The sequence below is a fragment of the Thermobia domestica genome, chromosome 11 (assembly GCF_964235325.1).
Source record: "Thermobia domestica chromosome 11, izTheDome1.hap1.1, whole genome shotgun sequence".
Classification (NCBI taxonomy): Eukaryota; Metazoa; Arthropoda; class Insecta; order Zygentoma; family Lepismatidae; genus Thermobia; species Thermobia domestica.
This window is the reverse complement of record NC_137464.1, coordinates 70423227-70495315: the sequence shown is the minus strand read 5'-3', so window position 1 is coordinate 70495315 and position 72089 is coordinate 70423227. Positions and strand designations below refer to the sequence as shown.

Here is a 72089-nt window from a genome sequence, read left to right as displayed (position 1 = left end):
ATTTAACTAAGGAAAGAAACGAAAATAATTAAGAGGACTAGGGGTCGACATCCGGGTACGCAATGGACATAAATATTAATTTAGTAGCGGTTGATTTAATCGGATAGCCCGATCTGAGCTGTTAGCTATATGAACACTGCACAGTAAATAAGGTAAGCAACGAAGAAAAAATCTCGGAGAGTCAATGAATGTTAAAGGTACAAATGACCAAACCTGTACTTTTCGATGATCACAGGATATAGCAGTTATTTTTCTTAATTATCATTTCTGTCAACCTTTAAAAGTAATTCCCACATGATGCTACCCTATCTGATGAAAGGCTTAAGATCCGGGGCTGTTAATATGAGGTACTTAAATGCGAAGTAACATACAATTCCCAACTACACATTACTATCCAATAGCAAACTCGGTTGGATGAATGTACTGGTGTAGAAGTCAAAACGCGAGAGATTTTCAGTAAACATATTCATATTCTCCATATATAATATACACTGGGCCTATCCACTTAAGTATGGGTGTCATATCATCTCATTCATTTCATATTATACTCGTATTATCATTATATCATTACATTTATTCATTGTTTACTCATTTCCACGCGAAGAAATATTTTACAGACACCCTATTACATACATTTACACGCAGGCCATACACATATTACATTATGCACCAATAAATCTATAATTATCACAATCCGTCACGCTTAAACTACTACACGATAACATTCATCGAACCACGGACTCTTTGTTCCGAAGCACCCAAATTAGATTTACTTCGCCGTTTTAAAAAAATCATACGTGTATTCACTGAAAGTTAAATTGTCAACGATTATTTTATTTCTGATTTACTGATAAAACTAAAGCAACAATGGAATTTTTCTACAGCCACGAAAAGAGAATTTAATATTACATTTTGAAACAAACAGTAACATCATGTGGGCTTTACATCTATTAAGAAAATAGGCATTCTTGATTTCAGTGGATATTTCGGTTTCTAATTGACATAGCAAGCTGTAATTTTCAGAACAGTAAGATCTCATGCTATTTTATATGAATGGATACTTATATGAACCAAAAACCATTGTAATGCGCCGCTAAAATTGATCTGAACCTTAGCGCATTACATGGTATTTGGAGAAGTAGGAATTTGAATTCTGTCTGCATCCGATGATGATAAAAATTGAAATCTAAAGGAAAGCTAAATTTTTCGAATCGAAAATAAAAAAAAATAATAATGGAAGTTACATATTGAAAGATAAAATAATTTTAAAAGCTACGGGATTTGAAAAAGAAGGTCAAGCAACCCTCTGCAGATGGACTTTAAGAACTAAAAAAAAGACAAAGGTAAAATTAGAAAATTGATTAATTGTTTCATTGGTGAGAAAGTACATTAAATAATAATGGATTGCTAAGTTAAAACATATTCGGGAGAGGTTTTCCTTCTCTCTCCCTATCATATTTACCACCATAAATAAATGATTTAGTAAATAATGTAAATAGAAATCACTTTCTTCAAAATTCCAAGTTCACGGTGAAATATATTTTGTAGTTTCAAATCTTAAATCTGATAGAAATATAATATATATACGAATACAAATAATATAACTGAATGTATTATATGATAGAATACCTTACTGTCATAGTACGAGTGGTTGAGGTTATGTTTCAGTAATATATTTGAGATACCAGTACAAATGCAGTTCAACTATTTTATATGTTTTAACGTACAAAGGTGTAATCTGAAAACAATACAAATAACAGTGTTGTGTTCACACGTGTCCTAATCGGAATCCAGCGGGAATGATTGCGGTGGAAGCTGATGACTGAAATATATATATATATATATATATATATATATATATATATATATATATATATATATAATAAAGATATAGATATTTAATTAATATTATAGAAAGAAGATAAATGGATATAAAATAAATATATAAATAAGTAATAAGATAAAAGAGATATGAATAAAAGATATATAAAAATATAATATATATATTAATTATAAACGGAAAAATTGAATACTTACCACTTAGTACCGCACTGGATCCGACGGGCTCGAGATGTAATTCTTCGCTAGAGCCGAAAGAAAGAAGAGAAATCTTAAAATATATATTTATAAGGAAAAGTAAATAAAAGAATAGTAAGATATCGTTATTACTGAAACCAACTAAGTTGCTACAATATAACCTAACCTAACTAAAAGTTATTTGACGAAGTTTATATTTACTGTAAATAAAAGAAGTTTAACTATATCATTGTATTGGAGTTGATATCAGCCTGCATGATAAGAATATTGAAATTTGAACAAATTGATAACAAGCCAAATATAATCCAAAATGTTCTTACCTTGTTGTTGTATAATATATGTGCATGTAGTAAATATGTTTCAGTGAAATTTTAGTTACACGTTTTATTTTCTTCATTGTATAGTAAATTGATATTTAGATATTCCAATAGATTTTACGTCAAGGTGTCATGTTTTCTTACCTTGCGTTGTGATCCAACAATCTCCAGGATGTTGCTTCTCATGTCACCTTGAACCTTTTCATATTCTGAAGTTTTCCCGCAAAACTAAAACAAGTGGGATGGCGACCGTTGCAATGGGCCAAACATTTGGCTCAGTTCGTGCCAGGAGATGCCTGATGTGTCCTGTTGCAGAACCGAGCTAATAATAATAGAATTCATGTTAGTGAAAGTGTGAATAATGACATTGTTATTGTTGTGCTGCCATATGAAAAGAGTTTCGAATACGTTGACCAGCGTGTGACAGCAACAAATAGTGGTTTAAAAGATTTTATGACGGTTTAAATATCAACAGTGTGATACTTTGGAAGGAGTATTACACCATGTCCACGGGATGTAATTTAAGAATAAGGGGCTAAAATCAAACTAGATCACTAACTCATGCAATGACGTAATGTCAACAAACAATTGATTACCGAAAACGGACACGATGGCGCTGTAGTAAGGAATAATCCGCTGTGTACTAAAATACACCCTTACACTTATTAATCAGAACTATAATATTTACTCTTGTTTGGTTATTTTTAGTTAGAAAAATGGTAATGAGTTTACATACGTACATACACTGTCCTTACACAGTAACGTCACACATTCACACAACACTACTAACTACACAGAACAATATATATACTAAACTACTAAACCAAACAAGCACCATTTAATTAGATGCATGTTGAAGAAAGTAACCTAACATATTAGATTTAAAACACATTACTCCCTTGTCGGTATATACATTTGGCTCTATTGAATTTTAGGGGGACAAAATGAGAAGAGTAGACCTCTAAACCCTAGGTCCAATTGACCTGGTCAATTGTTTAAAACATGTTTACTAAAGTTTGATGCCCTGGGGGCATCTTACAAAATTTATTGAGGGACCTTTCCCCTGAGAGTGGAAAAGGCCCTAAAACAAACAATCCCCCCGCTAGAAATGGTTCAATTTGGAAACATGAATAGGAGCCCTTTACGTTAGCTTAAACTGCCATTATGATAATTAACATTACAACTATCAAACCTACTACGTACATGCACTTACTGAAAAATTTTAAAAAATCACATTTACTATACACACGAACGAAATGTACAAAACCAGGTCGTATTTTCCCTAATCTCTAACTGATTTTTACTGTTTGAAAGAAAAGGAAAGTAAGATCACACTTCTGTCATATTTGTGCTAGCCTGGCAGCATCATGGCGTCCTGTAAACCGGTTCCTATTTCTCCTTAGTATAAACTGTTTCTTTAATAAAAATGCATAATTTTGGGCTCCTAAACAGCTTTCAGTTTTAACTAGGAACCTAAACTAGATTTTACCTTGATGTAATTAAACTGTCAGTCCTTTCTGGCAGAAATTGAGCAGTTGGTGTCACGAATGGTGCTCCTTGACGCGTCCACGGGGATAATAATAACATTGCGCCGAAAACGACAGAAATAGGAGGATTCCACCAATCAGGGCGAAATCTTTCAGCCGCGGAAATTACAAAGCAAATAGAAATTGGTGAAATCCAGATATAACCGGATCTGAAAGTGACTATGGACTAGTGAGAGGGGGTGAGGGAAAGTTTAGGTACCTGGCCAAATTCTACATTGGTCTGAAATTAAGAAAATTTATATCCAATGGCGGAACTTTGTTTCGGTATGACGTCAGAATGGTAAACCTTGTAACTATTCAACTTGTATATGCGAAAATGGGATTTACAATTAATCAAAATATAAATAAATATGTTATTCAGTGAAAATATGATTCCTAATGAGACCTTTCGATTCATTACATTTAATTTGAAGTAAAGAGAATAAATAAATCGTGTAATTAAACCGAAATCGGATTTTTTTAAAAATTACTAGGTACAGGGTGAGTAAAATAAAGTTGCCATTACTCTCAACTGTAATGGTACATTACAAACTGCCCCTCAGGGAGGTTGCCCGCCGTTCGAAGGGGCCCATTTTGAGGCAAAATTATCTTAATCCATATACGATACGAACATGAAATTATAAATGAAGCATCAAACAGTTTCACTACATTACATAAAGCAGCGCACAAAAGGTAAATAAAACAAGTGAGTCGTGGGCCCACTCCAGTAAAAAACGTCTATTATTAGGGTCCTAGAAATAACATATATTCGTATGGCTTTGAGATTTGTTAATATTGTCCCCTTAATTAATTTGTCTTATATGGAAGGGGCCCAGGGGCGTAAGTAACAGCCCCGCAGACCTTGCCGTGAGGAAGGGTCCATAGGCTCCGGGGGGCATAAATAGTAAGGGAAAGATAGAAAGAGGGGGTCAAGAATGAGAAAATCAACTTTTTCTAGGTGGCCCAAATACACGTATTAATGCTTCCCTTCCCCCCCAAAAAAAAATCTAAGTTACGGCGCTGTCTCTAATCTGAATTTATTGGTACAGTTCTGCTAATAGTTAACTGTATCAGGTTGGTCTCTTTAAAGCTTGGGCCGTGGAGAGAAACAATGTTACAGGAGGATAGTATTCAAATTTTAAGAAGGTGGGGGAAAGGAGAGCGAGAATGAGAAAGATGAAAAGAAAGGAAGAAAGAGAATGAAAGAAACATTTACTTCCTAATGAATTGAAGCACATATAAACGAAAAAGGGATATCGGAACCCACCACCATAATATTTGTGGAAGTGTTGGCAACATAATATTCTGAAGGAATATATTTCCCGCCAATTCTGGGGCCTCAGTGTTTGGTCCAATTCTGGCCTTACGGCAGTGGCGGATCCAGGGGACGATCGGGGCCCCCCGGAGAGGAAACTTTCTTATTTTATATATTTAAATAAAACCCATCCCAGAGTTTGGAGCTCTTAAAAGTAGCTCTAAGTAGCAGTACTAACCCTCCCCCCGGAAGTCCGTCCTGAATATGCTCCCGCCTTACAGAAGCTATCATCTATCCATTCACCTCGTGGGACTGAGGAAAACCTTAATAAGGAATACCAGCCAGAACTGGGTTTATGCCCACGCTCGATCTACTTATTTTAATGCTTTTTTTTGTGTTGGAGAGTGTCTGGTAAGGACACACAAACAGGGTAATTGCATACTGCTTTAAAATATTTATATCTTAAAATTCGCTTTATACTGTACTTTGAACATGTAATTCAATGTGTATTATATTCTTCTTACAGCAGCATGCTTTATTTCCTAATACTTTAAGTCTATGGTTGTTAGTATTTATAATTTTTGCATCATACGAATCCTTCTCAAAGCTCGTTCAATTAGTATGAAATTCTAGACTTGGCAGTTTGCAACAACATTGCAAACCTTCACAAACAGGCAATAATGTGGCGAGAATATTTCCACCTATACTCGCATCGAAATTCCCAGCCTCTGTTTACAATCAGTACAAGATGTTTCTGTCGCCTTATCATGAAAACAACGCTGTCCAGCGAACCTAACGGTCTTCGATTTCTCTGTTTATTGTTTACAATACAAACTGCATGTTTCCAATATTGCCAGGCGTACAAGCAGTGGCGGAGCCAAGGGAGGGCCAAGGGGAGCCAGACCACCTTGCTCAAATTCTTGGCCCCCTAATGGCCCCCCACACAGAGTGATGCTGCTATAGGTCGACAAACGGCGAGTTGGCAGTGGCTACAAGTGAAACTACTTCCAAAACATCTCTCGACAAGAAAGTTACGAACTGCAGAATACCGTTGCGTTCCGAATAAAATAGCTCAACTCGTTTTAGTTTGTAGTACGGCAAGATCTAATTCACGGAAATCTGTGGGGTGCTTGCATTGACCTCACCACCTGAACATTCATTTTAATCTCTAGTTATCTCCTTTGTTTTGACAAAAAAACCAGAAAAATAGCAAAATCAGTAGCTATTCTCATTCGCTTCAATGTTGAAAGTCATACTAAAATATGATATGCTTACTTACAAATAACATGCACTGCAGTAAAACATTACACTTGCGTTGGACGAAAGAAGTCTTCGTACACTAAGTAATTAATTTCCATTGATTATGGCGACATAGAACAAATGCAAAGCATCCATTAAATAATTTGGTATTTTATTATTATTATTATTATTATTATTATTATTATTATTATTATTATTATTATTATTATTATTATTATTATTATTATTAGAGTTTATCTACCAAACAACTATTTATTCATTAATCAATTAAAAATGATTAATCAATTATATTTAGTTGCGTATGGTAGATGACTTCAGATTATATTATTTACTGACCGACAGTATCCGACGCTGTCGTATCCGTGCATAAGAGATAGGTAGGTTCTAATCTTTTCTTTGTAGAAGTTAAGTAAAAGAACCTGCTTTATCTCGAAATGCTTAATTACAATTTTATTTACACAAAGAGAATTCTAACATACAAGATGATATTAATGATACTATTTGCAGATCTGAGTTACTTGTCACAAAAACTAAGTGCGCTAGGAAACTAAAACTAGAAAGCTCAGACTGTCTTTCTTAGCTAACTTTTACAAGTAGCAATTGAAACTCACATGAGTATATGGTAACCTCTCACCCGAAGTCCAAGGTTAATTTCTTTGTAAATACAATTTGGTCTGGCTGGGTGAGGTTTTGGTTTAGTGTAACTCCAAAAGTTTGGCACTTACAGCAGGGGCAATCGAAGAAAATTTTCTAGAGGGGCCCCCCATCTCCATGGTTGCTAAATTATGTCTGGTATTTCTGGTATTTAATATACGTGGTTTGCTATATTACGTATACATTTTCGTGCGCCCTTCCCTTCAGGCGCCCATAAGTTACAGAGAATGGAATGACAATATTGGTTAATTTTATGTTTGGGAGCTGTAACGCCCCATTCCCCAGGAGTCAGAGGTTGATTCAACAAAAAAAAAGAAGAAGAAAATTCTAAACCAACCCCGAACTCCACCGAAGAAGGGACTACGGTAGGTGGATTCGCGCGGCTCAAGATCACCTGATTAACCTGTGACTAGACTGTGATTATCCAGTATTCACTCTGGGACAAGGATAAACAACAATAATAACAAAAATAACCAACCAAAATTCAGTTTTCAAGTAACAAATTTTATTACAATAAGTATAGGTGAATATTTGCTCAAACGTTTGAAGAACAGATATTCACCAACACGATTAAAATATCCAGAAAAAATTCAAACAATGAAATTAAATTCCAGAGCAATTACGCAAATTTTCTTTATATTAAAAAAAATATCTAGTAGTTTCAGATTGGACTTTGAATTTATAGATTTCTCTCAATATATTTAAGCTAAGAGCAATTCGTAATACTAGCAAAGACTCTAGGAAAAAAGAATGTTTAATATTTCGCACCTATTCAGAGAAAATATTTTTCTTGAGCAAAAATATCTTAATTGATCAATATTACTAATTAAAGAAATTCAAACCATTTAAGTGTTTTTAAATGCATGAAAATGCAAGAAAATACATACTAAAATATATTTGTTCTTTCTGAGTATTTCTCAATAGCTCTGCAGTTTTCGGTACCCTACCTCTTAATGTTGTCCGCAAAACAATTTTTTTTTTAAAAAAATACAATTTCTTATTGTGCTCAACGAGGTCCTTACCACAGATTATACTAATATAACCACAAATTAAAGAAATCAATTCCAGCTTAGTACGATTTAGGACCCAAAATTTCAAATCCAGTTCAATCAATCTGACCCATTCAATTTCTTGATTTCACATATATGTATTTATAATTTCAACCCTCTTAATTGCTTCATCAATTCTGCCTATTCAAAACATTGCAAATATCATTTCTGAAGACCGGTTTCATTATACGCAACACAACTTTGATTCCGAGTCTAATAATGACGAGAGAGAGAGTTTGCATTAAACGCTAAGCTATGATCAAAGAAATCAACATCAGAAAAGGTAATTCATTGAATACTGGACAATCATACCAAGAATTTCCATTCAAAACACAATTTAAGCATTACTAGTGAGGTGAGTCGAAAATTCTGGGGGGGGGATTTTTCAATTTCTCGCAAAAACTCTAAAATTAATACGCTTATACTCTGGAAATTACCCGAATACATGTCAGCGATTGAATGCAAGTTATATTAACCCATTTCCAGCTCATTAATGACACTACGTAACCAACTAAACCCATATGTACAAACCACTAATTAACTGCGAACTTACCAGGATTAAGCGAAACGCAATTTAGCTCCAGTAATATTTTACCTTTGCAGATAATATTACTTCCCTCTGCTTGGAACAGCTTATGTCCTATGGTCTAGTACTGACTTTCTGCCAAATTGGGCCCGAGACGAAGTGAGTATAATTGAATTTTTTTTTATTTTGAGGAAAAAGGCGGAAAAGATAACTTTAAAAATTACAAAACATTGAAATCCAAACAATATAATAACAAAATGGAGCAGATTGGAGTCACTTTAATGGGCACTTTTGTCTGACCACCAAGGCTCACTCAAGCACCGTCTCCTCGATGCCGGTCTAACTCCATTAAATTTCAAGAAAAATACTTTCCACAAAGGAACAAAATTCTCTGAGATCACAATTGCTAACAAAACACTCAATTATGTTCACTGAAAGCATTTTCAATACACTCACTTCACCTTTGGCCACTTTTTTCTCCACTTTTAACTCTGCATTCAACTATGACACGCGCCATGCAAGCTATGAGACAACACACGGTGAACAAGCACACGCAAGCCCAACTCCACCAGCGGAGGCAAAACAGCAAATCAGCCTCAGGAGGCAGCTGCTTCGAAAGCAAGACTTGCCATACAGGATTGGAAATTCTCTCTCACGTTATTATCGCTCGTTACATCTTTTTTCTCTCTCTCATTTTTTTAAAAAAGAAACATTTTCTTTCAAAACATCTGATACCACATAAACGTTAAATAAACGTTACTGAAGGCCCATATATAACGCAGATACTTCATAATTGAATATAATTACCTTAAATATCAATAATATTTGACTAGATATTATTAATACAAATTTTGCATTCAATCAAGGTTTTTTTTTTAAAAAAATTCCAGTCAATACAAATCTCTATTTCCATGTAGCTGGAATGCTACATCCTCCACCGTCCAACAAAAAAATCCAGCGCAAGGATTTTTTTTATTTTCCTAAAAAGTACAAAGAATCACAATTAATTAAACAATACAAATTTAGAACAATAATATAGATAAATCTTAATAAGTAAATAAGATCTGAAATCTAAAGTATTCAGTTTTAACTTTATAAATATTTTTACAATAATATTTGCATTTAATTACCTAAGTTTAACAAATAAAAGAGATTATGGATTACCATGGCCATAGCAATCGTTAAAATCAACGAATATTAATAAATATAGAATTTTCAATAATTTAATTCAATTTTTGGAACTAACACAAATTTAATTAGAAATATTAATTTATGAATTCTCTGATATAATACTTATTTTTAATTTTGATGTTTCGATTGGATTATTTAATATTACAGAGAGAAATTTTAATTTCTACGCTCCCGGAACAACTTAACTTCAGAAACGTGAGTCTTACGATATGAATCAGGAGTATCCTCTTCGTTAGAAACCAGCAACATATTTGGGGTTAAAAATCTTTTAATTACGAAAGGACCATTCCACTTCAGACTCAGGGATTTGGTGATTTTATCTCTCAGAGATGACTTAATATGGGTCTTTATCAATACCTTGTCACCAACATTCAAAGTAACTTCTCGTCTTCGTTGCATCATTAGCTTCCGTCTTCTCTCCCAGCTTTTCTCCATGTTACTTATGGCTGCAGTCCACAAGTCAACTGAAGATTTACCACCATAATCTGATTCTGCGATGTTCCATCGTATCTCAAGAGGTGTATAATTAGGACGTCCATAAAAAATCTCGATGGGACACATCTTCAAACCAGCATGTTCACTGATGTTGAGAGTATATTGCAGATCTGGGACCAAGGATGACCAAAGATGTTGTTTACTCGAAAAATAACAACGAAGCGACGATTTTAGGGTTTTTATGAATCTCTCAGCCGGATTCCCTTCTGGGTGATACGGACTTAATCGGATGTGCTTAATCCCGAGCCCAAATAAAAACTTACTAAAGTATTCCGATACGAAGACTGATCCGTTATCGGTAGAAATTGCCTCTGGGAAACCAAATCTGGTGAAAACGTCTTGTAACGTATTGGCTATGATCCTGGAACTAATTGTCCTCAATTTCTCAAGAATGACGAAACGACTAGCGTTATCGACTGCAATTAATATAAATTTATATCCTTTTGAAGTTGGCAAGGCCCCAATAATATCGAACATCCAGTGTGAATTAACACGCTTGCTGAATTCCGATATTAGATTACCCATTTTCTTCCTGTTATCCTCCTTCGATAATTGACAATTCTGACACGATCTCACGTATTCATTCACATCTCGCACCATATTATTCCAAGTATATCTTTTCATGAGCTTCTTCAATGTTTTGTAAGATCCCGAATGTCCACCAACGAACTGATCGTCATGATGATATTCAATCAGGAGTCTTCTCAAATCTCTAGGAATAACAATCTTAAAAGGATTTATGGCTGAATTTGTCCGTTTCATTAGGATCTTCTTATTCAAAACATATCCTGGACAAGCTTCACCTTTCTCCAACTTGTCAATTATTTCATTTAACTCTGGATCTTCCCTCTGAAGAACTTCTATAGGCTCCTTCACCAAAGGTAACCGCCATAGGTTGGCAAGCTTCATATTGTTAGAAAATGTAACCAAACCAACTGGACTATCCATGATGTTAAATTCGTAAGGATCATAGACCCGTGTAAGTATGTCTGCAACCAAATTTTCCCCTGATCTAATGTGCTTGATCTTAAAATCAAATTGACATAATGTTTCAACAAACGGTCCATATTTCATGAGACGCTTTGAATTATTTAAGATCCATGTCAAGGCTTTATTGTCAGTAAGAATATCAAATTCCTTGACTAAATAATGCCTGAATCTGGATATGGTTTTTACCAAGCTTATAAACTCGATCTCGTAAATAGATTGTGTTTATCGGCTTCTGAGAGTTTCTTACTGTAAAACGCGATTGGTTGGATTTCTCCGTTGCTGTTTTCTTGGGAAATGCACCCCGCGATGCTCTTCCCAGACCCATCGATGTTAACAACAAAACGCTTATTCAAGTCTGGTATGTTTAAAACTACGTTTTCAATAAGTGTATTTTTCAATTTCTCCAAGACACACTGATGTTCGGTTGTCCAAACAAATTTGTTATTAACAGATTTAAGAGAACTCAAGGGTCCCATAATCTCTTGCATCTCAGGAGCGAACTTCGAATAATAACTAAAAAGTCCTAGGATTTTCATCAGCCCTCTTCTATTTCTCGGAGGTGGAATATTACGAATAGCAGAAACCCTTGCAGGATCTATCTCCATTTGATCACCACTTATAACATATCCAAGGTAATTAATTTTGTTATAAAACAACAAGCATTTATCAGGAGATATCGTTATATTATATTTTCTAAATCTTTCAAAAACCTTTTCCAAGACCCTCCTATGTTCTTCAAGTGACCTTGAAGAAATTAGGACGTCATCAAAAAAACTCTTACTCCTTCTGACTCTAGATCTCCCAATACTTTATTCATTGCCCTAGCCAGAATATTACTACCAGTCTTTATTCCGACCGGAACTCGAGTATACTGGTAACACCCTTTGGGGGTAACGATGGTTGTTATTTCACGTGATTTTTCGTCCAAATATATTTGGTTATAAGCTTTACGGAGGTCCAGTTTACTGTGAATTGCTTTATCGGCAAGGCCTGCTAAACAAGATTCTAAATGTGGAGACGGATAACCATCATTCACAATCAATTCGTTGGCCTTTACATAATTCCCCACAATTCTAAACGTATTATTCTTGTTTTTTACTAGAAAACAACTACTGGCATAATTGCTGTGGTCAACTTCCACCAATATGCCTTGCTGGATCAAAGTTTGAATTTGCTGATCAAATTCTTTTTCTTTATTTCGTGGGATGGGAAATGGTGTTTGATTAAATGGCTTATTTTCACTTAAATATAGCCTACCTACGAAATCCTTAATACAACCAATTCGATCCGATATTACATCGGAGTATTTCTCCTTTAACGAATCAATAAAAGCTAAGGTCTCCGAATCCCGACATCTCCAGGACTCATTAGGAATCACCGGTTTTTCCACCTGTGTGTTATCAAGGTTTTTCACCTGTATTGCCGATTTCAAATTTTTATTAAAACATGAGTTATCCGGAGGCAAATATTTCCTATTCTGGCTTATTATTTTTTTGAAGTTCTCTGACTGTTCCATATCCACATCAGATGCTTCTGAATCGGTAATCTGAAGTTTTCTATCCACTTCCCCTTTTGATGACGATACATGCATTTTAGCATCTGAAGAGTTTCCAACAGTCTTCTTGGATCCATCTTTAACAGGAATTTCAACATCTGGTTTGCTATCATCTTCATGTGACAAAGGTTCAACTCTGGAATCACTGTTTCTTCTTTCGCTTTCTTCTACGTTGTCTTTTGGGAACACCAGGAAAAACAGAATCCGCTCGACATTCTTCCACCGGTACTTCATCCTGCAAATTAGTTGTTGCCACGAAAGAACTACTATTTCCTCCAACAGGACATTCCACATGACTTTCAGGACCTGCCACTTCATCCGAATTCAAAACAAAATTTTTAGTTTCAATTTTATCTGTGATAAATGCCAAATCAACAGGAATCTTTCCAGAACTACGATGATCCCTATTTCTGTTTAAATTTTCCATCAAAGTCCAAGGTAGTTCTCGATGCGACGAAATATCTCCGAAAGCAATATCCTTAAATCCAGTATCCACTGACCGAGGCAACAAATCAGGACCCTGAACACCCCTTCTTCCAAGTTCACACTCAACCACTGTCCGCAAATTCAACAATTGAGAGGCTGAAGGATGATCAATTTTTAATAACTCAGTTTCTAGTTGTTCACATTCCAATTCACACTGTATTCCCTTGCTAGCAATTCCCAAATAATTTACATCCTTCTTAATAAATATCGAAGCCATCCCGGAGTTTTGCCCAGAAAACAAGACTAAGTTCGAAGCACCATCGTTTCGAGTTTCGGGCTGGTCACCTTGATCAACTGATAGCAACCACTTCCTTTTATCGTTTATCATACGACGATAGTTAAAGCGAATTACCTTCTTTCCATTATTCAACATTATTCGATTGTTCACATAATCGATCACTGATTTGGATTCACGAAGGAAAGGAGTGCCCAACAAACAGTCACATGGAAGTTGTTTCACTATACGAAAATTAACTCGCTCGAAATGTCCGGACAGGTTGATGTTAAGTAACACTTCCCTATTAGTTGAAAAAGTCAACCCAGACGGAGCATTCACCGTTCTATCATCCATTTCCTTCAAAAAATGTTCAGCCCCACAACGACGCACAAGATCTTTAGTCACCAAATTGAAACTTGATCCGCCATCTACGCAAATATCAGTCAACTGACTATTAACTTTCCCAATAACAAAGGATGCTATAGTGCCACTTAGTTCTGACGGAATATTTCCCCTGGGCCTGGGTTTCTCCCCTGTGAAATAATTCGGCTTATTCGAATGAGACTCTGAAGATATCGAATTTCGAGACCCGATACCCATTTGATTCGATTTCGAATTATTTTTATTAGGATGTTCCTTAAAATTATCTCTCTCATTACCATACAATCGATTAGTTCTAGCATTACTACTAGAAAGAACAACATTTGATTTATTTTTGATATAACCCGATTGTTTATTATAATCAATTTGATTTTTATTAATCAGGACGAACTGATCAGCTATTTCCATAAGTTCTCTACTATCAACAGGAATATAAGCATTTAACATTCTATGTCTCTGATTCGGATTCATTCCGCTCAGGATTATATTAACTAATTCAATCTGAGGTGCCCTCATTCCTAACACATTCATAGCAACCATGACTGATCGAATATAATTATTAATCAATTCACTCAATTTCTGCCTCCTATAAACACGTTCAGATATTAACGTATGAATACATACTGGTGTCACAAACTTTGTCAACAGAGAATATCGTAACTCTTCCCAACCAATGTTATCATGTAAGGCAGACAAAATTATTTTCAAGACTGTACCTTCACATCGCGAAATCAAAGCTGTCAGTATCATTCCCAAAGAATAACTAGTATCTAATAAAATTTCTTCGATGCTAACCATAACCTCAAACATCTGAATACTATCATTTCCATCTAATTTCTTAAAATTTCTAAATTTATTCTCTAAATATTCAGAGGTTTTACTAAAAGTATGTTTAATCATGAGCTTATTCTCTACCTGAGAAACAAAATTTGCTGATGCATTTCCTGAATCACGATTATAACATTCTGGGTAATTCAAATTAGCATAGTTGATATAAGGTTGTTGCTCATTCTTAGTATTAACTACCCTAGGGGTTGAATTCCTGATCCTAGAAACTCTTTGGTAGTATTGACCCAAATTCAAATACCTATTACTAAGTTCAGGATTCCGAGCCTCGATATTACTTTCTGGACACCCTATATGATTTCCTAAAGGTGGTCCATTCAAACTTTCCGAAAAAGTCACCTGCCGACAATCCCGTCCATCATTACTTAAACTGGGATTCGCTTGCCTACTAAATCCAAAAGTCGAATCATTTGTTCCAGGCATTCCCTCATTATTCTGAACTGGCGAAGGCATATGACGAATATAAAAGCTTTCTTGAGTCGGAGGTGTAAAAGACATATTAGCATAACCAAGCCTCGAATTCTGATCTAAATCTACCTGGCCAGTCCTATCCATGGTTACAAATCCTGAGATATCAATAGGCATATCCATACTAACGTATTCTCTTTCATAATTTCGATTATCCATCCTTGAGATACAATGCTGATAAGATAATATCAATACCAAAACAAACAAAATGATTTCGCTTATAATTAACATACAACCAAATTACCACTAAAATCTACAAGCTACCAGTGACCAAATGGAAACAACCCATACAAGAACTACTAATCCAATCGAAATTTCAAAATTTAATTCTAGAAACTTTTTAAAATATAAATAATGATTAATACTGTTCAAATTTCCAATAATCTTACTACAAAACACAACCATCAATTATTTAACCGGAGGTGGAGGTTACAAATATTTATGAAACTACAGTATATAATTAACAAGTGAATATTTTCTAATTTTAACGTAATCAGAAAAATAACAAAATAAAAATTAAATTGGATTTGCTGTTTTGTCATTGTAACGCCCCATTCCCCAGGAGTCAGAGGTTGATTCAACAAAAAAAAGAAAATTCTAAACCAACCCCGAACTCCACCGAAGAAGGGACTACGGTAGGTGGATTCGCGCGGCTCAAGATCACCTGATTAACCTGTGACTAGACTGTGATTATCCAGTATTCATTCTGGGACAAGGATAAACAACAATAATAACAAAAATAACCAACCAAAATTCAGTTTTCAAGTAACAAATTTTATTACAATAAGTATAGGTGAATATTTGCTCAAACGTTTGAAGAACAGATATTCACCAACACGATTAAAATATCCAGAAAAAAATCAAACAATGAAATTAAATTCCAGAGCAATTACGCAAATTTTCTTTATATTAAAAAATATCTAGTAGTTTCAGATTGGACTTTGAATTTATAGATTTCTCTCAATATATTTAAGCTAAGAGCAATTCGTAATACTAGCAAAGACTCTAGGAAAAAAGAATGTTTAATATTTCGCACCTATTCAGAGAAAATATTTTTCTTGAGCAAAAATATCTTAATTGATCAATATTACTAATTAAAGAAATTCAAACCATTTAAGTGTTTTTAAATGCATGAAAATGCAAGAAAATACATACTAAAATATATTTGTTCTTTCTGAGTATTTCTCAATAGCTCTGCAGTTTTCGGTACCCTACCTCTTAATGTTGTCCGCAAGACAATTTTTTTTAAAAAAATACAATTTCTTATTGTGCTCAACGAGGTCCTTACCACAGATTATACTAATATAACCACAAATTAAAGAAATCAATTCCAGCTTAGTACGATTTAGGACCCAAAATTTCAAATCCAGTTCAATCAATCTGACCCATTCAATTTCTTGATTTCACATATATGTATTTATAATTTCAACCCTCTTAATTGCTTCATCAATTCTGCCTATTCAAAACATTGCAAATAGCATTTCTGAAGACCGGTTTCATTATACGCAACACAACTTTGATTCCGAGTCTAATAATGACGTGAGAGAGAGTTTGCATTAAACGCTAAGCTATGATCAAAGAAATCAACATCAGAAAAGGTAATTCATTGAATACTGGACAATCATACCAAGAATTTCCATTCAAAACACAATTTAAGCATTACTAGTGAGGTGAGTCGAAAATTCTGGGGGGGGGGGGATTTTTCAATTTCTCGCAAAAACTCTAAAATTAATACGCTTATACTCTGGAAATTACCCGAATACATGTCAGCGATTGAATGCAAGTTATATTAACCCATTTCCAGCTCATTAATGACACTACGTAACCAACTAAACCCATATGTACAAACCACTAATTAACTGCGAACTTACCAGGATTAAGCGAAACGCAATTTAGCTCCAGTAATATTTTACCTTTGCAGATAATATTACTTCCCTCTGCTTGGAACAGCTTATGTCCTATGGTCTAGTACTGACTTTCTGCCAAATTGGGCCCGAGACGAAGTGAGTATAATTGAATTTTTTTTATTTTGAGGAAAAAGGCGGAAAAGATAACTTTAAAAATTACAAAACATTGAAATCCAAACAATATAATAACAAAATGGAGCAGATTGGAGTCACTTTAATGGGCACTTTTGTCTGACCACCAAGGCTCACTCAAGCACCGTCTCCTCGATGCCGGTCTAACTCCATTAAATTTCAAGAAAAATACTTTCCACAAAGGAACAAAATTCTCTGAGATCACAATTGCTAACAAAACACTCAATTATGTTCACTGAAAGCATTTTCAATACACTCACTTCACCTTTGGCCACTTTTTTCTCCACTTTTAACTCTGCATTCAACTATGACACGCGCCATGCAAGCTATGAGACAACACACGGTGAACAAGCACACGCAAGCCCAACTCCACCAGCGGAGGCAAAACAGCAAATCAGCCTCAGGAGGCAGCTGCTTCGAAAGCAAGACTTGCCATACAGGATTGGAAATTCTCTCTCACGTTATTATCGCTCGTTACATCTTTTTTCTCTCTCTCATTTTTTTAAAAAAGAAACATTTTCTTTCAAAACATCTGATACCACATAAACGTTAAATAAACGTTACTGAAGGCCCATATATAACGCAGATACTTCATAATTGAATATAATTACCTTAAATATCAATAATATTTGACTAGATATTATTAATACAAATTTTGCATTCAATCAAGGTTTACATTTTTTAAAAAAAAATCCAGTCAATACAAATCTCTATTTCCATTTAGCTGGAATGCTACAGAGCTGGTTGAGAAAATTCTTGCGAAGTCAATTTTCTTTTCTTTTAAATGAAAGAAAGACATTTACCAGTAAATATCCTAATCATTATTAGAGTTAAACATATCTGGTGTCCCCAGACTTTCCAGTGGGATGCATTGTTCACCGTTAAGATTGGCTGAAGGTAAGGGGTAAATACGTTACAAAATTATATAGAACACTTCAGGGAAACTTTACCTGTTTTGTAGAGATATATGTTTTTGGTTTCGGGTTAAACATTTAAATATATTGCTTTAAAATAAATTTTATTGCGTGTTTTGATTTATTACAAGAATTTTATTGTGTTTTGAGACACGTTAGTTTAGATTTTATTTTGGTTTCATACCATTATCGACTTTTTTTTTATTCATGTGGAAAAAATGTCTTGGTATGGTTTGGACGTCAAATTCTTATGCAATGGAAACATCAGCGCAGTTTCTGTAAGTTTCTTGTTGGCCACATCCCATTCCTTGAGTGCCATCGTCACAATTTCCCCAACGATTACCTAATAAAGATAAAATAAAAAGGTGGAAATTTCCTCTTAAGTTATTGCAAACAATACGTAACAGTTTCCAAGTAGTAAATTATCTAAATATTCAGTGTTACTTGGAGACTTAATTTCATAATCTAAATTCACTTAGTTTATAATTTCTCTTGATTAAATATACAGCATATTGGTCGTACATATTACTGTCAGTTCTATATTGGAAACGTACAGAAAGAAATGGCAGCGACTGACAATCATATAACTGGGAAGAGAAGAAAGTGGGTCATGTAAGTTGAAATTTCACATTTTCCAAGCAAATGTTGAATATCGAAAACAGTTATATTCAGTGCCCAAATATTATTAACTCAAGTGCAGTGCACATACTTTTGGTTAAATTCTATTTCCGGGGTTAGAGTCGATGGTGATTGTGCTAAAACGTCGGTATTGCTTAGCAATAATTATCCACTTGTAAAAAAAAAAAAAATAAAAAAATAAAAAAAAATCCAAAAATGACTCAAATATTAGAATCTTGGCCAAGAATTTTAGGATTGATAAAAAAAAAGCAATAAAAAGATTGCGATCTTGGCCAATAACTAGTTTTTGGATCAGGAGCCACAAAATTTTTGAACGGCCCTAAGTTGAGTTTCCATATTTTATACGCAATAAGTACATCATACTCCTACACTATAATTATGTAGTTGTCCAAATATAAGACCTACAAGAAAAATTTCGATTGAAATATATTAAATGTTTTGATCCAACAACAGTAGGTTTGCTAAAGTGTAATGCATTATTCATTGCTTTTAATAACAAAGTGCCCTCCCCGTGTAACTTAAGCCAAATTCACCTCTTGTATAAACTAGTTGTATAAAATAAATGATCCATGTACTTCACCTACAACCTTCTCTTGATTTAGGGTGCTGAAAATCTAAGTATGTATTAGATACTGTATGTATTAGATTCCATTATACCGTATTAGGTTCTAATAAATATAGTCCTAGGCGAAAGAAACAAGTTTCATTCTTCTTAACATGTTATCCAGGTCCAGTTACTAGTAATGCGGAACTAGAACTAGCTATTGAATATTTCCTATTGTAAAATCAAGCCATTATTAAAATAAACGTCTATGAAAAAAGTGAACGGAATATTTATCTATGCAAGTGGTCACGTACTTTTTGTGATATACTTTGAAGTAAATGTTTTATTTCAACTGTCTTTTAATTTCGCTTGTATTTGGAGTCTCTTAGGATATATTCTGTTAAATTTCTGCCACATAAGCACCTGTTTTTGAGATATATTTATATAATTGCTTGGGAAGATCCTTGTTCTTTAATCTAATCCTAATGTATCCTAAAGTATATATCGTTCCTTAATAATAATACAAAGTGACACAATTCAAAAAGGAATCTAATTGAGAAATGATGATGAAAATGGACCTAAAGTCTAGGATAGTTTTGTGTAAAAATATTGTTAGTCAAGGTATCTGTTCTCCTGCTTCCCAGGCAGCTATTGCATCTGCCCATTCCTGTTAACTCCAGCAGCGTTAACATTTAAATTGTTCTCCTGAGAAGTTGATGCCTTGTGTGTCACTTTCTAGTTAGAGAAGCGATACATAATCTCAACTTAAAATGTGTTTCTCACTGCAAGATTGTTAATTATTTGTCATTACCTGCTTTCCAGTACCACTGGAATACACATTGTGTGCATGTCAGTCCATCAGGCAACTTGACTCCGAACACGTAAGGATATTGGTGCTCGTCGTGGTTGTAGCGAGTTCCGGATCCATCAGCCAATTCTAAGAGATGTTGGTCGAAACATTCCTGAGTGGACAGCTTCTTTGGATCGTTAACGGGGCAAAGGCGGAATTCACTGAAGCCTCCGTGGTTGGTAGAGAAATTCAGTTGCACTTGGATCACTTCTCCAGCTTTGTAGTTACGGACAATGATTCCGTTGCCGTATTTGCCTCCAGCTTCATTTGGACGAGGACGGGGCAAGGCATAGTTATCTCCACATTCTCCACACAAGCCATTGTTCTGGTCCCATTGTACCTTTAAATAATAGAGGGATACGAGTTGTTAGTGTTAGCAAATTATCTCCCTGACTACCAAATATATCTATATATCTATATATCTATATCTATATCTATATCTATATCTATATCTATATCTATATCTATATCTATACCTATCTCTATATCTATCTATCTATCTATCTATCTATCTATAGCTGCTCGAGGTCTATTTCGGTCCCAATAATAGATATTGCTTTTCTTTTCAGATATTCGACATTTAGCTGTAATTTTGAGTCTATCATAAGATTATATTTATGATTAAAAGTAAAAATTAATAAAACAATATAATACTTTTCATATACGCTCTTTGTTAAAACATTTTGCTTCATGAAATATTTACAGAGTTTACGTATTTTCTGTAAAATGGCTCTTATTTCAAAGGGAGTGAGATTTGATTCCACCATTTTACATTAAAATAGTTATAAAAAGGTTTATCTACTATATTATCGATTCACAAATAAAGAATTTTGCGTTTTTTGAGCAATAAAGTCTCTTTGATTCAGTAAAACCCACCAAAGCTTCTTTCTGTGAAGTCAAAAAATCGAAGAACAAAAAAAGTTTTTGTTTTGGGTCAATTCCGGTTCAGAATAATAATATATTACAAGATGTATTATCATAGAGAATTTCGTTAATTTATTATTTAAAAATGTTATATCTACTTGTATACCATATCTATCGTTTTGGAAGGTTTATTACGGTCCTCATTTCCAGATAATTTTCGAAAAATATTTAATAATTGATAGATTTTTGATCGAATTTAAGTAAAATTTTATCAATTTACGCTAACCGTTCATAGAAATGTTATTACAAAGTAACATAGTAAATAAACGAAAAATAAAGAATTAATACGCAATTAATTTTTTTGGTCATGAGGTCTAGTGTGAACTTTTTCTAGTTATTTCATAGTATTACAACTCATTAAATTTCATACTTAAGAACTTAACCAAAGCAAATCGTACCACTACCATATGAAGGTTGTCTCCGCTTAAACATTTCTTAAATATTGTAGTTGGAACATTGAAGTTTGTCATGGCTACCAACATTATGGATAACATTTTGACATAAAGAGACAATAGACAAACCACACGCTTCTTGTTGTAATCTTTTCGTCGGATGAGCAGAGGAGAGAGGAGTATTTGTTGCCGTACGGAGAAGAGGGGGAGTATTAGTTTCTTTACGAACTGGCCAAACTGCCGCGTACCATTCATATCTCGGTTGAATGGTTGATTGACAGTTCAATACACAATGACAGAGAAAGTGGTTTAGTGCTGTGATGATGTGCGTGTATTAGTAAACAAAAGAACTGAGACTAGAATTTAAAACATCACCTCGTGGGCGGTACAACGAGGAGTTAACCTTATAAACGTATATTTTCTGCTACATTCTTTTTGTCGTAACTTCCTTAGTACCCAACCGAATTTCTTCAAATTTTCACCAAAGAAAGCTTACACTTTTTTTCTTTTTATTTGTTAGTACAAGTAAAGTCAGGAACATACATTAACATTATTTTTTAACCGAAAATATAATTTCACTTTTGGCACTTCGAGCAATTAAAATAAAAAAGAAAGGTAGAAAGAAATCTCTCGGGGAAAGTGTATCTGGTAAGAATTTTAGGAGTCGTTACAGCAGTTAGGTCTATATTAGCGTTTGTATATCCATGACACTCAAATTATATAAATATATTGAGCAAAATCCTTTTAAGATATTTAATAATCTCGTGAAAATCATATTGCTGTTATACCTACAGAGTAATGATTTCCTACTTGTCTATATACAATAGGAACAAGCTTTTACGATCAGAGCCAGGAGAGAGAGAATGAGAGCAAGTTTTTTTAAAAAAGTGAAATGAAATCTTTCAGTTTAATGTCCCACGATTATGCCCTTTAGGCTAAGGTAGACAATGACTAAGGCAAGTGAATGATGATGGAAGAATTGGTGAAATGAGATTTCGAAGGAAACGGGGGTATCCCGAGAAAACCCACAGACATGATGTTGTTCATCAAAATCTTACTTGGCCGGGGATCGAACCAAGGGCCCCTCGCACCAGAAGGAAGCGCTCTATTACTGGGCCACCATGTCCCACTTAGAATAGGTTGAGAAGAGAAACGGAGGGAATGATGTGAATGAAATTGAATAGAAAAAAAACTGGCAGTATTCGATTAATCACCAATACACGAACAGTGCATCTGCAAAACTATCGACTTCGTCTTGTTTGACTGTATTTTATCAACAGTATGTTTGCTGCTTTCTTGCTTTCTACGTGTGATTTGCTGGGAACACGAGCAACAAACTATGACGTCGCAGAGCATCCAGTTGAAAGTGATTGCTATAGAAGGATAAATTCTATCACAATCCGAAACTGTCTGTATAAAAAATTCTTAATTTATATTTGCATTGACACGAAATGCTCCACTCGGGACCATAGGCGTCAATACGTGGATGTTCCAGGACTCACCGCCCATTTGAGATTCTTAATGGGTACTTAGCACAAATTGGATTTCTGCGTTGAAATTAACATCGAATGTTTTTTTTATACCAATAAAATAATTAGGTAATATAAAATGAGCTTCAGCAGTGAGTATAATTCATCTAATTACACGTTACAATTTTAAAAGTTAAGACAATGACCAATGCTGCTTACACATTTAATATGGGAAAATAAAATTTTAATGTTCAGTCCAAATTCAATAAAAAAAAAAATAGGCAATGGTGGTATGAAAAAAAATTGACGACTTTGCAGTTTGAAACTAATTTCACAGTTCATTTGATTTCAGAGGCCAGTGTCCCTCCGTTGATAGTCTTTCATGCATCTCAAAGGGGAACCTTAGATTGATAACCACTAATCTATTGAATCTGTTGAAAAAATTAGAATGAAAAACGTTGTAACTTTTCTTCAAAAACCGCAGATGAGCACCCACTGAAAACAATATTGAGTGAGTTTCGTTTCATAATGCGAAAGTACGGTAGACTTCCAAACTCTAGGAATTCAGTACTCAAACTTGAAGTAGTACATCTCTAACTACCGGTCCTAATAGATTAATTAATACAATCACAGATAGAATATATTCCTTGGACACTGAATCCATATCAAAAAGTCATTACTCGTTGTACTTGGGGAATAGTTGAAACTGGAAATCGTTAATTTGAACCACTTTCGGATTGAGCAGCCGGTTATTGGAGAAGATAGAACATACTCTTAGGGAGCTGAATCTGTTGCAGAACTCTGCATCTAGATATATATCTCTTATCGTTTTTCCTCTACGGAAATCAGTATTGGAACGGGAAGTAGTAGTAAATTCCGGCTTTGGTAGAGTGTTGTGGGCTATGAAGATATGCTCTCTTGACGCCCTGAATCGTTTGCAGAAAACAGTTTGCCGCTACATAGACCTAGTACCACTTTTATTCTATGGCGATCAATGTTGAAACTAGAAGTGGTTAATTTGAATCACTTCCGGTTTGAATACATGGTTAATGATGGAGATAGGACCTATTCTTGGGATGATGAATCAATTGCAACAAAGAGCATCTTCATATCTCTTACAGTTTTTGTCCTATGAAAATCTGTACTCAAACCAGAAATAATAGTAAATTTGAACCACTTCCGGTTTTTGTAGTGTTGCGGGTTGCGAATATATGCTTTAGTGAGACACTGAATCTATTGCAGAGCACCATATACCGTTATCTATTACCACTTTTGTTGTATGACTAAATTTTAAAACCGGAAATGATGATTTGAACCACTTCCGATTTGAGTAGAGTTTTAATGAAGAAGGTGAGACCTATTCTTTGTACAATAAATCGATTCAGAAAACCACATCTCGATATCTTCTAACATTTTTTTCTCTATGGAAATCAGTATTGAAATCGAAGCAATAGTAACTTGGAACAACTTCTGGTTTGGGATAGTTATTGTATGTTGCCCGTTTTCGTTCTAAATAAACGTTGAAACATGGAATGATTAATTTGAACCAGTTGAATAGATAGTTAATGGAGGAGATAGTAGCTATTCTTGAGACACTGATTCGATTTCGAGAAAGCGCATCTCGATATTTCTTACTGTTCTTGACCTGATTCCTGTTGACAGAGGGTCAGACGGAGAAAGTCGTTCTATAAGTCGACGCTTATACTCAAGAAACAAATGTGATGATGAAAATCTTCACGTTAAATAAAAAAGTGTCAGTATCTCGAAATGTGTGGAAATGAATTTTGAAATTAGAAGCACTTTTAACTTCCGAGGTTGGATTAAAGTTTAGCGTCTCATTTTAGCAACAAACGTGGATCCATAGCTTATTGTGGTATCCATACCACATGAGCTCTCACCATAAATCGAACCAGAACGTTCCGTGCCAAAAGCGTGTACGCTACACATATGGCTAAAAAGGAAGAGCTCATGTGGAAGTAGTGTATTATTATTATTATTATTATTATTATTATTATTATTATTATTATTATTATTATTATTATTATTATTATTATTATTATTATTATTATTAACAGAATGTTATATTTGAACTAGAGAAAGTATAGAACGATATAGAGATTAACACTTGAGCCTTCTACATTTTTTATCCTAGATCAATCCAGGCGTGGCTGTTGCTACATTGTACTGACCACGAGAAGCGATTTGGGAGAGTCTTGAGTCGAAGTGGTGTCCTTAAAATGTTTTTCGTCTCGAAAAATATACCTTTGTCTATTGGAAGACCTTTTTCTCGCCTAATATGTCATCAAGAACATCGTGTATCTCTCGTCTCATGGACAACACTACTCCTATATGTTAAATGATTGTGCAACCACTTATTTTTAACCATAAACATGCTTTTAACGTGTTTGTGTAAATGATAAATATATGCTCTCGAGCGCAAATTTGTTTCAAATATTAATATAGATAAAACTGAACAAGAAAGTACAGTTTACGTTTTTGGAAGATGAGTGCAGCAATTGCATGCTGTAATATTGAGTATACGGCAGAGAGTTTCAATTTCTTAACATGGATAAGCCCATTTATTTTTGTGGCTCTTCTACCTTCTCACATTGTTTTCAAGTTGTTGCAGTCCACTTCACAATCCCAAGCAGTATACTTCCATAATACTGTAGTTACAAACAGTGAGGCGCATGCTTGCTCTTTATTTACATATTTCTATTTTTTCTAGGGGGGAGGGGTCAGTAAAACAAAGAAGTTTGGGGTATTAGTTACTTGTCTAAATACAAAAAAGGATATTGTATACTTCTAGACCTACATTACAATACATATCTGGGAAATGAGCCGTGGGACAGGTGTAACAACGAGGGGCGTGGTGCACTCGCTCTTCTTAAACCCTTTGGTGTTGTTAATGCTTACGAATATATCCATTTAAAAGTGTTTGACTCAAATATTTTTATCTCCGGCGAGTGACGGAAGAGTGAGAAGAAAGGAGAGAGTTACAAGCTGACAGAAACGTTTTACAAAAATACACAAGTATGAGCATGATGGTGGTGTATACAATAGTATTCGAGTTTTTTGCACGAGGACAAGGAGGATGCTGTTTAATATATGCGGAATTTGTTTCAATCAATACCATAAATTTATATCTTATTTTATTGCTAGTATGCCAAGATATTGTTCGACTGGTTTCCAGTCCTTAAATACGATGAAGCACACGTAACAATACATTTTATGCCTTGCAGTATATGATATATCTCATTCAACTTGTGTATAATAAGGTCGAAGTAAAGCTTTTGTTTAGAAGCAACTTATGTTGAACAGTAATTCTTCAATATAATGCGTTCAGTGCACGAGGAAATCAAGTCTATTTCTAGTCATTTTGGACATACTTCGTATATGAGATATCTACTTGAAGCTCCTTTCAGAGCTTAAAGGAATCTTTTCCAAATGTATATAGCTGTAATAATAATAATAATAATAATAATAATAATAATAATAATAATAATAATAATAATAATAATAATAATAATAATAATAATAATATTGACTTTTCCACGTACTTACATATAGGGCTGTAGGCGGTATACGCTATACACCTTCTGTTTAATCTTAGTCGTTAAAATATACCTTCTGCATCAAGGCGTATATAGCAGAACTTTTGTTTAGTTTAAACTTATTTATTTATTTACTTATTTAATTGAGTTGATTCCAGTAAAAAAATGTCTCTTCACCTTCTTTTCTATCCTATTCTTAGTTGCTGTTGAAATATACGGATCAGGCAAGAATATCAGCACGAAATCTTCGCTTAACTTTGATATTCATATTTCCACTCTACAATTTCCTTAATTCTTTTTAGCACATTCGATTTTCTCTGTAAGATAAGTCTACCATGTGTTCAAAGCGCGAAATCGTTTCATGTTTCTGAAACTTAAACTTACCAACTGCATGATAGGAAATAAAGAAAGCATGTCAATTATTGGCAATTTAATTCAACATGAAACTTCAGTCACAATAACAAGACTTAAAATACAGTAGGCTGGACGCACCGGTACGTCGTTCAAGCAAATTAGTGTCTTGTCGGATCTTCGGCCCTATGCAACACCTATCTCTTAGGAACATCTGGACGCTTCTTTAGTTTATTATTATTATTATTATTATTATTATTATTATTATTATTATTATTATTATTATTATTATTATTATTATTATTATTATTATATGTTTATATTTCATACCGCTATTAATCTTCGACATTTACTCAGAAAACATACCGCTTAATCTACTGGGAAGAGCTTGTTTACACTTTTCATTCAACTCTGAGTAGGTTGGTTCATTTGCAGTTTAGCGTCCCGTCCAGCACCGAGGATATGTGGGACGTGGATATACAACGTGGGATCCCAAAAGGGTGTCTTCAACTTCCTATCTCCGACCGACTGTCTTATCAGTCCTTTCTTCGATCGAATTTCTTTACACTCAAATGGCACATCAACATAACTTATCTCTCTTTTCAAACCTGCCAGCTCGAAGTACAATTTCCAACCGAACAATATACTATGAAAAATTTACATGCCTCACTCTTTAACACTACACTCTTTAACAACGAAAGAAACATACAAACACATAGGATGTTAGTTCATTTTGCATCCCATATTGGGTTATTAGTATACAACTTCGACGTTTTTGTGAATTTTAGCTTAGTACTCAACTTTTAACAAAAGAAAAAAAGCAATATTTGGTTTGGTGGTACATTTTAAAAGGAAAATACTATTTTAAAGGTAAAACCACATAATTTGAATGTCACTGCAAAACTGAATAGTAAGTTGGGGAGATAAATATGCACATAAGTGTTGTTCGAAATTCATATGCAGTTATTTAAAAAAAAGAAGCTAAAAAATATGTAAACATGTTGAAAATTCGCTGCAATAACTTCATAATCACCACCTTAAAGTCAATCAAGAATAAGGGATTGAATTAATCCCCCTTCCGTTAGGGTCTATTGTTTAGAAAGAACTCCCGAGAAAGCTTCCGTAAATAATATTTGATTTTTACACAATACAGTATTTATGTACTTATTTTTTGATTGACCTCTAAATCAGTGAAAAAGAGATGAACTTATCGGTGTCTTCTTGTTATGCCTAAATCCTGTTCTGCCTATGACCCTCCAGCACTTTGTAAGGCATTTTTGATCTAATCTTTAGGTATAACAGGAGTTTCTGTTCTGCTTAACTAACGCAATAAGGGATATTTAGGTTTACGGGAAATTTAATACTAATTATTTTCCCTACAATTCCAGTTGCTTTCAGGACCTCTTGATTTTCTTATATCATTTCAGCTTCTCTGAAAGTAAATTAGCAATCATAGGCTACCATTATTTTACTACGAATATATCTACGTGATATCTTTTGTCCGCTAGGAGATCTTATCCTTCTGGTTGCGAGGATCGAAATGTGTTACATCGAAACGCCCTACACTGAAACAGCCGTGTCCCACTCCATATTATTGAGTATGATTGACATGATTACGTGATGGATGACATACTTTCTTCAGAGTATATTCCAGTATTAGAAATCTATTCAATGTTTATCTTGATAATCAGCCTTAGTGTATGGTTGAGTGTGATTTGCGCCCATGGAAAAAAAAAACTGTTCAAGGGCTTCAGATGCGGCTATTGATAGTTGCGTCCAAAAGTTCTTTAGATAGACACGTTATTTGCGGCCGTGTGGAACTGTTAGGCTCGATTCGATTCCATTCGATTAATCCTGAGTTACACAAGTTGAATGTACTTTATTGTAATAAGGATGGTATTTTTGTGGAAGGTTATTTTTGAAGGAGTATTAAAATATCGAACTTGAAGAAATGCGTTTGTTTCGAAGAAAATCACTCGCTAAACTATTAGTTGTAACATTAGCTTCCAAGTAAAAGCAATCCTAAGGAGTCGTACACTATGATGCAATACTTATAATGGACTATACATATTTCCCTTACGTTACTAACACCAAGGACAGTAAATTATGTTTGAAATTCAGAGTAAATGGTGTACATATCATAGTGGAAAGCCATTAGAGTTCTACGTAATTTATTGATCAGTTCTAATATAAAATGTGGAGGAATATCTGGCCTATTACATGCAAGAATTCGTTGACATTCAGTTTACTCGCCGGAGTAGCTCTAAACAGCAACAAATACTTGTTTCTGATTGGCCGAAACTAGATATCAACTCATCCTTGAAAGTAATTGGCCAATCATTTTTCCATATTGAAACCTACATTGTTTATTTGAAATAAGAGGCATTGTAGGCCTTAGTTTCAGTTGTACTAGCTGCCAAACGCTACAAAAATTGAATTATTTATATTATATGATTTAATCGGAGCTATTTTATAAATAATAGGCCATTACTTTTTAAATGGCTTTCCATAATAAAGTACATGCAAATTTAGTTGCATAGCAAATAGAATTTGCCTTTTTGTTGATAGTCATATATAAGAAAAAGGTTTGTTATGCTATAGTTTTCTACTTAAGGGTCATAAAATGAATAAAATGAGAGACATAAGCCATGAGAAAAATCTTACTGAATATGAGTTGGTATACGACAATACAGTAGAATTTGAAATAAAGCAAAGTCTAGATTTATTATCTTACACTCATAGCACACTATAGGTACTGCACCATACTATACGACTCATTAAGATTGTTTTTACTGCAAAATTTATGTTCAATAAACAGTATTGAGGGTGTTCTTCCACGGGAGGTTTATGTTAAAGATAGAGCTTATGGGAAGTAAAGTTTCTGAACATGACTCCATCACTTGTTTTTTCGTAATGAATTACAGTATGTATATTCCCATTTCAGAAAATTTAATTTAAATTGTTCTGGAATGGCATTTGAAACTCCTTTAGGAGATCGAGCTGAATGTTAACTATGTTTACCATAATTGACCTAAAATTAGTATGGGTTCTTTCCGATCTTATTTCTCCTTAAAAAGAAAAGGTATTTGTTAATTTATATTTCTCTTGACTACTTCTGAATATTGACATAAAGAAGCAACTTACTTAGTGCAGGCTGAATTCTACATAAATTAGTTTTTAAAAATAAGTAAATTAAAATTTATAACAATATTATAAAAGACAACTAAGTGACTTCAGATCTATGCACACAGATCCTCCAAACCAGAGATACATACCTAAAAGAGGGTTATGACGCAATTGAGTCAGAAATGAAGTGAAATCTTTCCGTTTAACGTAACACAATTATGTCCTTTAGGCTAAGGGAGACTACGATTAAGGCAAGCGAATGACGATGAAAGAACTGGTAGAATGAAATTGTGTAAGGAAACGGGAGTACCTGCAGAAATACTACGGACACGATATTGTCCCCAGTGAATCTCGCTCACGAGATGTAAGCGTTCTACCACTGAGCCACCGTGCCCCCCCCCCCTGTGAGTCATTGGAATTTTATGCTAGAGGGAGGAGGAGAAAAATCATTGATACAAACTTTAAAAAAACAATATTAACCAACTTCAACAAAGCACTAAAAGAGATAATAATAATAATAATAATAATAATAATAATAATAAAGCACTTAACAGCAGAAAACAGTTATTTATCTTTATGTATTAAAAAATTAAGTCTGTTCTGTCCCAAAAAAAAGTAATACCTAATGAAAAATTTCCTATAATATAAATGCAAGAAGGATTAGAAAAAGAGATTAAACAAAGAAGACAAAAAGAAAAGAGAAACTTACGAAAGAAATTTTCAAGGAAAAAAGAAAACTCTCACATATATTAATTCATTACATCAACTACTTCTGAGTTGGTTAGACCGAAAATACTATATCTAAGGAAAAATGCCCCTGTTACATAAATTATTCATAGTAGCTTGTTTCGGTCCGAAATCGGACTTCGAACTGACACGTTTGAGAAGAGAGAGAGTTATCTTGAAGTGCCATCTGAAGTTCGAAAATTCGGTTGGTACTTACACTAATTTTCGGAAAGCATAAGTTCGCACCGGGAATCGAAACTGGGTCTCCTATGCCAAACTCGCATACTCAACTCTCAAAAGTAACCTATTGTTGTGGTAGGTATTCTTTGGATACAATATAATAAACTATGGTTTCCTTTTAATTTCCTTTAATTTTCATTACCAGCAGCACAGAGTAGCCATCGTATTAAGGTATAACTGTTGGAATTAATATGCATATACTCGTCCCGGTTTCAGATTAAAAAGGCAGAAGTAGGATAAAAATAGAAGACTGTCACGACAAAATCGGGACATTTGGTAGCCTGAGGTTGGATTCTAGTATAAACTGCGTTATGTCAACGTCTTATGTGGCTTCAGTAGCGAAAACAGACGTTAGACCTGAGTATTGAAAAGTTCGGCAACTATGAGCAATCTCAAACCAAGAGATGTGACCGTATTATCAACCGGGCAGTAGGATTAACCAAGGATTATATCACATTACAAGTGCAAAACTCTAACGAAGTAAGCGAAAGATTATCTATTATTATTATTATTATTATTATTATTATTATTATTATTATTATTATTATTCACTTATAATCTGTTTGTGAACTGACGGAGGGATCTTAGGGACTTCCCCCTTCACAAAAAATTCCATCCCCCTGGAGAATTAAATTTTAATCCTTGACAGGAATAACCTCTCCCTTTTCTAGATTTTTTTTTGAATGATCATAAATATAGAAACAGGGAACAACTTTTATTTTGTCTAGCCAAACTAAAAAAAAAAAAACACTTTTATTTTAGCAGTTTGTGAAACATCTCACTTCTCAACATTCTTGTAATCATTAGAATCATGCATTTTTATTTCTTGAAATATTTATCTCCTTATGAAGAAAATGCATTATTTTTACCATGAGCAAGCTAGAATGCCTCGAAGAAGGTGGAAAGAAAAAAAAAATAAATTGGAATATTTAAGTTTTACGTCCCACGATTATGATGAGTAACGAATGAAATGGTGGAATACCACAAAACTCACTTGACGCTAGCTGGAATCGAACCAAGGACCGCTTGCACCACAGGTGAACGCTCTATCACTGAGCCACCACATTGAGCAATTGTTTAAATATGCAAAATAATAATAATAATATGTAGACCCTATAGCTATTGTTTGTGTGTGTGATGGCTAGGTTTCCTTTCTGGAGAGAATTATTACCTCATACACTGCTTATAATGGCTGACAACATGAAAATAAATTATCAAAAAAGGAAAAATGTTTAAATTAAGGAATGTAGGAAACGTTCTTACAGTCAACTATAAGAAAAGATTCGTAATTTTTAACCATAATAGATTTACGGATAATTAAAAAGGAATAGTAACATTCGCAACGAAGTGGCTTATATAATGCCCTCTAGCCAAGTGGTTAGCGTGCGTGCGCATGGTTCTGGATTCGATTCTTGATTATATCCTCAGATTTTTCGGTTCAACCCTAGCATCGTGAAACAATTGGATATGTCTATACAGGGTGTTTCAAAACAACACTAACAACGTTTGGGAGATGATTTCTGACCCCAAGATAAGCCAAAAAAATAGACCAACCTGGGTGCACAAATGCTTCCTTTCGGAGTTATAGGCAGTCGAAAACATGAAAAATTGAACTTTAAAGGTTCAAAGCTCCAATACTATGGGACCTACCGTAGTCTAGTAAAGACTTCACTTAGGAACTAATATGTACCCTATCCAAATATCCATACTTCAGAATCCTGCGGAAGTTCCGCAACAAGTTTTATAGATGTAGTTGGTGAGTACTTCAACTCATACGCCCGTAACTAAACTCCCTCTGCAAAAATTGCTACGTGAGTACCTATGATTCTGAAACACGTATTTTTGGTTAGTGTACATATTAGTTCCTAAGTGAAGTCTGGACCCGACTACGGTAGGTCAAATAGTTTTGGAGCTATGAACCTTTAAAGTTCAATTTTTCATGTTTTCGGCAGCTTATAACTCCGACAAGAAGCATTTGTGCACCCAGTTTTGTCTACACTTTATGTCTTATCTTGGTGTCAGGAGTCATCTCTGGGGATGCGCACGAGACGAGTCGAGACAGAAATTTCCTGACAAAATTCGAGTCGAGACACAGCTCTTCCAATAGAGAAGAATACGTTTTTCGAGTCGAGACACTACTTTTACAGCACATTTTCGAGACGAGACAACCTCAAATCTTGTCTCGTGCGCATCCCTATCTCCCAAACGTTGTTGGTGTTGTTTTGAAACACCCTGTATATTGCTTCCACATATCTATGCCAATATGGATGCATATTTCATTTTCAACTGTTCATTGCTTTAGTAAATCATAGGTCGCGAAATTTCAATGCATTAATTGCTCCAATATTGTCATTCAAAAATACATTATTATTCACATTTCATTTTTGTTCAATTTTTCTTGTTTTACTTATTATTTACAGTCTTTCTTCAGAACTTGTTGCGTATACTAAAAATATTAATTGGGTGTATAGCAGAATACCTGCACAACGAAGCCTTAGGTACTGATTAACAGCATACGTGGTATCGCTTTTCTTAATCTAACCCTTTGGCTACGTGCTTATTCCCTCTTTGTGATTTTTTTTTAAGAAGGTTGTCGTCCTGGCATTCGCCCGAAGAGAAAAGGTTTTTCTCATTGATACAAAATCAACTATGAGTGAATGAAAATAGATATACTATCTAGCATGACATATCAGTCATTACTACACTACTGTTCCATATATAATGTACTGTAAATACAAGTCCCTACTTAGGCACTCCACAATTGTTTCAATAAAGAAGGATGAACAATAATATACAAAAATATCAATATTACCTCCTCGCTTGCCTAGTGGTTATCGCACTCGACTTTGATGAGCTTGGTTGTGGGTTCGATTTCCTGTGCCTGAACGTTGAAAGCATTACGGTGATTTGAATTTGACGGTAGAGCCACATTAAACTTTAGGTTCACATCATACGGTATCTGCACTGAAGAGGGACGCTTCTTTTTTCAATACTAAACTAAACTTTCTCTTAGTCTTTACTAAGACTTTAGGCAGTAAAGTTGCGCTCTCATTTCGTAACCTGGCAGAAGATAGTTTCATTTCATCCCCTGAATCTGTTTGAACACCTAGAGTATTTCATGCATTATCTTACCACTATCCGTCGCAGGCTATTAAATTCATTTTTAACCATGGTCACGCGTCACAGTGCACGTATTTATAATTAAATTGTAAATAGTTTTCTGGGGCTATATTTGATTTACTGTGAGCTTATAAGTCTACATGCATTGTGTTGTGTGCTTATCACGATACGCTTTGATAAGTATTTTTTTTTTTAAAAAAAAGAAAATTGATTTATACTATGTGCATAAATGATTCATATAAATCTACATCTATGAATTACCAGCTAATAGAAGGATGCAATTTACAATTAAATAATTTAGGCGATAGCTATTGGGACTGAATTCTAGGTTTCTGCCTCGATGGTAACTCGTAACTATGACTACAACAAACTTTTGAACATTGCAACAAACCCAATTATTTAAATAAAAATAGGCTTTATCGTATAAAAATAAATAAAAAATAAATAAATACGTATATACTTCTCCATACTATATGTTATACACTTAATATTAAACTATGCAATGTTATTTCATATCCTTTGTTTCTTTTTTGTCATTTTCATATAATAATTGACACTTCAACTTTGAAAGAAAGAAAAAAAAACTTTATACTATTTTATTATGTGAATAAAGATAGAGTTTAACTCAAAATATTGCTAGAAGCTAGATGAAAGTGCAAAGCTGAGTTAACTAATCCAGTTTAACATCCCCCTTAATTCTGAAGCTGTATGCAACACGAAAGCATAATTTAACATAGGATGCTAGCTATATATTATGTGTTTCGGATGAGAATGGAGTTAAGAAGAATCACTATCTTTTTCTTTTTAGTTTAACGTACCACGTTTATGCGCCGAAGGCAAAGGAGACGGTGATCATAAAATCAATAATGATGGAAATAGGAGGAAACAGGATACCTCGAGAAAACCCACTCGCATGGTATTTGTTCACTACAAGGCCCACTTAGCTGAGTGTGAGCTCGGATCAAAGCAGAGATCGCTCTACCAGTGAACCACCAGGGTCCTGAAAACCATTTCTGTTGGGGATTTACCTGAGTATAAGAAGAACCATAGTCTGATCACATTCTCATATATGAGCTCCCTCGTGGCTACATGGTAATTTAACGCAATGAAAAATTCCCCATGCATTTCTTATGGGAGTTTCGTAACTTATAATTGGCTATATCTACATTAATAGTGAAACACTAACGAACTATTAGTATTTTCTAGAAGCACTAACGATGAGCTAACGAATGGCACTAATCTTTTCGTTAGTGCTCAAAGTGGGGGTCAAATTCACGCTAGGCCCAAAGGGTTTTTTTTTACTTGTAGTTCGTACACTAATGAAGCACTAACGTTAGTGTTGGTGCACTAAGAAGCACTAGCAATGCATTAACGATTGCACTAATAGAAATCATTAGTGCTTTTGAATTTGGCGGTAATTTGACGGAGTGAAAAATTCCCCATGCATTTCTTATGGAAGTTTCGTTACTTACAATTGGCTATATCTACTCTAATAGTGAAGCACTAACGAAACTATTAGTATTTTCTAGAAGCACTAACGATACACTAACGAACGACACTATTTCTTTCCTTATTGCTTGAAGTGGGAGAGGCAGCGTGTACCATTGTTTTGGCTCTAGAGCCTACACTAATGAAGCACTAACGTCAGGGGTTAGTGCACTAGGAAGCACTAACGATGCACTAATGAATGGCACTAGGTATTTCGTTAGTGCTTGAAGTGGGGGGCATCGTGAACTTGGCCTCCCAAAAGTTTTTATTTATAGCTCCTAGACTAATGAAGCACTAACATTAGGGATTGGTGCACTAAGAAGCACTAACGATGCACTAACGATTGACATTAATTTTATCGTTAGTGCGTCAAGTGGGGGGGAGGGGGGCAAGTTCACGCACCTAAATAACACACTAATTAGAATTTTATTGTGGTTAACTAAGAAGAAATCTTGTCTTCTGTGATAACTCATAAGATTCATATTTCACGTCAATATGTAGAACTCCGTATTATATAGTTTCCTACGGGATGTTAGGCTAGACCCTGGATGCAACTTCCCATTGCATAACGATTGATAGCAAGATGGATACCAAAAGTTTATATTATAGCGCTGTGTTGTGTAAATACTGTTTTAATCTGAATAATTGAATTTGACAATTGTGATTTTACACAATCTGAAAAATGGAAACTATGAGAAAACCGTTTGTTAGATTTCTCTGATAAATTTATTTCTCCTTTCGTACGTTTATTGAGCATAGTATTCAACAGTCTCGCAAATACAGATGGTGATCAGAAAAATGGAAACACCTCTAGTTGGCAACACGTCAGATGTATGGATTGGCAGTGGTGTCGTGGCGCCCGCAGCGCCGGACCGCTGGTGGTGGTGTGTTAGGTCAGTCTCCATACTACGTCAGGCGCAGTGGAACAGCAGTGTTCAGTGGCTGCAGCAGACGGAGATAGTGTAAAATGGGAGACCTCTCAGATTTTCAAAGAGGGCAAGTTGTTGATGCGCGGTTATGTGGAGTGAGTGTGACGGCAGTGGCTACTGTGTTAGGTGTGTCGCGTGGGACAGTGTCGAAGGTGATGACGGCCTACACAACACACAGGAAAACCACATCGAGGAAGCGGAACAGTGGGCGAAAGAAAATTATGAGTGACAGGTCACGCCGGGTATTAAAGCGCATTGTCACGCAGAACCGTCGTGCCACTGCGGAGCAAGTGACGGAGGAACTCAATCAGCACCTCCCCCACCCTGTTTCGACAATCACAGTCCGCCGCGAATTACATGACATGAACTTACGGGATAATGTTGCACGGGCCAAACCGCTCATCAGGGACCATAACGCTTTCGCACGCCGCAAATGGTGCCACGACCATGCAACTTGGACAGTTGAAGACTGGAAACGTGTGATATGGTCAGATGAGTCATCCTCACTCTATTCCCAACCACGGGCCGTGTTTATGTGTGGATAACGCCCAAAGAAGCTTATGATTAGTGATGAGCGCAAGAGTCTTGGTCTTGCAGTTTTTGCAAGAGTCTTGCATGCAAGACCAAGACCAAGACCAAGACCAAGACCAGGTATCCCGATGCAAGACCAAGACCAAGACCAAGGGGTGCAAGACCAAGACCAAGACCAAGACCATACCTGCAAGACCAAGACCTAGACCAAGACTCTTGCGCAAGAGTCTTGCACAAGTACCGCCACTACTTGAATTTTTTTTATATAATGTAAAAGAGAAGGAGATGGATGTTTTGGCTTCAGTAAAAATGCTGCTGGAGTGAATGTGTTCCCAGTAGTTTATGCAATCCGTGTGAGTCGATCAGTATGTCGTTTTCTGAATCGGTTGTTCGCGTTTTCTGTAGATATTACTCGTTTTCAAGCCATAACGGTGTCATCTCGCCCCATGTGAGCTTTTTTGTGAACAAACACCGTGTGCGTGGATTTTCTAGGTATTTTTTCGTTTCCCCCTATTTTCTTCGTTCCACCATTTCAGTCATTTCTCATCATCACTGTCTCCTTTGTTTAACGTCTGTGTTTAACGCCTTGGTGCACAATCGTGGGACGTTAAACTAGATACTTCATTTCATTTCAAAGCATATTAGTGGTGTTCTTTTTCCAAAACTAAAGAGATATGTATTATTGAACATAGGTAATTTCGTACACCATAGGTCTCGACTACATGAGTTTGGCCTTGGCTCCAACACTCAAGCATCCGTTGGAAATTTTCAATGCGTGCTCTTAAAACTAATATCGAAATAACATTTTCATGACATTGACAAAGACTTAGTGCATGTGACCGCAAGTTTGATTTCATGGGCGGATGCTTATACATTGAATAATTGTTTATTAATATAACTTTTAGCCTCCTTAGGTATACGGCACATCGGGGATTAAACGATATAACATTATACTACAACAATAAATTTATATTATAAAATTGAAAGTGACTATTTTTGTGAGTCCTAATCTCTTGAACCAACCGACCGATCTCGATCAAATTTTCAACATAGATGAGGTTTGGGCCTGGGAGTGTTTTCGTTATTTCACTTTGACAGTAAAACTTAGGGGAGGGGAAGGGAGAGTTTTAAAATAATGAATAAAACCTAATAACTCTTGAACCAAACGACCAATCTCGATCAAATTTTCAACATAGGTGATGTTCAAGCCTGGAATGTTATCTGTCAGTTCACTTCGACGGAGCAATGTAGGGGAGGAGGAGGAGGGAGAGATGTACAAAAGTCAATATAAATAAAAATAACAATGACTAAGTTTGTGACTTAATAACTTTTAAACCGATCTCAATCAAACTTTTAACATGTATGAGGTTCGATCCTGGAAAGTTTTTTTTTTTTTTTTTAGAATTTGCTTCACTTTGATGGTAGAACCTAGGGGAGGAGGAAGGGAGGAATATATAAATAAAATAAATAAAACTTAATAACTTTTGAAACACCCAACCGATCTTGATCAAATTTTCAATATAGATGAAGTTCAGGGCTGGAGCGATTTTTATCAGTTTCCTTTTGATGATGCAACGTAGGGGAGGTGGAGGAGGGATATATATATATATATATATATATATATATATATATATATATATATATATATATATATATATATATATATATATATATATATATATATATATATATATATATATATATACATATAATATGTAAAAATAAAAATATAAGTGCTGTCTTTGTGATTTCATCACTTTTGAACCAGCCAATCGATCTCAATCAAATATTCAACATAGATGAGGTTCTGACATTTTTTTTTTTATCAAATCACTTTGACGGTAAAACTTAGGGTAAAAGGTGGGGATGGAAAATATACAAAAATAATTTAATAACCCTTGAACCACCTGACCGAACTCGGTCTCATTTTCAACATAGATGAGGATCGGGCCTGAGGTGGTTTCTGTCATATCACTTTGACGGTGCAGTTTAGGGGAGGGGAATGAAAGATATTTAAAAATAATCGAAAATGACCGATTTTAAAATGGAGTCTGTAGTTTTAGGGGTCACTGAGATAAACAGTGACACTTCCGATGCTATTTAAATCCAAGTTCAGCCCAGTAGCTTGGCGGAAGGAAGAGAAGATATATAAAAACGATCGAAAATGACAAATATTATTGTCGAAGCCATAGTTTTCCAGTTCGCTGAGTTGAATACTGACACTTTCGAAACAGCTTACGACCAAATTCAGCCTCGTAACTTGGGGAGGAGGAGGGAAATATAAAAATAATCGAAAATGACCGATATCACAGAGCGCTTTACTAATAGTAAAAAGTGACTGACTAACGAAATATATTATTATTTTTTTAAAGTTTAATCCAACGAAGTGCGTAATTGATGCTAGTAATCCATATTCACAAGTGGGACTTCAAATAACTTGGAGTTTGATGCCGTTACTTTGTATTTCCAATACAGGTCAAAATATTTATATAGATTGAATTTACACAAAAGACAGACAGTTGAATCGTTTTCAGTTTTTACTCAAATTATTCTAAAATATTAAGAGATAATAATAATTATTATTTTAATTTTCTCTTTCTCTTTTTGTCAATATTGCTAAATATATCATCTTCATAATAGCTATTCTGCCTTATTGGCAGGTTACTTGCTGCAACTAAGAAGCTTCGACTTTCGTTGGTCCTCAGCTAGTCTCTTCGTCTTGACGTAGCAATTTTCTGTTTTTATACCTTCCTTCAACTAGTCTCCTTCGTTCCCTCCCTCTCTTTCTTTCCGCAATACCCTCCAGCTCGTCCCTCATAATACAGTTCTTCCTCAGCCAACATTCTAACCGTTTCCTTTTCCTTCTCTTAACAATATATAATATTCTTTTTTTCCCTACTGGTAATTTCTTTTTAACACCTTCTCATTCGTTGTCCGTTCAACACAGCTAATTCTCTCCTTTTTTTCTCCATGCCCATGTATCGAAAGCCTGCAATTTTTTCATCACTTTTTCGTAATGTCAAGTTTCTGCCCATAGAGTACATATTGGAATCTGTAAAACAAAACCTCAATATTTCATTGGAAGTTTGATTAATACAAAGATTAGCTAATCGTGGTTGAAAAGAAAAATCTGACGCCTTTAGAGTGTAAAAATAATTTTGCAATACATGGTATATCAATAAACTGCGCCGTCTTGATTTTCTTTCATGCGTCTCAGGGATAGCATCCCTAGTTTGGGAACCAATGGAGTGTTGGATCTGTTAAAAATATAAACAGATTACGAAACGTTGTGATTTAGGCATATCTTACAAGTAGTGAAGCGTGGGAAGGTAATCACCTATGTTGTACACTATCATGATACTTACACAAAGTTAAATTATATTACATTTAGAAACACGTATTATATTTCCGTCACTATTGGCGCATTGTAGAGTTTATTATCCCTTATATCCATAGTAAAATTTACCTAGGAAAAGCTTGCGATTTCTTAAATGCAAGACTTGCAAGACTTTTGCATGCAAGACCAAGACCAAGACCAAGACTGGGTGTGCAAGAACAAGACCAAGACCAAGACGAAGGGTTCCAGTGCAAGACCAAGACCAAGACTGGATGTGCAAGAACAAGACCAAGACCAAGACCACCCCGGTCTTGGTCTTGGTCTTGCATTTGCTCATCACTACTTATGATCTGCAGTGTCTCCGCCCAACTGTGAAACATGGCGGCGGCTCGGTGATGCTGTGGGCCGCCATATCATGGTTTTCATTGGGTCCTATGGTCACACTTAGCGGACGAATCACTGCCAACGGTTATGTCGCAATTTTAGGAGACCACTTGCAACCTATGATCCGGATGTTGTTCCCGGACAATGACGCTATCTTCCAGGATGATAATGCACCCATTCACACAGCTGGCGTTGTAGCAGCGTGGTTTGAGGAACATCAGGATGAAGTTCAACACCTCCCCTGGCCCGCCCAATCTCCAGATCTCAACATAATTGAACATCTGTGGTCCGTCTTGGAAACACGACGCCGGCGACGATTTCCACCTCCATCCTCTCTCACAGAACTGGCCGATGCCCTGCACGAGGAATGGTGTAAAATTCGATTTGCTACCATTCACGACCTCTATGCCTCCATTCCACGTCGCATCAAGGCTGTTCTGAAGGCGAAAGGTGGCCCGACACCATATTAATCTGGTAAGTTGCAATTTCGTTCAGGTGTTTCCATTTTTCTGATCACCATCTGTATGTGTATAATTCTGAAGTTTCGGATGGGGATTCGGATGCACTGGCTCCCGTTTTTAGTGCTCGCCTCTGTTACGGAAGCACAAAATAGTGTCTTTCTTCAAAATTTTAAAATATTAATACCCCCTTTTTTTTAAAAAAAAAAAAAAGTTTCCAAAGGTAAAGTATCAATCGAAAAATCTAATGGAACTGGGCAAAATAGTATGCCTGAAGTAAAAAGCTCATATCTATTTTTTTTTTTTTTTTTTTTTTTGTAAAAGAAAGTTTGTAAACTTAAAAATTGATATAGGAGAAACATGATACTTATTGAGATGAATGTGATACTGAAATATACATTTATTAAACTCTTCATTACGACCTTAGCAAGATGACAGTATATAGTATGATTAATGAGATTTATATCCCAAAATTATTATTAACATGAACTTTAACATATATTTCTTTGTAATATTGTGCATTTCATATAAAATATATGAATCAATAGACTATATCGACCTAAATAAAATCACATGTCAAAGATAAGTTCTCATTCGTAGTTTTCAAGGTAAACGAAAAGAGGATTTACGACTCTAGAAATTGTGTCGTTTATTTCCAATAACAACTGATTTTTATTTTCTGACAGAAATTGTTATTGAATTACTTATTACATGAGTAGTAAAATGAACTCTTAACCCCTTCAGTGCGTAATTAGCTACTATAACTTGTCATTGTCGTATTTATGGTTATCATAATAATAATAATAATAATAATAATAATAATAATAATAATAATAATAATAATAATAATAATAATAATAATAATATGGTTAGGTTACACAAAATTTGGGAATGCCTCAACAGATCAAGCCCAATTTTTCTGTCTGGTCTCTTGGGGTTCCTAGGTGAGCGCAAACTCGCTAAATATTGTCGGGAATAACATTACTCATACTGTGCCCAAGTATATTCGCCATGCACAATACAAAATAGCCAAACCAAAATGAAAGCGTATATATACGCCATCCGCACAGCAGGTGCGTTTTGAAAACACGAGTTAACTCGCCACCCACACTGAAGGGGTTAATTAAGAAATTATAGATCTATTTATTAATGTTTGTCTTTTACAAACAGTAACACAGACACTCCTTTACGCATATATTACTTGCAACTCAACCTTACAATTCAACTGTGTCACATGTTCTTATTTTTTATTATAATTGTTCATTCTTCAGTATCCAGTTCCTGAGAAGAATATTGTCTTTCCATAGTTTCTGATATTCTTCCGCGTTTGTTGATTTAAGCCAATCTGAGCCAATGGCAGCCATTTTTTAAATTTATTTCTGAGAAGGCCAAAGAACTGTCTTCTAATGCCAAGAGATAGCTGAATAACATCCTCAGTCAATAGGCGCGGTTGATCCGAGTTTGATTCCTGATGGTAATTCATGTAGTTCGGATCTCACGTTAAGCGGTAGGTCCACGTCTCATATAGCCTTGCTGCTGAAAGGGTAGCTTAACTCAAATGAAATCAATAATTTACAAGGTTGTTCGAATAATCAGTATATTGAAAAGATTTACTACCCAAATAGGGACATTCGCAGCGAGTGGTTCCTGGAGTTCTGATTCCTCCGAAATCCCCACTTTTCGAAAATTTAGTCTAAATTTAGGAGTGACTTGATAACTTGTAATGTAATTTATAGCCATATTGAATTTGGACCCTTTCTGAAATAAGTTTATGCGTACATCCCTGTATTCAATGGTTTAAAATAAGTTCCCATTTATTTACTATATATAAAATTATAATATTCAAATATGTACTGTGCATTTCGTAATCCTACATGTTATTACAAACTGTGTATATATAACTGTGGATTTGGAAACCCTAGAAAGCGTACTGTAAAGATAATTTCGGGATTTAGTAGACCATGATCAAGCGTAACCACTTTACGATGAATCATACAGTAAATATGTTAAACGTAAGGTAGGAGATGCAACGATTAGAAGTCGAAATTTGACGGGAAACGAAATGTAAAGATTCATTGTAAATGAGTTTGAAGACGACACTGATAATACATTCGGTTGGAAATCACACAGCTGATATATAATTCGTTCAAAATTGATGATCGTGCTAAAATCCAGATGTCTAGCAATCCTATAAAGAAGGGGATACACGTTTGTAAGCTAATTTTCAATTTTCTTCGACGTTAATTCTCTGTCATTATCAACATAAAGTAGAAATTGCTTATACGTAATAAATGAAAAGTCTATGTCCACTTGCGCCACACATACGTAGAACTCTCTCTCTCTCTCTCTTGTATCTCTGAATTATCTCGTAAGACAGGTAACTAAAGAGATATGATCATCATAAGTTTTATTTGGAGATCTATCTCTTATTTAATTTCTTTAGAAGACTGTTTACTTTGTAACGATACTACATACAAAGGGAGATTTTTCTTTTAAGAAAGAAAATAGAAACTATAGAAGAGTATTTCTCGAGTTAAATAAAAAGCAATGAATCTAGCATTTCATACATATGAAGCTTGAAACAAACTGCATAAGTTCTAACTATTTTCACAGCTACCTACACCAAAATAAAATTTTAAAAAAGAACTTAATTTAGTCTCACGTAATATGTAGTCTTAATTCTCTGATTGAAAAGGATCTATCAGTCACTGAAAACTGAATATGTAGAACTTGCCTATAAGTTCTTCTATAAATAAAGCCATTTACTACTGAAAGCATATTTTGAAGCCACTTTTATAATATGCATGTAATCTATATTGAAGTTTACGTCAATAAAACACTTACTTACTTGATCCATAGCAAATAATAATAATAATAATAATAACATTTGCTACTAATAATAGAATTGCGTCTTAAATTTTTTACAATCCGAATCCATGGAAAACTTTTTTATTTAATGTTTAGTGTAAGATATTTTGCAGATTGCATAAGTATTAAAATCAAATTATATTGTATTTTCAAATACTAAGTAAACAGTATTTCGGAAATCCATAATTCTACGAGGTCACTTCAATTATGACGCTCTTGCTCCTAATTTTATTTATTTATTTATTTATTTCGTATAAGGCTCTTGAACTTCTTAATCCATTTTTCTTCGTTTACTCAAAGGCAAGTTTTCACCAGATCTAATGAAAAACGATAGGACTATTTTCTAGATCAAATTTAAAAGGTAACACCAATCAATAATTGCTTGCTTTAGAGTATAGTACTGGGGATCCCAAGCTACGTATGTGTCACATCTTTCTCCGAGTAATCGTGTGTTTAAAAAAAAAGAAAAGAAAAGAACTTCTCATATATGGTAAACTCCATTATGTAAAATTTGAATATTTCTTACATTTTTTCAATTAATATTGAAACTCGGAGTGGTAGTAGATATGTACCACTTTCGGCTGAAACAGAGAAATTAAGAGTGGAAGTGAAATATATTATTAGGACGCTTAATTAAGGAAACTACTGGGAACTGCTTCTCGCCCTCTTTTACGTTTTTACTCCATAGCGATCAGCGTTAAAACCGGACGTGGTTGACTTCTGCCACTTCTTGTTAGAAAAGAGGGTTAAGACAGAAAACAGTACCTATTCTTAGAACACTAAATCTATTTCAGAAACCACTTCTCGCTATATCTTATCCGTTGCTCAATGTTTATCAATATTGAAACGGACATTGTCATATATGTATTTATATCATTTTTGGTTTTAGTAGAGACTTAAGGAGGGAGATAAAATGAATTCTTGAGACGCTTTATCGGTTGCAGGGAACTGTTTCTAGACATCTACTCCCTGTTTTTAGCCCTATAATGATCAATGTTAAAATCGAAACTGATTAATTTCTATCATTTTCGGTTTAAACATCACCTCAACGAACTCGATTGCTAATTTTAGAACCACTACATCCCGACCAAAGTTCCTGGTGATCCATCAAGTAGCAAATGAGTTTTTTTTTTTCTTATTTTTATTCATTCTTTTCGTCTTCTGTACGGATGAACGCACAAACGAACAAGGTAATATACGTATGAAGGAATGTTGGAAAACCAAATTTCTTAATAGAACAGTCTGTTCTAATTTTATAGACTCTTTTCATTAGAAAATATTGTGTTCACCAACTGCTCGGTAGTATGTATTCAACTTTGGATAATTCATTTGTTTCTTTCCTTGTTTGGTCTTCATTTGAATGAGAATACAGCCTATTAAAAAATAACATAGAGTATCTACGATATTGGAAAGTAAATACTATGAAGAACGTCTTTACTGAAGAGACAGTGTAACCGTCTCCAAAAGTTGAAGGGAAAATAAATGAAGAATCATCCAAAAAGTAGTTTTCATATGACGATTCATCAATTACGCAGAAGCAACAATGAAAAATAATAAATGTATGCGCTTTAAATAACATGGTAACTGGCGAGTAGTGCCAGGTCTATAATACTAATACCTGTATAATTATGATATCTAGCATTCTCAATCTCAATATTGCAAAATAAAGCCATAATAGCTATGTACTACCGAAATAAAGGGTTAGTTTGTGGAATCAAATATACTGCTATTTGAGTTGAGTTGAGTTGACTTTGAGTTAAACGTTCCTTTCAACAGCGAAGCTATATGAGATGGGCCTTATGATTAACGTGGAATCCGAACCACATGGGCTACCGCAGGGAATCGAACCCGGGTCTTCCACGCCAAGGGCGCGTACGCTAACCGCTTAACCACGAAGGAGCTCTACTGCTGTTTGAGTCACTAATAATAATTCATTCTTGTATGTAGGGCCGCGGTGGCTCAGTGAAAGAGCGTTCACCTCTGGTGCTTGGGGTCCCGGGTTCGATCCCAGGCCCCGCCAAGTGGATTTTGTGGTGGACAAACACCGTTTGCGTGGGTTTCCTCGGGGTTGTCCCGTTTCCTCCCACTTTCTTCATTCCACCATTTCATTCATTACTCATTATCACCGTCTCCTTTAGCCTAACCGGCATAATCGTGGAACGTAAAACTCAAAGATTTCATTTCATTCTTGTATGTATGTGCACAATGTACATAGACGTAATATACGTAGTAATTTATATCTGATAAATAGAAAAGATCTCCATAATTATAATACGAGAAAAAAGAAACTGAAATAAACAATCTTACTCCAACAACCTATTGTATAAATGAAGTTAAGTCTAATATCACTCAAACTTATAATATACTGCCTTCAAAGTTGAAGGTTACAAAGTTGATTTTTAGGATATTTTTTTTGAAAATTGGGAAAAGTTATTTTTGTCTCCTTAGCACTCGAACATCTATCAAAACTGTTCCGTAATGTTTTTTTTATTTCCTTTTTGAAATGGAACACAAATTTTATTTATTTCGTTTCCCACATGTTCGTAGATCCTGTCAATATCAGGACCTACCCAGAAAGATCCAAACGTCCATGTCCCTTCCTCAAAATATTATATAATTTAAAATTGTTTTATTCAATGTCCAAGAACACTCACTAACATAAATTAAAAACAAGTTTTAATTAACATAAATTAAGAGCAAGAAGTATGCCCTCGGCATTGATGAGTAAGTGATAATCTTTTCAGAGACAAACTCTCAGATGCGAGGGCACCATGATCATTTTTGATGTACATGAAGGTTTGCAGATGTTAGGCTTTACATTTGTCGCATTGCGGCCGCAGTGGCTTATTGGTAGAGCGCTCACCGTTGGTGCTTCTAGTCCGTGGTTTGATCCTAGCTCTTCCAAGTGGACTTTGTGGTATACAGACACCTCATGCGTGGTTCTTTAGGGTTTTCGTGTTTTTATTCACTTTCGTCATTCTATTATTTATTTATTTATTTATACATATTCCCCACATCACCGGTATCTAACGCCTTAAACCCATCACATGTGGGGATAACGTCCCTCGGCGATCACATTATCCGAAGAAATAAGGAAGGTAGGAAGGAAGCGGCCTGGGACTCGGAAGTTAGGTACTATCCCGGTTTGATGTGAATGAGGAAATACTTCACTCAGGACTCGTCTGAAAAAGCTCTTACACCTTTTCGATCGAGTGCACCCGCAAGGCATCGAACTCGGGACCTCTGGCGACAAAGCTGAGAGCGTTAGCAACTACGCTACGCGGGACAACTCCACCATTATTATCTATCTCATCATCACCGTCTCCCTTAGATTTGGTGCATAAAATTGTGACATTGAAAAAGAAAAATTGTATCCACATTTGCTCTAAAAACTTTATATCTTCTAATGAGGAAAATATATTCTAAAATTTGCTAACAACAGTATATTAATACCCTAGAGTAATTTCTATTTTCCATAAAACATTGAAAAGTCAGGAACAAAATGTCTATCCCGCTTTTGCCATATTCGCTCCTACTTACATTAGGTAACTAAATTGAAGCCTGCATTTGGGTTTTTGGGTAGCATTTTCACGAAAGGCGAAATGTAGAATCTTAATAACTGTTGATAATCAAGCTCACTGTTAACAATTTGTACATTAATAGTAATAATATATGATAGATTCAGAAAAAATCTTATTTGTTATTATTTCGCTATATTTATCGGAATAGTTTATTTCATAAAATAACAATAGTAATAAACTTCAGTTAACATTTCTGCGATCATCTCTAAAAAAAAATCGGACGATAATATTAATTATATTGGGATAGATATAAATTGTTTAGGTGAGTTTCGTTTCCCCCTTTCCTAACCTTGTTAGAAAAATATTGTCTACAAAAAAAAATTAAATTTAATTGCAAATCATCATTAGCGCAGAATATCATTTGACCAATCTTTATCATTTGACAAATTCACAAGTTGAAAAAAAAAAGGAAAAAAAGAAAATAAATCCACGAAATGAAGAAAGAATCGGTCTTCCTTCCAGATAAAAAGTAGAGGCACAAAAAGAGGTACCGCTGATGAGTAAAGCTCTGAAAACTATTAGAATTGGATGCGTGTAAACGGGTACACGTATTTTATCAGAAGCAACCTATCGGTCATAAGAAAATCGATGGTCTTGTAGGTACCGCCAAAGTGCATCAGAAGCTCAAACCTAAGAAGGAGGAGGAGAGAACGCGGTAGCTCAGTGGTAAAATGCTCACATCTGGTCCGAGAGGCCCTTCGATCCCAAATCGTATGAATTTCTGGTGGGCAACATCGTTTTCCCATGAGTTTTCTCAGAGCTTTCCCCGTTTCCTTCCAGCTTTCATAAAAATTCACTTTCAAATTATCGAATTTTAAACTGGAAATTTCATTTTATTCTATTTTTAAATATCTGTATTGTATCTATCTGTATAAAATTGATTGCTTTTAAAGTGTTGATTATTTTTATTACTATTGTGTACATAAAAATCTGAAAACTATGTAAAGCTAAACAAATTGAATTAGTGTAGAGACTGTAATTTTTGTAGTTACAGTACACTTATGTAAAATTAAGCCCAACTTACTTATTAGTGAGAAGCTAAAATAGAATAATTATAATTAAGTTGAAGGGTAAGGGGAAAAAACAAGGAATGTCCATGTATGTGCTTTTTCGGGTGCTTTGCCCTATCTGTTGGTGACTCTTGGTTCTATTTGACTGTATATGCCATGCATGCGTAGATGTAGAAATGTCCATATAAAATGGGCAAAAGATTTAAATAACCCTATTCTTCTTACGCGGTTTGCAATATTAAAACGCCGTTTTCTCGAAAATGCAATTTTGTGACATTCCTTCTTTTTCCCCCTTACCCTTCATTGTAATATTTTGTTGCCATGTTGAACCTGTATCCGCAAGATCTAGGATTCAAAATGATTATAGCAGGGTCACCTGTCTCTCTGTTAGGCCCATCATGCACCCCTGAATTCTCGCGTCATCCTACAAGAAAGAAAAAAAAACTAGCAATGACTTTCAATACCGATGAGATAGGAGGGAAACGAAGAGAATTTAGGGCTGTATCAAGAACCTAAGTGGGTGGTGAACGTGTCTACTCCAAATTATATTGAATACTGTAATAAGACTCATGAGTACATGTTCTACAAGCAAGAAAATATTACATCTCCTCTTCTTTCTAGGTAAGGCATAGATTGAAATATTTGAAGGGTCAGGGGGAAGAACGCTTTCAGTCCATTTAATGAAATATTTTCAGGAGAGGAAAAAAAGCAAGTTATTCATTAAATAACCATTGTAATTACATTGTTAGAAAAATAGTTTTAAGTTTATATCAAGGTAAATATTGTATATATGTAAAGAAAAACTTATTTTTACAGCAAATTAGAAAATTGGTGTTGGAGATATCGATTTTTTTTGGACTGAAAGCGTTCTTCCCCCTGGCCCTTCATTTGACTTTTGTTTAATTTATGCATTTTTTAAATGTAAACTTCATCTATTCGTTTTTCTTAATCATCTATGTTTCAGTACTACCTCCTAACCTTTCATTGCGTCTAATCAAATTTCGACTGCTTATCGGTATTCAACCTCCGGGTTCCATAGGCAATAGAGTTAGTAGTTTTTTTCTTTTTTCTTTTTTTTTTTTTTTTTTAATCGTTGCGTCTCGTACCCTACGCACAATATATAGATGATTCATTTTGAAGTGGTTAAGCTTGCTCATGCTCCAGTGACTACAGAATTTCTCATCATAGTACCCTTTCTTAGAGTTGCCAATTATTCAAATTAACAGAATCATATTAAAAAAAAATACTTCGTAATAACATGTAAGTTTACGAAATGTATAGTAGTGCATATTTGAATATTATAATTTTATACATAGTACATAAAGGTAAATCTAGGTTATTGAGTAATAAATCTTTAAAGATATGTTGATTATGCCTAACTTATTTACATAGTCTTATAAACTGTTGAAACCAAACTTCCGAAAACAAAGTGCTCCTACATGGTAATGTCTTTTCGGCTTTATTAAGAAAGTCACATAAGGATCCTTTTTCTTCCTGTTACTGTGTTTCTATAAAAATAAGAACCAACTAGAAAATAAGCCCTGGCATAAATTGTCAGATTGCTAGTAATATATGCCCTTCTCCAAGAATACGGCACACAGCAACGATAATATCGGTGGAAGCGCCGATAATGTCGGCGGGAAATCGACTTCAATGTACTCAAATCGTAGGTTGCACACGCCACCGACATTATCGACCGATCCTCCGACACGTAGATGCTGTCGGCCAAGCCCCCGATTTTGTCGGGGGCAATGTTTTCTTATGATTGGATGCACATGCGGCCGATAATGTCGGCCGGCCACTGTGTTAGATGAAGAGAGTGAGTGACAAGGCGCTGTGTATTCTTGTTTCGTTCTTATCTTTGGAATTTTGTTGTTTCCATTTTTTTCTATTACAATTGTATAATAATATTATTATTATCTTGTCCTATAAACAACTTCGGAACAGCTTTTTATATTTTACAGTCTCTATTTTGGAGTAGCTAATTCCTTTTATTAAATAAGTATAAAATGTGGGAAGTCTGAAAAGTACTGGTTTCCCTCTAAATAGCTATTACCAAATAGAATATAGGAAATTTAGATAACCAATTTCTTGATTATTTTCCACTCTTTTCTCTCTCTCTCTCTCTCTCTTTTTCTCACACACACAACACTCTTTGATGGTATATTTTAAAATCTATTAATGCATTTAAATTTTAATACATTTTGGAAATTAATTTAAGCGTAATTTTCAAAGTTTGATACACTGTGAACCAGGCACGTAGCCAAGGGGGGTCCGAAGGGTCCGGACCCCCCCCCCCCCCTTCGAGACCGGAAATGAAAAAAATAAGGAAGGATGAAACAAAATGAAATGAGAAAAAGAAGGATCAGCGTTAAAAAAAAAACTACAGGAAGCTTTTGGTTACTCTTTCTTATTAGGAGATATATATTACTTGCAATACATGGTGGCGAGGTAAGCGAGATATCCTGGAAGAGTCAGGGAATTTGAAATTTCAAGAAAAGTTACGGAATTCTCAGATTCTGCTACTAGTCAGGGAGATTTTAAGCTTCCAAAAGCATAGTGCCGTTGTGTAACAGTGTGGCCATTTTTTTAATCATAATTTTTCGTCATCGCATCCTTGCAGTATCAAACATGTTATTTCAAGAACAATTTTCTACTGCTCCTTTAATAACCTGTCATTTGGAACCGACAGTAGTTGACGGAATAATACAAACAAAAAATTATGTGGAAAGAAATCTCTGTTAGAATTTAATTCAACAGAGAAAGGAATGCAGCTATTGTAAAGTAGTTTATAAGACATTGTTGAGTATGTACTTTTTATAATAGTTGAGGTCATAATGAAAGGAAAATTGTTATATTGGAATAAACAGAGGAAGGACGTATATATTGTAAAATCTTTTTCAGTACGTTTTTTATTATTATTTTACTCGAGATTTCTTCAGAGTTTTTTATTAAAATACTTACCAACATATCATCATTTTATTGTCCTAACAAACCAATACATGTTGATAATGAAGTAGTTTAGATTGATCAATCTCCTGGGCCTTCAGAATTTCATATCCTCCCCTCCCCTGTTACGGAATCCTGGCTAAAAGAACCAATATATGTTCCAGAAAATAGTTTAGAATGATCAAGCCCCTGGTGTGATGACCTCAGTATTTCATGTCGCGGACCCCCCCCCCCCCCCCTCTTCACGAAATCCTGGCTACGTGCCTGTGTGAACATAAGCATATGGAAAAAATCCTGATTATTATTACTTCCTTTTATTTTCATCAGAATTGTGTGCAAGATCACTTTTCCCGGTCCCACTCAATAAGCAATGATTGAATAGAATATTTGTTGACAAGTCAAAATAGGATTATTATTATTTTGTAACGAAACCAGCACAATGAAACACTCTTTGCAAAGCTTCAAGGACAAGTGACTCATTTGGCATTTTCTTGATTGCGATCTCAACAACAGGGATGTGACTTCATGCTTCACTTGTTGCAAATGTTTTTTCTCACTCCCAAAACTATCTCAAATTCCCCATTTTTAAAAAGAATTTGTGGAAGGGCAATTGAAAACAAAGACCAAAACTATGTATCCACTTCCCTTTGTACCGGGATCAACCCGCTCATAGAGTTCTGCAATTTAGCTACAGTGACTGGTAGAGATGGCAAGAATTTTTCCATTCCATATTTTAACCCACATTGAACTTGTGTAATGTAGACCTTGCATATGGGATAAGATAACAGACTCTTTCAAGGACAGAATTGGAAAATAAAAACCATGGCGAGAAGTTTATGCAAGCCTTGCCCAGGATTTTGAGTTCATGGACAAAAAGAAACGAGGAACGACAGGTATGTATGAAACAGCGCAAATCTGTCTTCAACATTGGGGAGGGGGACGGGTAAGATCAGTCGAGAAACAATGCTGTGGAGGATCAGGGGAGCAGAGTTGTCTTCAACATTGGGAGGCGGGCACTTTCGAGGCTTATTCTGAGTGGACATTAATTTCATCTCACTTTCCTTCCTGGCGACCGGACACAAATAATCAAATTTCTCCCCCAAAAAACACATTTCAAATCGGATTATTGGGGGGGGAAACCTCCCCAGTTCCAAGATTGGAGGGGACACGTTCCCTTCATCCCCCCGGGATTTGCGCCAGTGTATGTATGGAGCAATGTAAAACAAAATCACTAATTCGAATCTTATAATTTAATCTACTATGACATTAGTGTTAATTGCATGGAAAACAAAATAATATACATACATACAATATGTAACAGTGTTTCAACAAAAATTAAAAACGAATATAGTTTGCAATGTACCGCAGCATCAATTCTCATCGAAACAAAAATAGTATGTTTACGACTTATATTTAAAACGGCACTGTTAAATCTAAATATGTTTAGGCATAGGCCTATTTTTTCTAAGTTTTATACCGTTCTCCACACCTCTTCAAAACAGTTTTTGTAATCCTTGTTTTAAAAAATAATTTTCCCGATTATTATTACTTTTATTTGTTTTCATATATGGAGAAGATTTATGGAAACAGTGCAGAATATATTGTGTGTGTCGCTTACTTCACTCATCACCGGCAACGATATTATCGGGGATTCCACCGATATTTTCGGCGACGTGTGCAAAGTACGCCGACACCGACACCGATATTATCGGGGCTTCCTCCTATTTTGTCGGTATCGTGTGCAAACACGCTAAGCCATACTCTGGCCCAGTAGTTGCAGACCTCAAAATTGGTGATATACTCATAATACATGTAGAAAGATGCTATATTTATATTTGTATAAATAGATAAAAACCCGAATTTATCTTTTGGATATATAAAAGCCTCGATATTTGTATAAATAGATAAAAACCGGAATGCGTCCTTTGGTTACCTAAAAATAGGTTCGATCTTATTTTAGAGGAAACGCGATACTGCTATTATCGATTTGGTTTGATTTGATTTGTGTTTAGCGTCTCTTTGAATATCGAGGTTACATAAAACGTGAACTAATTGTGGGATCCAAACCACATGAACTTCCACCGGGGATCAAAAAGAATGAAATCTTTGAGTTTTACGTCCCACGGTTATGCCGGTTAGGCAAAAGGGGACGGTGATTGTGAGAAATGAATGAAATGGTGAAATGAAGAAAGTGGGAAGAAACGGGAGAACCCCGAGAAAACCCATGCACACGGTGTTTGTCCACCACAAAGTTCACTTAGCGGGAGCAGAATTTGAACCCGTGACCCCATGCACCAGAGGTGAACGCTCTACCACTGAGCCATCGCAGCCCCCCACCGAAGATCGAACTCGAATCTCCCACGCCTATTGATTGATTGGAGATGCCATTAATTTATTTTCTCTGTATGGGAGACAACTGTTTCGTCTTGTCTGGAATTTAAGAGATGCACGTCCTTGATTCAGATTGGCTAAAATCAACACATTAGAAAGAATATCAGAAACTAGTATCCCAGTATCGTTTTCGGGAACTGGATTATAATCTAAAGAATGAGTAAGTATAATAGAAAATAAAAGCATATGGCACACGGTAGTTGAATTGTAAGGTTAAGTTATAAGTAGTAATCCTATGTGTGTAAAGGAGCGTGTGTGTCACTTCGAAAAATACGAAGATCTACAATTTGCTAGTTAACAGTGCATTAAACTACTCATACATTACGTAAGCCAATAACTATCTCTTTCAGTAAAATTAAACACTGTCTGTTATTATTGGTTAAAGAACCGCATAGTTTTCATTCCTACAAAAGCATTTTTCTCGATTTTCTCGATACTACGCATAAGAATTTACCTTCAAATATGTGGTTTTGTTCAGCTCAATGCATTATATTTATTCATACATATAACTAGTTAGGTATATGTCATTTTTGTACAATGGTATACTAAAACATGTTTTTAAATATTAATAATCATTTTGGTATATATTTTGGAAAGAGAGAAAGAGAGAGAGAGTAGAAGGGGGTATTGGGCGAAAAACTTTTTAAAAATTTATATAAATATTTTGCATTTCAGTATATTTCTATGGAATTTAATAACACACAAATTTTGGGTAGGTAGATGTTGATTAGAAAAAAAAAAGCTTAGGTGAATTTTGAGAGGGTGTAATAATGACAAAAAACCAAAACCTGATTTGATTGAGAAATGACGTATTTGAAACCCAGTTTCAGGTATGTATGTGTTTTGGTTTGAGTTACAATAAATTGGTCATCTATTAATGTTTTGAGCCAGAATTTTTCATGCTGCTGAAAAACATCATAAGGATGGTGCCGTGAAGAGCAGAAATCTTGAATCCACACTGTGAGGCAGTTAAAATTTTGTTAAAATTTGTTCCTTCCAAATACCTCCACGGAGTAATTGGGCGCATGGTGCGGGGGTAAATGGGTGGAATGCCTTAAGTGAACATTTTTTTTTTGCTTAGAATTCATTTAAATGCTGTGCTATCATTGTCTTTTATGGTGTACACTTTTGTTTCATAGTGCATTGTGTTTATTTGTTTATTAAGCTATTTTGTTCAACTTAGGTCCTCAGTGGCCGTTGCGTATGCCAATAGTGTTGATGCTGTAAATAGGATCTGTTTATTTATCCAGAGTTCCAACACTTGTTCTATTGCAATAGTTTATAGTTATATAGTGTTAGTCTTATCACCTTCTTCTATGTTTGTTTGAATATCAGGGCCTGATCTCTTGGCTTTTCTATATATATTACATTTTCGGCTATTCGTATATGATACACTTTGGATTAAATTCACAGGACAATCTGCTATGCTATAAACAATAACTGGAAGGCTTGAAAAGGCATTCAAATATCTTTGAGATTTAGAAATAAGTTACTTCTTATTTTGCGTAAACAAAGGTATATTTTTTTCTAAGCCACATAAAACTATTAGTTTTTAAGTGGAATACAAGTTATTTACACCAAAGGAAAGCTTTAGTTTTCTTTATTTACACCCAATCACTCCCATGGTATATATTTAGTGCTTACGGACCACCGTACTGAACTTTTTCGCTCTGATTTCTTAAACAAAAATATATTATACTACAGGTATTATTGAAACATTTGTGAAATATACATTTCTTTCTTTCCTTTTCTTTCTTTCTTTTTTTTTATCGAAACTTTGTTCGAAGAAAACAGACTGAAAACAGACTACCGTATGTAGACTTTGTAATTACAAATGATTAGCAAGTAGTAGAGTTATTTATGGAATTTTGTTAATGTAATGTCAGTAAAATCGCATGTGTCATATTTGACAATATAGTAAATATTAACAATAAATAGGAACCCTATTAAACATTTTCCTAACGAATGATTAGTACAACATTGTAGAGTTATAAATGACATATAAACAAAATCTTAGTCGTTTTACGATCACCATACTTTCTTTTCTCCTATCGACACTTGTAAGTAAAAATGGAGAAAAATCGAAGAAAAGGATAAGATCGCTCTCATATAGTTATGCGATAGTAAACTGTCTGCATAGGTAAAGGAGGGCAACAAAATTCATGAATAATCAGTATCAAAGACGTAGGCAGAGAGTTGGTTTGGCCCAAATCCACTCCCATTTAGTACAGTGATACTGAAATAGATTCTGCTTTCATGTAGTGTGTTTCATTTTTGACTCTTTTATTTAGAATTGTTAAGACTCTTTTATGCAGATAATTTGTCATGAGAAACAAGCTCTACATGAGATGTTTAAAGAAAAACTTACTTCTCATAAGCTATATTTTAAACCCTACATAAGATTTCAGTGTTATATATAACAGTCTTAATGTTTTAAAACAATGTTTCGTTACAATAGCCATCAAAATTTATCATCTGCAGATACGAGTAGATACCACTTAAAAAGAAGGTGGGTGTTTATTTTTGTTTAAAAATAATATTATTATTTAGATCTAGTTTAACCTCATTGTTAGAGAATTAAGAGGTGGCGAACTGTGATCTAGAAAGCCACAAATAATGGCGCCTGGGAACCGATGCACTGTCACTCCTCATCCAGTTGAATGTGAGCCATGTGGCTAGTCGTAGTCTTTCATGGCTGTAGCGTCAGGAAGATTAATTTATTATTTACCAAAGTTCATCAGTTTTTCAATACTGTGTAACTACAGAAAACTGGAAACAATTTAACTTCTTTCTTATCTGTCTCACCTGAAGTTCGCCTCACCTCTATATGATGAAATACAATACTAAAATTCGTGTCACAAAAGCCCATGAAGCACTCTGGCTGACCATATGTCCCACATTTCAACCGAAAACGTCACATAATGTTTGTTGTATGTGTACGTGTACGTCTGTGTGTGTGTAAGCGTTTTCTTTTTGTTACGCAATAATTAGTACTTTCTTTGGTATAGTATATTTATGGCTATGCCACTGATCAGTGTTGTACTAATTATTGAATTTAGGAAATTCATAATTGTTATGAGTTGACGTTGTTTAGATTTTTTTCTTCAGATCAATATTATTAAATACAGTAGTATAAGTAATTCACTCATAAACACAAAGGAATACTTATAGGTAGAAACAAAATTTGGACAGGTGACTCCGCCACGAAAACAAGTCATAAGAAGGCATTTTTAAAATTATGTATATAAGGGGTTCAAATCTTTTTCAAAGAATGAAGTATCTGACATTAGGAAAACAAAACCTGGCATTTGAGCTCTCCATTAAAATTAACTGAAGTTGAATTTCCGTGCTTTCAGAAAATTCCGCTCTGAAATAGCGAAAGTAGGGTAAATTCTATTTTACGAACTTCGACTCTTTATTGTGAAACTGCTAAATGTGAGATAGAGGAGAGGGATTCGATATTTAAACTTTTAATCAAAAATAGGAGAATAGATGTTTTGAGTGTTCAGGTTACATTGGGGAAAGGGAATAATTTCTATAATATTCAAATTTCAAATTTTTTACTAATAAAACTTTATGTGAGTGTTTGTTAAAGTTAGAGGTAAGAAGTCTGGTACATAAGCTTTTAATTGAAATTAATCAAAAACGTATTTCAGCCTTTCCAAAACTTCGGCAGTTTCTATAAGTGGGGCAGTGTCTATAACATTCAAATTTCCACTTTTATGTTCGTTTAAACCTTATTCTTCCCATGTGAAGAATGGGCACTTCTATTTGTTCTATTATAAGCATTCATTTGCTTTAATAAACATGTTGAAGTAAAGACCTAACAGTCGAACTTCATTTGGGGAACAGGAAGTAATGTGGGAAGTCGAGCCCCAATTTGTCTCCGTAGGTGTATCCCTGCCCTCAACTAAAGGTTTATGGGTAACCGAAAAATGTCAAATTTTAAGTCTCGTTCGTAAATAGATGTAGATAAATACCCACATGAGGTCTAGACGGGACGTTATAGGCCCGTTTAGACCTCTTTTCCAAGGCATTCAAATACCATAAGGTCTATAGGTGACTGGAGGTATTTTTTTACATTTATTATTTTTAAATAGCATAATTGGACTCAGCATCATGAAATTAAAAAAAATGAAATGAGTTTTACGTTCCACGGTTATACCGGTTAGGTTAAAGGAGACGGTGATGATGAGCAATGAATTAAATGGTGGAATGAAGAAAGTGGGAGGAAACGGGAGAACCCCGAGAAAACCCACGCACACGGTGTTTGTCCACCACAAAGTTCACTGGGATCTAACCCGGGACCCCCTAGCACCAGAGGTGAACGCTCTACCACTGAGCCACCGCGGCCCCCATCATGAAATTAGTTTAAAAAAAAAACATAATTAGAAAGTTTTCCAAACCTGGGTATTTTACACTATTGACATGATCGTTATTTCTTTAATGCCCACTTTCTGGGGTGAACCATATTTGTCAATTTTTAATTGAACGCTTTCGGTCCACATAAAAAATGGATTGTTTTCCTACGTGTTTGAGAATGTACCTGCAGATATTACATTACCCTACTCGTAATACCATGAGTTCTACATATTTTTTGACTTCCTGGACCTGAAAGCGCTAGTTTGATACCAGATTGCGCAATTACGTATATGGTTACAGTATATGTTCGTAAACTTCCTTAAAAAAACTAACGTTTATTTACACTTTATAACTCACTTTTCTTTTCACTATCTTGTATAGCTTATAATTACTCGCATAACATCAGGAGGTAAAAGTTTCTCTCTCGCTTCATGTACACACACACACACACACACACACATATATATATATATATATATATATATATATATGGGAAAAAAAGTTCATATGGATCTATTGCGAAAAGTGCATTGTTTTAGATCTAGGGCTGTTCAAAATCTGGAAAAGCTAAATTCCAACAGGCCCTATTTCGAATTCCAAAAACTGTGGATAGTGATCCTTATCAGCGTAAAGGAAGTCACGCACACAGAATTCAAAAATACATATTACGTCAATTTTCAATGGGTTTGCAGGGTACTCTGTACAGGGTATAATTCTTAAATATGTTCTCAATAGAGTTTTCAGATATACTCTGATTTCAAGGAGGGTACAAAGTAGGCAGGAGATAAGCCTTGACAAGAATCGACATCCAGTACTTCGAAGGGAAGTCAAAAGTGTTAGGAACCGGCAGCTCCATGTTTTTTAGTGTCCGTAATAACGTGCAATGCGGTGCATTTCGTCACGGTACATTTCACGTTTTCTTCACTTATAAATATGAAAGAAAACATCACAGCGTGCTTTTTCTCGAGTACGAGAGTCCGTGTTGTTGACGATTCTTAACACTTCCGTATCGCGCCAAAGGATTTTGTGTTCACTGCTGTAAAGGCTGATCATTTGCCTACTTTGGACCAATCATAAATCAGATCATATTTGGTTGATATCATGTCTGGGAATTTCATCCTTTAGAGAATACTCTACACACCCATTGAACATTAATGAATTATGCATTTTGGATTGTGTATGCATGACTTCCTTTATGCTGATGAAGGCCACCACTCCACGATTTCTCGAATTCGAAATAGGGCCTCTTCAAATTTGGCTTTTTCGCTATTCTGGACAGCTCTATCTCTGAAACTATGCGCTTTTCCCAGAGGTCCATAGGAACTTTTTGTCTTTTTTTTTTTTTTTTTTTTTATCTGAGGAATCACCTATTACAGTTTGTCGGTGTAGTTCATTAATACCCTGTATTCACATTGGGTGGTCCTTACTTTTCAACTTCCGAGGTTCTTTGAATCTCACCTCCTAAAATGGTTTGATATTATGTTATACCAAAGTAACCCATGAGGAAAATAAGCTCAATTGAATAATATTAAATGGTGCCCAAAATGACCGCAAGTTTTCAATGATTTACAATATACAATGCGAGGCAAAAGTACCTTGTAAGTTTCTAACGGTTAGAAGAAGTGATATCATATCTTGAATAAGGATAATTAAGGTAGAATCGCATTTATTACTGTATAGTACCATAATGGTTGCCATCCCGAAGTCCTCCATCTTAGGTTCAAGTGCAAAATTTTTAATTGAAAAGTGCCATATGATATGTTTTGGGGTGCGTTTAACTCTGATGTTATTTCCTTCTTATCTATAAACATTTAATACGTATTACTTTCATAATATGTGGTTGTTAACTTACATTAGTCTTTCGAAATTTATAAGGTAGGCTACTTTTGCCTCATATTGTGTGTTGTTAATACATTCGAAACTTGAGGTCGGTTTTAGAACCATGTAATATTATTTAACTGAACTAATTTTTCTCATGAGTTGTTTTGGTCTGATATGGAACCATCCGCGGTGAGATTTAAAAAAAAAAGAAAAAAAAACAGAAGTCGAAAAATAAAGAGTACCCTAATACTTACAATCAGGGTGCAAATTACTGGAGAACGAGAGAGATATTCACCCTCAATCCCATTTGAATGATCTCCAAAGAAACTAACTGAAACATCCCTTGAGGGAATGTTTGCTTTCTTCCGGCCTCAAACCGTGTTTAGTGGTTTCAAGTTCGAAAATATTCCACTGGATTTGTTTTTTTTTTTTTTTCATATAATTTTAATCTGATAGTTGTATTTCAGAACGGAATATGTAAACTTTTGACTTCTAATTTTAACTCAAAACTAACTACAATTTATTATATTTTCTATTTTTTTTAAATCGTTGCCCACTTAAAGTATTGTATAGTCCCTATAGTTGTCACTTGTAACTGTGTTCTTAAATCCCTCAGTTTGTCATCCTAAGTGAATTTGTATGACGATGTTATATTAACTCTTTTAACGAAGTCGTTGATGGATTTGCAGATGTCTGACATTGTACATATCTTGTTAGACACATTCAATACTTTACTCGAACGTTCGGAAAGATTACTTGTAGGTATCTCACAAAATACGTCGTTAATTTAGTTGTTGTCAAAATTATTAATTTCAAAGTTTTATTTCCACGACTGTTACCACAGTGGGAGAGGTTAAGAAAACGATGTATCCTTTTGAATTATTGCATCTTTAGAAGTATGTGTCATGTTGATCGTTATTTTACTTACCCGCAATGTCGATAAACGAATTCAAGCATTGTATATAACCACGAACGAGCTCCCTTGTGGTATATAGTTAGCATACGAGTCTTTAGGACGGAAAAGCCCCGGCGGGAGCTCTTGAGGTTCAGAGTCTACGTTGAACGGTAGATCTCCGTCTTAAACAGGCTCGCTGTTGAATAGGGTGTTCAACTTCAATCGCTGAGCAAAAATAGTGATGTTTCCTAAGTATAATTATGATATACGTCTTAAATGCCGCAGGATCTTTGAAGTTCTTTTCCTTCTTTCTGGCTTGAACGTCCCAGACGAGTCTAAAGGAGACAGTGGTGACGAGACCGAACAAACTTGTGAAATGAAGAAATTAGCAGAAAACGGAAGAACACCGAGAAAGCTCATACACAAAACTTTCCCTCCACAATTCCCCCTTGGGTAGGAGCTAGGATCGAACTTGGAATCTCATACACCGAAAGTGAGCGATCTATCACCTACCATTGAGGGCCTCGTTACTAACTTTGGTTGAATATACAAAATTTTAGGTTTGTGCTGAAACACTCAATTATGTATGTGTTAACACCTTTTAACTTGTATCTTCATGCAACTAGGGTTACTCACGAGACGGGACGATACAGAGTATTCGTGACGTGATACGAGACGAGACAGCACTCCTCCAAATGGAAATATTACATTTTCCGAAACAAGACATCCTTTCCACAACACCTTCTAGAGACGAGACAGCTTTAACTCTTATCATGCAGTCAACTCTAAAATAAAAACAAGTTGCAGGGAAGGGTAAAAGGAAGATACATTATTTTTAAAAAAAAAGAGACAAATGCACGACTGTACAAGAATAGATAATATATTCTCCAAGTGTTGATTTCATCTGTCTTTTCCTACATTTCATTTTGTTCTTGAAGCCTATGCTACATGAAAATACAAAAAAGTTTTTGCAGTTTGTATTAAATGTGTTTCTGACTTGTAACTTTTTTCTAACATCGATGTTTTGGAAAAACTGGATCGAATGCTGGTTTCAACCAATAATTGAAATGTTTATTTTTTTTACTTCGTAGAAAATGAAGTCGATGGAAAATTACGAATTGCCGTATCGTTTCATTAATGCGTTAAAACTATTAAATGAGGGGAATTCATGTTCAAAGTACAGTATCGTACGATATTATATCAAACATGTTTTATTTCTTAAAGCCGCTTTGGAAAATACTACGTTCAACCATATATTCTTTTTAATGGATATAAAGATCATAATGTAGTATAGAGCAATTTGATATCTGACATTGTTCCGGAGATGTGATAAACAATGGAGATAAGCTTGCAAAAATGCTAAAAATTATGTAATTCCGAAAATTTTCTGTAGTTCCTTTTCATCAATTCGTGTTAATAATAATAATAATAATAATAATAATAATAATAATAATAATAATAATAATAATAATAATAATAATAATAATAATAATAATAATAATAATAATAATAATAGTAATAATAGTCGAAGCCTCATAGCCAAGTACACTTTATCACTAAGATTGTTATGATGTAATTGCTTGTAATATAATTGCTTATAATATAAGAGCAACATAAACTGTTAACAAAATTGCCTGGACATGGATCCGAATAGCTTGGTCTTAAGTTTAAAATAAGAAACCGTGGTAAATAAACGTTATCGATGACGCCAGATAAATTGATTTTTTTTAAATAACATAAAGATCATACCAAAGTAAAAAAAAATATCTAAAATTGAAATAGTTAGAAACTATAAAAATCTTTAAAAACTGTGAGTTTTTAAGCTCGTGTACTAATCTGGCGACCATCATCTTCTTCCTCAATTTGTTATAAATATAATTTTCAAAAACAATCGATATAATGTCATGGAAGCAAAGGAAACCAACAGTGTTTTAAAAGGTTCCTACAGATATTTCATTTTATGCACTACAACAATCTTTAACAACGTTTTTTCATATGTAAGTATGGATTGATTTATCAAACTGTTGTAAATGGCTTTATAATCTTTGTGTCTATTAAAAACTATTATGCGGTTTGTTGTTATAGTTAGTATCTTTTTCAAAATAAAGAATTTGATGTATCATTGTTTCCATTTCTTCGAAATAAGTCGTATTGTCATCGTAGTATTCGACACTAAGGTACTTCCAATATGCATTTTTCCTTGCAATTCACTTGCCATATTATTGTAGTAGAGACCTTTGAAATTTGAATGTTTTCGATACTGCAACGCCTTCGGTTTACATCATTAAACAATAAAGGCAGTAAGTTTTCGTTTACCATGCAAATTTGAAATATAGAAAAACATTGCTCAGTGTTATTTGAAAAATCTTGTTATTGGGATGGCAACACTGTTAATTTTGTTGCACTAAATAATACATCAAAAAATATCTCCCTGTTAATATTTCCATGGTACGAAATTTCAGCGATTTTTGTTTGTTTAAAATGCAAAATAATTTAATATGTTGCATTTTACACAATATCTTTATTTTGATTCTTGAAGTTGTTTTAAAGTATGTTGGCAGCCCTGAAGTCACATTTAGACCTCAAAGGACCTACTTAGACCTCGCGAGGACCGGGTTAGACCTCACGAGGACCGAAATAGACCAGTGAAGTTCGACATAGACCTCATAGGTATTTGAGTGCTTGGAAAAACCGGTCTTAGCAGGACTTTTTTGGCATGAATAAACCTCATGCATCTATCTATCTATCTATCTATCTATCTATCTATCTATCTATCTATCTATATATATATATATATATATATATATATATATATATATATATATATATATATATATATATATATATATATATATATATATATATATATATATATATATATATATATATATGCCTTTACATTACATATTATACTAGTATTTAGGTCTATTGCTAAGAACTAACGCTTATGCCAATGTTAAATAAGTGCCCACCATTGGATTTATTTCTAATTACGCTTTTAATGCTAATTTGAAGACACTGAATCCAATATACTATTTTAAAACTTACCTGTTCATAGAATAACGAGAAAAATGACCTCAAAATTAGTACAAAAAGCGCATTTAGAAATTTATCCAGTTATGAGTAGTAGTTCTTATACCTCAAATATTTAGAGATCCTTGGTACTATATAGGGCTGCCAATTTTCTTTTGCAATAACAACGGAGACTTGGCTATGATTTAACAGCAAATGATCAAAAAATAGATTTTATTACACAAAACAACTATATAATAATTGAAAAGTACATACGTCCAGGACCGGATCCAGGATTGTCTGAGGGACAAATCAATATCCACCCAATATCTACCAAAATAACCAATCATACTGAAACTATTTAAAGTGAAATGTGACAATATTCTTTTCCCCTGATAACACTGATGCATAGAACGAAAGAAAGTATTTTAAAGATGGTCGCAAGCAAGGGCCACGATCCTGGGGTGCCGAGGGTCCCCGGGGCCCCCACAGCTCATGTGGGCCCCCCTATTGTATTTATGAATATACAATATTTGGCATAATTTGAGTGCAATTCGTCTTAAAATCCTCATATATATAACTTCGGCATCTGAATGCCTTCCCCCCCATAAAAAAAATTACAGAGAAATCGGCGCCCTTTGTCGCAAGTGGAATGGAGTAAAAAAATATCCTTTCTCCTCCGCCTTCTATTTTCTTCCCTATTTGACAAATGTTATATTGTTTTGCTTGGTGACTCCTTTTCCTTCAATCTTAAGAAAATCAGCTTAAACTATTGTTTTTTGCAAAACTCCTCTTTCTTTTAATCCCCAAACGGAAACATGATGGCACAGAGTTTCGGAAAGTGTTGCTATTTTCTCTACTAGCTTCTCATTTTAGATAGTGCATATTTACAACGAAGAGGAGTGCATGTGCACCTTTGCTCCCCCCCCCTAAATCCGGAACTACTTAGGTCTATTTGAAGCTGTATTTAATTACATCTTTGGCAATAGCTTGAATTTTGTATTCTTTTCCTTATGTAATCTACTAGTTCTTTGTAACTCTAGTCAAAACTCATAGTTGTAATTCAGCTTTCATTAAATCTAAATAACACCGATCTCAGGGCACATATTGTTAAGCATAAACATCATTAGTTAGGAGGAGAAAATCATCTCAATCATAAGAATTGTTGTTGGGAAGAATTAGCAAACCTTATTTATCCAGAAAGAAGGATGCCGAAGAGAAAGGCGAAGGGAATAATTTTGTATTTAACCTTTGGGAAGCAAGGCGAAAACAGGACAACAATTGACAAACATCGAAAATTCCACTTGCTAATTCATTTTCTTTTACTAACTGCTAGAAAACGAAAAGAACTAAATATTAAAAATTATCATTTACTGAATGGAAAATAATACCCTTCGAATGTCTCTCAACTTCAATAACAATAATGATAATAATAGTAAAGAAAATTATGTAGCATTCTAAGTAACTAGAAAATGAGATAACAATAATATAACCTTTTATGACTTGTCACTTTGGTGACTGCTTATCACGATGTAGTTCAGAAAGTAGGATGTAACAAAATGAAAAGGGCAAACATATCTTCTCCAATCAAAACGAGAGTTTTCCTATATCTACTAACACAGATAAGATTTACGCAGACGATAAACTCGAAGAACTACTTGGAAATATCGGGCGGACCTAGTGGGAGGTTCTCAACGCAGATGGATAAGAACATTATGGAGGGCTAACAGCAGCACAAGAATCATCATAGATGTAAAGAAAGCTTTAGAGTGACGTATAAAATGCGAAAGGAAAGATGTTTCTCGTATGTTCTTGAGTTATATTAGAGAAATGAAATATAGGCATTTAATATACAATAGTAATTCTACTTGTTTAACTTAAATATATTTCATGTTTCTGGTTCTTAATTTGTTTTTTCATCTAAAGCTGATAAATCTCATAAATAATCGATTATCTACCTTCTCTGCTTGTGAGTAATGTTGTCAACTTTTCTTCATAAAAATGAGGGAGACCTTTTTACAACCTCGCGGCTATTGTGAACGAATAAACAAATATACATACATTTAAAATGTTTTATTCGACGTAACAGCAATAAAATGATTTGCAGTATACGGATGTTTTTATTTATAGCTCTATTTGAGTTCTGTGTTAGGATTAGATGTTAGAATACTGACAACAAAAGCCCCCCCCCCAAAAAAAAGAAGGTTAACTCCTTCATTTGATTTTTCCATGAAAAATCAAGAACACTAGGCCTATCGTATGATTTCAACCGAACTTTCACAAGGACACTTCATATCCACTAATATAATCTTTTAATTGATATCTTTTCCCTTTCCATCTCTTACTCTATTCTACTATATCTTGTACCACGTCCCTGCGTGGGTTTCCTCGGGGTTCTCTCGTTTCTTCCCACTTTCTTCATTCCACCATTTCATTCATTTTTCATCATCACCGTCTCCTTTAGCCTAGCTGGCATAAACGTGGGACGTAAAACTTAAAAATTTCATTTCATTTTTTCTATTTTTCTTTATATTTAATGCCCTAACTAGTTGTTTTCTTCCATTTACTAATTTCTAGTATCTCTCTCCTTTTCCAAATCTCTGTTATCATTTTCTATCTTTTTTTCATTCTACCCGGATAATCAACTTCTTTCTTCTCAAAACTAACCTAGGTGGGCACGGTGGCTCAGTTGGTAGAACGTTTACCTCTGGTGCGTAAGGTCCCTGGTTCGATCTCCTGCCAAGTAAATTTGTGGTGGACAACATCGTGCCCGTGGGTTTTCTCGGAGTACGCCCGTTTCCTCCCACTTTCTCATTCCACCAGTTCCTCCATAATCATTCACTTGCTTTAATCATCGTCTCCTTTAGCCTAACGAACATAATTATGGGATGTTAAACTATTGTGCTGCCAAAATGTCTTGAGCCGTGGCAAAAATGCGAACTAAAGCTAACACCCTCACCCACCCACGCGTTGAGCCAATAAGGATTCAGCTGTTGCTAAGCGAGAAAAAGGGATTGGAATTCCTTCAGCCGATAGCAGCGCTTGCAACGGAAGACTAGGGATCAAGTCAATGTAGCATATCTTTAAAATAGTTCATTTCAAAACTCACGTTCCAAGCGCATCTAATATTTTTGAATTGCATCTTCTAATCTTGAAATTTCTACTAAATATAGGTCTATCTTGATTCATAATACCATTAATGATTGAAATATTCATTTAGCAATCAGTTTACTTCCTGCTCATTCTTGCTGGCTTTCAAACATGGTATATACTTACACCAAAACCTCCGCAGTTCAGTCCATCATCGTCGTAGTTCGGGGGAGTGTTGAATCCTACCCTCCACATAGAAGAACGCATGGGTGGATCAGCCAAATGGCCGTGACCCAAGACCTGCTCAACAAGCAGAAGGGCACTGATCAACAACAAACTACCGAAACGGTTCATGATTGAGTCTTGCTACAGCCGGAGACAGTGTAGTGTATCTGCTTGAAGGTCTACGTATCTTTTATATACTTTAGTTTCATTGGAATAATCTGTTTCATCCAATAGATAACGGAGAATTCTTTATCACAAAGTAAGAGTTGTGATACAAAATTTAATAATAGAACACTTAGTTATCATTATCACGTGGGGTCACTTGAAATAGTGGTATTACAGAACTTGAGTAGAACATTTAATTAACAATGGTTAATAGTTTCCGAATAAATATCACGTGGACAGGTCATCCAAAAAATGCGTACTACTTATCTAACGCATAAGTGTATTTCAACATGTAGGAAAAGTTTCTTTCGGCCTTTGACCTTCTAGCAATGTACTCATTACATGTAATTTTAACGTGAACTGAAAAAAAATCCTAAAGTTGTAGATTGTCAACTGAATTCAATTAAATGCTTCCTCAACCTTCGTATACCCAAGATTTTTTTTTTTTTTTTTTTTTTGCTACGGATTCTCAACAGGGGTACATAACTACGCCAATACATGTTTTGTAATTAGAAACATCCTTATACATGGTATCGATAATACGGGTACGTTAGTTTAGGTTGGGTTATGTTTTATTAGGCTGTGTTGATTTTGATAGAGTACCTTATTTTAGGATAGATTAGATTTATACACCGTAGAATTGTGTTAATAGTATTATGTGTTCTGTACTTTGAGTCTTGGTTTCCTTCAGTTAGAACTTAAAAAGTTTAGAACAATTTTATACATTTATTTGGTAAGACAAAATTATTACACTTTTGTTATGGATTGTTACAACAGTTTTCGGAATATTACTTTTATTATGATATTGTTTTACTTATTTTCTACGGTAATGCCAAACAATTTAAACTGTAAGACTCACCATGTCGTACAGATAAAACAATGCTTCATAGCACCTTATACACATTTTCTTGTCTGCATTTGTGTCTTTCTTGCCTCGATGTGAGTCAATTATTTTGCACACATAATATATCTTGAACATATTTGCTTGCGCTTGGAATGCTCCACACACACAAAATTGTTCCAGCTGCTGCATCTTTGTCTTGTATATAAATTACTTTTTGTTCTTGTTTCTTGGGCAAATATAAAACCTTCCGGGATTTCTATCACATGTAAGTTCAATGAGGCTACATTCAAGATTTGCATATAATTCATTGTTTGGGTATGCAGACCAATAGGATTTGATGCCCTTCTTACAACATGGTTTCTTACCAGTTCTTTAACCAATTTCAAAGGAACATTGTTCTTTGGTCAGTGGAGTTGTTGTCAAAACTCGGAAATTTTAGGCACCGCAAAGCACAAGAATTAATGCTTGTTATATTTAGTAGATGTCCAAAGATGGCTATGAGACAACGGCAAGTAGTTAGCCTACCTGCCCTAGGTACACTTACATTTTGTGTATAGTAATTGGCATTGTAGCAAAGTGCCAATATTATGATACCACCATACTTATCGGGTTAACTGTTCATGTAAACTCTGAAGGGACACTGGCTCCGGAACTCGACAAGTTGTGTGTCTACTGTTAGGTGGGGTCCCGGATTCATCAAAATCTTACAACGTTCACAAAACTGTTTGAAGAATACGTATATACTGTAATATGATTGACTTGATCCAAGTCTCTCTGTACTTCTGAAATCGCGTAAGGGTTAATTGCATTCAATACAATAGCTTTAGATTTTATTCTTGTACACGAATATTTGGGTTCTAAGAATTTCTTTCTGAGCTTAAAACCACAGTTTGTTGAACAAAATAATTGATCATACATCACTATGTAAAACGCAAAATAAGCTTCTGCTGCCGCAAGCATTTGTTCCTTCTGTCCGAAATCTTTAGTTCGAAAAGAATGTAGAAACCCTTACACTGAGAGTAGCCGCAGTGATCACCGATTTAGGTTTTTCTTCTTTTTAAAATTACTTTCTATTTCAAATTTTCCACTGTTGGCAATGGAAAACTGAAAATGAAATGCAATTTTTGAGTTTTACGTCCCACGATTATGCCGGTCAGGCTAAAGGAAACGGTGATGATGAGAGATGAATAAAATGGTGGAATAAAGAAAGTGGAAGGAAACGGGAGAACCCCGAGAAAACCAACGCACACGATGTTTGTCCATCACAAAGAATTTGAACCTGGAACCCCAAGCACCAGAGGTGAACGTTGTACCAGTGAGCCACCGCGGCCAATCGAAAACTGAATTGTAAATTTTTCACAATGTATATAGTACATTACTATCTATTTTACCTCTCTTAATAAATAGGTAGAGATTATAGTTCTGAATTTAGAACACATTTCCATCTTGGAGACATCTCGAAAAAAAAAAAAAATACAGCCACAATTAAACTGTAATGAATTTTCGCAGTTTGTACCTTGCACTCTCTTCTGTTCACACCAATGTATTTACACAGAAACAACACTATTGAAGGAAGCGAAAATACTCTGCACTGCAAGTCGCAAATGAGGGAATTAAATTAATTTGTAATCAACTAATAATGTAATCAAGTAATTTTATTTGTATATACTTGTAATTAGTTGGATACATAAATAAAAGTTGGGCATGTGGTTTTTGTTTTTTATGAAAGTACAGTACAGTGAAACTTTAGCACTGTAGGGTTAAAGACTTATAATTTTTAAAATCAATTTTCAGAGGGTGGGAATATTTAAACGAAAGAGGGAAAATTTAGACTGGGTCGAGAGAACTTCTACTCAACTTGGTTAATAGTAGCAGTTATATTGTAACTTGAAATAGCTATACTCAACTTATTTAAGTTACATCATTGTCGTAACTTGAAATAAGAAATCTTTCCTGCCTTATTAACTCCGAACAAGGCCTTCTCCGTACAAATAATGTGTTGCAAACGAATGATTTGTTGGTTGATTATTTTCCTGTCTTAACAATAATGTTTTTAGGAGTGTTGCAAAACACAGTTTCCTCAGGTCCAGTTTCTATTTTGACTCTTATTTCTGCGGATTCATCTTAATATTATCCTTCCATCTGCACCTAGGTCATTTTCTAGTTGCATTTGCAAAAAAAAAAAAAAAAAAAAAAAAAAAAACTTTGAAAGCGCTCCTACTTTCTTTTATTCTAACTACATGACCTATTCCCCTGAGCCTCCCAGACCAGATTGCCCTATCAATGTTTGGTAAACGGTATGAACTTCCGGCTATTCCACATTCCCGTTCCTCTTGGATCCAAATATTTGTCTCAGGATTTTATTCCCAAATACTTTCAGTCTGCGTTTTTCCCTCAGAGTAAGCGACCATGTTTCGCAACCATACAGCACAACGGACACGATTATCGTTTTATATATTTTAAGCTTCACATTCCTCGGCAGAATTCGCGACGACAAAATATTTTGAACTGAATAACGACGCGAATTCCTTGTTTTTAGACGACATTTTATTTCTTCGTGGATATGATTTTAGTCTGTTAATATAGATTATACATACTTGAAAGTATTCTCTTAGTCGAAAGTATTATATGATATTTCAACGCATCCATAATTTGTAGTATTTACGAGATAATTGCCCTAGTAATTATCATGATCTACTGCTTAAAAATCGGAATCATTATTCCGAATTTTTTCAAGAGTTGCACCCCACTCGTAAGTATACATAGCAAGGATGCATTGAAATACCATGTACGTTATCCACTTTACGAACTACAATAACTCCACAGAGTAAAATGAAAAATACAAAAACGAAACGATGAAACGACATCTCTGTTAGTTAAGCTAGATCAGGTCTTTTAGTCTCGATTTTATCCTTATTTGAAGCTTACTTCATTCTATGATATGGAAGATAAATGTATAGATTTAATTAAACAAATAATTCATAGTATATTAAAGGCTACGCATAAAATATAATATTCTAATTGCAAGAAGCGCTTTCGGAAGTTCCTTCATTCCATTATTCGAGTTATGGGCAAACTTCTTTTTAAAATAGGGCCAATGAAATACTATAGGCGGGCCATTGTAATTTATTAAAAGAACAATGGCACATTTTTTAAAAAAAAAAAAAGTCTTTTAATTCTAAGCCACAATAATTATTGAAGTTTCTCATAATCTGGTGCGAATTGGTGTGCGCTGATTCTCAGGTGAGAAATTAAATGCTCATCTGTCAGTCTGTATCTAATACAATATTTCGAAGCAATCGTACTCTTCTTTTCATTTGACAAGATCAGCATTCATGTTGCAGCCGGTAGAACCATTTAAGGACCACATTTGATCAGTAGGCAGTACTTTGCCCATAACTGCATTATGCGATCCGCGGTTTGATTCAATATATTCACATAACTATAGTCCTATAGGAGTGACAAATGCTGAGTAAAGTATAGATAGTACTATCAGACTTAAGAAAATACATTAAACTTTAAGAAGAAGAGAATTGAAAGTTCTTATTTTTGACAATTTTTAGTTGAAGTTTCCAAGTTGAATATAGATGTCAAACAATTCAGCTAGG

The 72089-nt window shown here is 34.7% G+C and overlaps 1 protein-coding gene across 1 annotated transcript; it reads right to left on the bottom strand.

Annotated features, from left to right (window-relative positions):
• Positions 1-18293: 18293 nt before the first annotated feature.
• LOC145664165 (uncharacterized) lies at positions 18294-67648 on the bottom strand. The gene is made up of 3 exons (XM_081730572.1): positions 67434-67648; positions 20201-20579; positions 18294-18549 (listed from the first exon to the last, which is right to left on the bottom strand). Exons 1-3 carry the CDS (start codon positions 67599-67601, stop codon positions 18455-18457), a joined length of 642 nt encoding a protein of 213 aa, XP_081586698.1. The 5' UTR covers positions 67602-67648; the 3' UTR covers positions 18294-18454.
• Positions 67649-72089: the final 4441 nt, after the last annotated feature.

Bases quoted from the DNA above. Each gene is read 5' to 3' on its own strand.
- LOC145664165 (XM_081730572.1), bottom strand. From the start codon at position 67,601: ATGAACCGTTTCGGTAGTTTGTTGTTGATCAGTGCCCTTCTGCTTGTT. The intron at 20,580-67,433 runs GTAAGTATATAC...TATTATTTAAAG, and splicing joins TGAACTGCGGAGGTTTTGGT to GTACAATGGGACCAGAACAA. The intron at 18,550-20,200 runs GTAATGACAAAT...TATCTTTATTAG, and splicing joins CCAGTGGTACTGGAAAGCAG to GTAATCGTTGGGGAAATTGT.